The sequence below is a fragment of the Sceloporus undulatus genome, chromosome 5 (genome assembly GCF_019175285.1).
Source record: "Sceloporus undulatus isolate JIND9_A2432 ecotype Alabama chromosome 5, SceUnd_v1.1, whole genome shotgun sequence".
In the NCBI taxonomy this organism is placed as follows: domain Eukaryota; kingdom Metazoa; phylum Chordata; class Lepidosauria; order Squamata; family Phrynosomatidae; genus Sceloporus; species Sceloporus undulatus.
This window is the reverse complement of record NC_056526.1, coordinates 57,699,152-57,771,240: the sequence shown is the minus strand read 5'-3', so window position 1 is coordinate 57,771,240 and position 72,089 is coordinate 57,699,152. Positions and strand designations below refer to the sequence as shown.

The following is a 72,089-nucleotide window of genomic DNA, read 5'->3' as shown; positions in this document are numbered from 1 at the left end:
AGAGAAAACAGGACTGGGCATCAGACATTGTACCAAAAAAAATGTTGCTTGCCTTATTTCCAGAGCCTGGAAAAAAATTACTTTTTTGAACCACAACTCCAGCTTTATTTAGCAAAACTGGACTCCTGGCAGCATTGTTCACTAAGTATTCAGAATGTTTGTGAATAAAATTCCATGCTGTCACACTAAACCAGGGTTAGAACAAAATTGTTAACAGGCTGTATGTGGAGTTCCTTTGCACATCTTCAGACACCCCTTCATTACTGTAAAATATAATCACACCTTCAGAGGCTTGCAGGTGGTATGATTATCCATTTCAGTCCCAGCACTGAGGCAAAAAAGCTGGACTCAAAATAGTAGTGATAATAGTAATAGCAATTGGTGTTCTGGGGGGAAAAGCAAATGGACTGACAAAACATCTGAATGAAATTGTCATATATAGGATCAAATATAGCAGAATTCCAAAAAGTGAGATTATCTGGATTATATGAAAGCCTAGTAGGTACTACTCACTCACATGCAGGCTTATCCCCAGTGCAGAAATCCACATTAAAATGCAGACATCTCAGGGGCAGGGCCAATGGCACATCCAACCACTTCTTGATGGAGTTTGCTAGTGAATCAGTGTCAGAACTTTGTTGTTCAAGGGGCGCAAACAGACAGGCCAAAATTAAGCTGCATCAGGTCATTTTGGATGGATGCTGTTTAAATGATTCATGCATCCTAAGAGGCCAGAAGCTGAACCAAAGCTGCACTCCAGTCCTTAGGACTGGAGTGCAGCTTTGGCACAGCTTCCAGCCTCTTAGGACACGTGAATCATTTAAACAGCATACCTCAAAAGTGACCTGAAGCACCTTTATTTTGGCCTGTCTGTTCTGGCCCAAGGATAACCTTAAAGCACTGCTGGGAATGTTTCACCTGCCAGATGCTGTTGGACTGCAAATCCCATAATTTCTAGAAATTGTAATCCTTGGTGAAGGATCATGGGAACTGGATGCTAACAACACCCACACATTGCCCACTCCTGCCTTAAAGTCTCTCACAGTTGGTCTGGAGAGCTCAAGGCCTGTGTCATAGCATAAGGACCAAGTAACCTGATGAAGTTTAGTTAACAGGTTTTAGTGAGATGGTGAGAATCATATGACCCTCCAGATGTTGCTGGACTGCAACTCCCATCAGACCTAGCCAACATAGCCAAGACTGAGGACTGTTGGGAGTTGCACTCCAACAACACCAGGAGGGGTACATAATTTCACCTCTGCTTTATTCTCTGAAAAACATTTGCAGCAGCTGGACACAGCAATAGCTTCAAACAGAGCTTGTAAAATCTCTACCGCGTGCCACTATATCACCCCAAACACAATCAGTCTTGTTTGATTTCAGAACCTAACCAGGATTGGGCCTGGCTTATACTTGGATAGGAAATCACTTGGTAATACCAATGACTTCCAGATAGGCTGAGGAAAGAATCCTACCTAAAATCCTGAAGAGTGGCTTCTACTCAGAGCTGATAATGTTTGGCTAGCTGATTATCCTTGGTGTTACACTGTATAAGACAGCTCCCAGTTTGCTTGCTTCTCCTAAGCTATTGAACGTTCTTTCAGTCAAACCAAGGCCAGGCAACTCCTTGTCTCTTTTCAGAAAGACTAGTTTGCTTTTAAATTGAGCCTTGACTGAAGTCCTGTTTCAGTGGCCTCTCCAAAAAACAGAAACAAAAACAACAAAAGCTGATTGGTTTGTTTTAGTTGGTTTGTTGGTATTGCTGAATATGTGACTTTGAACAGCAACTCTATCAAGGCATTTTTAAAGAAATGAAAAGGTACAATACAGATATCTGAGGTAATGGCTGCATGGATCAACTGTTTTCTCAAAATGACATTGGGCTTTTGAAAACAGCTGACTTGCTTTCTGCATTACATGATCCTGCTACAATCCACATCCCAAAGATAAGCATAGTAGCATTAATTTGAAGGATGGTGCTAGGAGTGTCTCAGTAATGTTTGGTAGCTGGACAGCTCTGAGGCTCTCTGGTCCAGTTCCTGATTTCATTCCCATTCATTCCTCTGTTACACGAACTTTACACAAAACCAGTTCAGAAATAGTACTTGTTGTATCTAGTGTAGCAGTGTGGTCGATAAATTGTTACTTATTGTTTATTTGTAAATTTTGGTTATTATTTTCACCTTCACATCCACTCTATGGCACATAGAGTGCCATAACTGTATTATCTGCAGTCTTTAGGAAAAGAAACATGAGAGTCAGCGTGATGTATGGTTTGATCATTAGACTATGACTCTGGAGAACAGAGTTCAAATCCCCACTTGGCCATGGGAACCACTGGCCTAACCACCTTAGGCAAGTCACACACTCTCTCAGCCAAAGGAAGACAAAGGCAAATCTCTTCTGAAAAATCTTGCCAAGAAAGCCCCATGATAAGTTTGCCTTAGGGTCACCATAAGTTAGAAATGACCTGGAGGCACATAACAGCAGCAGCAGAAGAAGAAGAAGAAGAAGAAACTGGAAAGAGAGTGACTTGCTTTTGAGTCCATGGTAGAACTCAGCCATGACTTCTGAATCTTATATGAGGATATAGAAGCAGAATTAAAAGGGGGAGTTCTTGCCTTTTCCCTCTCTAACCTAAACTTTTGCTTGTAAGGTAGGAAACATTCTCAATCTCTATGCTTTTATCTGTATGTCCTGTGCAATACTGAGCAGGAATAAAGATTTGCTGGAGGACAGAAACTGTACTTCAATGCCTACTGTTGATTTTAAAACTGTCTATGGGCTCCACAGTTCCAGTTCTGAAGTGTTTTCAGTTGGATAGAAGGCAACTGTCATCATTTCCCATCATCTCTGGATAGTTAGTGGTTAAAAATTATGAATTCTTCACGATTAAATTAGCTTGTTCTAATTGCTCTTTTGCATGCAATTATCAAAGTGGATTTAATAAGCATAGGAAACAGCACTACATGCCAAAGTGTAAAAATAAAACTGAAGGAGCTCCAGGATTTAAATAATAGATGTTTCTATCAAACTCTGCAATTAGGGCTTAAAAAAAAAAACAGCAAAAGATGGCCCACCAAACAGGAATACACAGCTGCTGTGTACATTCAAGAGGCCTTGAGCTACATTGGAAACCCTCACGGAGAGAATACAGTCTTTTCGCACATTGCTGAGACTTGGGGCAACACAGTCTGGAGACAGGGAACAAAGGTATCCCACCCTTTCCCACTTCCAGCCTTTCCATCTCACTACATTCACTGAGGAAAAAGGCTTACAACTGGGAAAGCTAGGAGGAAGCACAGTGTCTCTCCACCACAGAAAGTACCACAGGAAGTCGGTAGGGAGATGAAAATTAATATTATTAAAGAACCAATAAAACCGGAGGTGTCCTAACAGCAAACTATCTTGTAGAAGGATATCTGAATCAACCTCAGGCCCACATTTTCATTGGGAAAGTCTGGATTAATGAGTACACTTTCAGAAGCAGAAAAGTAAGTTTGCTTCCGGCATTACATTTTTGTATTCAGATTTTGAAACCTGTCAAAGTACACATTCACATATTGATAATTTAAATGAAAATGTGGCATAAGATTAAGGCTGTCAGGGATGTTGTAGCTCTTCACCTCTGGCTCAAACTCACCACCTTGTTACGCACTGGCGCTGACCAGTTTTGGTCAGTGGTTAAAGCTTTGCTCAAAAGCAGCAGAGTTACAGAGAATAGGCTGAAGACCCTGACAAACTCTCCAAGCCTTCTCACTCTTGCTTCCACAGAAGTCTTCACACTTCTTCAGGATCCAGCTGGCTCTTGTATCTTCACCCAAGACACCAGACAACTCAGTAGTCTTATATAAAAGATCTACTTTATTCTACTATATACAGCTCCAAAACTATCCAACAATACTCCTCACAACTACTACCCACAAAATACATTGGGATTCATAGTCATTATTATAGTCATTGGAAAATACCACCCACTCTTGTCAGTTTCCACCCAGTGGGCGTGTACAACCATTTTCATTGGTTCTCTTGGTTCATCCCACAATTAATGATTTCATCATTTCACCTTGTCCACTTTAACAATTCTCAGGTGTATTCAATTATTCACTTTACATTTCTGTCCTTGGCATTTAGGACTTGTTAATTGCATTACCTCTTACACCTGTGTGGCTTCTAATTGCTTCTGTTAAGTCATCCTGACTCTCACATACAAGTTTTATTTCATTCACTGTATATCCCATGTTGCATTTTTCTTAACAAAGGCTGCACAGAAAAACATATGGAACTGTCTGAATGTAATACAACTAATGAAAAACATTAAAATATATTTATATTATCTCAATGGAGGTTACTCCAAGAAAATATCATATTTTTGGAACTGGACTAACCATCACTCTATGTACACTATAGATTGGCTTGCCATAACCCGGCTGCAATCGGGAATTTCCCGATTTTGGGGGCCCCGGGCCCCTCCCGGCACGGGTGCAGCCCCAAAACCTGGAGCCCCCCGGTTGCAGCCTGGGTTGCTGTGCCCCAGGCAGGCCTCGCTGCCCTCCTCCTCTTCCTCGGGGAGGAAGAGGAGGGCAGCGAGGCCTGCCTGGGGCGCAGGAGGCAAAGCTGGAGGCGGTGCCTCCCCGCGTGCCCGCGCCACCCTCCTCCTCCGCCCCCTCTCCCCCAGGCTGCGCAGAGGAGGCGAAGGTGGATGGAGGCAGCACCTCCTCCGCGCGGGGAGGGGGAGAGGAGGTGGGGGAAGGTGGCGCGGTCACGCGGGGAGGCGGGGGATTCCCCCGGGATTCCCCCCCAGCGAGGCCCTGGATGGGGCTCCGCAATCGCGGAGTCCTCCGAGGCCTGGCATGGGCTTGGGGGATGCTGCCTCCCAAGCCCTAGCCAGGCCCTGGATGGGGCTCCGCGATCGCGGTGTCCTCCCAGGCCTGGCATGGGCTTGGAGGAGACGCTGTCACCCAGGCCCCAGCGAGGCCTTGGACAAGGTTTAAAAATGTAGGACCTTTTTTTTTTAATTTCCTGGCCAGGAAATAAAAAAAAAGGTCCTACATTTTTAAACCTTGTCCTACATTTTTCCCGGTTTGGAGGTCCCCAGGGATGGCAACCCTAACTATAGAGCAGATACACAACATAAGATAGTCTACCATTTGAGTAAATATATGTCTCTTCACCTGACTGTACTGGTCTTGTTTAGAGTAATACATAAGCCAAAGCACAGTGGGAGCTTCTGTATCCTTTTCTCTGTAAGCAATAGATGTACAGTGGGCCCTTGGTATCAGCTGGGGTTTGGTTCCAAACCCCCCATACCAAAATCCATGGATGTTCAGGTCCATTAAATATTATGGATAGTAAAATGGCAAAATCAAGCTTTGCTTTTTGTTATTTATACATTTTTAAAATATTTTCAAGCTGTGGATCGTTGAATTCATGGATAAAGAATTTGTGGATACAAAGATTCAACTGTATTTCAAAAATACTTAAAACACTGAGATTCTGAACATCATGAACAGCAGGATTCTTTATGCTGATCAGAATCCAAATATTTAAAATATTTATTTGTACAAATGGAAACATGATCATTGCTCTCAGCTAAAGTGATGTAAGAATTGCCCCTTCGCCTTGAATTCTTTCTAACTTGAAACACTCTCAGTGCAGACAGGTGGAAAGGCATTATCTGTGTAACCTCATTATGGCTGTGTGCCTTCTGAGGCATGCCTAGCTCAATTATCTGTGCTTTTACTATGGCATGAGAGAAGAAAGGGCTCCTGTCTTGTTGGTGTGCTAGCACTAACATCTTTGTGTGTGTACACAGATCCCTGTAGCTTCTAGGATGCAAGAGAGGGAGTTAGGAAGCTGCCAAATGTGGTTCAAAGATCCTGTATATTTTCTCTGCAAGTAATAGGTAGGAAAGAGTAGAGAGTGAGCTGAAAAATGAATGAAGGAAAAATAAAACATGGAGTCTTTCTTCTGACTCACTGTAATGCAAGGTTGTTTTTTCTTAAAGTGGGAAGGAGATAGAACTCTGTATGCTGTGCACTTTATATCTAAACATATATACAATGGAAGATATATGTGTTGGCAGGGAGCTTTGTAGGAAAATGAGGATATTGTTACAAAGGCTGAATTACTTCAAGCAGTGAGAGTTTTCACTTAACTGGGGTGTTTTTTTTCCCTTTGGAAGTAAGACAGGTGTGACAGCTTAGGGCATTCTGATAATATCAGAGTTTGTGTTTATAAATATATAAATTGAACATAGATAAATATACAGTTCAGCTCCTACAAACAGTATATTCTATTGTCCCATGCCAGATATCCAGAGGGGCAGCACCCACAAGTTCTCTTCATGCCTCTAAATCAGGAGTGGGAATTGTATGAGCCTCTAGTTGTTGTTAGCCACAGCTCCTAAAAGCCATAGGCAACAAAGTCAGTGGTGAAGATCTCTGGCAGTTGCAGTTCAACAACATCTGGAAGTTTTCTGTGGGTTTTTCAGGTTCTGTGGCCATGTTCTAGAAGAGTTTATTCCTGATGTTTCACCAGCATCTGTGGCTGAAATCTTCAAAGAAGGCTACATGATCCCAATCCCTGCTCCAACTAGTAATTATTTTTTATTGAGCAGAATTCAAATGTGTGAAGTATTTTTAAAAGATGCATTTTTTCCAGAAATATACAGATGGATATAGGTGATATCAGATTCAGCAGAAAGGGAGAAAGGAGTGCTCCTTACCTCTTCCTTTGTTGGATTTCTTCTAGTTGTCTCCCCCAGCCCCATCACAAACAATATTTTAACAACTGGGCCCCACTGAGGGACATCACCTAATTCCTAGACTAATTTTCCTTTCTCATGTCCAAGACTAAGTCACATACAGTGGTAATAAGCCTACAATGATGTTTCCTGACAGCAAAATCTGTAACAGCATCTGTCTCCAACCTAGTGCTACCTAGAGTTTTAGGGCAGCAATGTTTGTCAGCTCCAATCAGTCCAACTGATGGTCAGAGATGATGGGAGTTGTAGTCCAAAATTTCTTGAGATCACCAACTTGAGGAAGACTGCATAACAATATAAAAGCAATCAATGTATTAATACTCAGTAGAAAATACTGCTACAGGTAATTGACTGTGAACTGAATGAAATTATATATAACTATCATTTTCACATTCATCTCATGGGAGTAATGAAAAATCTGAATGTAGCCCAAGTGTTGTCACCAGTAACATTTCATTGTCATCAGGAAGATCATACTCCCCCCCCCCCCCCCCGCCTTTCCCCCCTTTCCCCCCCCCCCCCCCCCCCCCCTCGAACGGCCTTCAGGGTCCAGCATGGCTGCTTGGAGAACAGCTACACCAGACTATGAAGGCATGTCTTCCCAGCAAGCACCTCTACTGAGGGGGATGGTGCTGCAACCTCTGGAGGGCCTATTTAGGGTCCTGTGTGACTGCTGGGTTAGCAGGAAACTGTCCTCTCTTGCTCGCCTAGCAGCCATGCCAGTCCCTCCGGATGTATTGTTCCAACAGATGACACCCACCTCTGGGGTATCACCCAGTACAGTCCACACACCCCTAGTGACATCACTGACTCTAATATTGGTTTTTTACTTCCCAAAACAAAAGCAAACAGAATGAATGACTGGACATATTGCTTTTGTCATCTTTTCTCTGTGAAAGATCTATGTGACATGCATTTGGCAGAAATCTGAAATAATTATGATGATACCAATACTGTATCAATATGGCAATTTAGACATCCTTTATGTTAGTTAGTCACCCTGACTGACATCAATAGTGTTCCATTACTTTAAATAATCTGTGCTGCCCCCACAAAACTTCCAAAAACTACATTACTGTGAATTTTTGTAATACATGCATATCCCAGTGATGTATTCTGCCAGGCTGCTTGATGAACTACTAAGAGTCATTGCTGGTTGCTTTCTACAACCGGATGTTTGTTGCACAATTTAAATCCAGTGGTATTTGAACCAATTTATTTGGACATTCCTTCAATAGTCTTTTGGAGGTCTGACCTTGTTGAAACTGACCCAGACTCTCATTCCTTAAAACCATGGAGTAAGCAAGGTGAACAGAAATTACTGGAGCTGCAGGGAGACAGGATTAATCAGAAGAATGAACAGCTGACGGGGGAAACTTGTTTTCCCTGCAGAACAAGTTGAGTATGTTGTGCAAGCACAAAGTAATTACTTGTTTTTAATGGAGAGAAAATTGAGAAGCAACAGTAGTTTGCTTCTCTTTTGGTTCGTCTGCTAGGTGTTCAGTAAGAATTGTTCTTACACAGTTTTCAGAAAATGGAATGGTAAGGAATAACAGCAAGTGGAGCAGATTGACCAGTAGGCTTGGCATCAGTATCTGGCAACTTTGGGTAGCTGCCAAGACCCTGGCCACTGATATCTACCTTCCCTTTGTTGACTTCTGTATATCCCTTGCCCTGGCCGCTTAAAAGAGTCAAATTCAGTTAGCTCCAGGCTGGGTTTGAGAGAGATACAATCATAAAATCAGCCAGCTGGATGGAACCCCAAGGGTCATCTAGCCAGTGCAGAAATCCACAACTAAAGCTTCTCTAAGAGGTGACCATCCACCCTGTTTAAAAACCTTTAGTGAAGAAAATGCCACCATCTTCTGGAATGGTGTGTTAAAGTGACAAACTGCTCTTACATTCAGAATGTTCTTCCTAATGTTTACTCAAAATATCCCTTATAGTAATTTGAATCAATTGGTTTCGATTCTTGACTTTGGAGCAGCAGAAAACAAGCTCATTCCATCTGCTACTTGATAATTCTTAAAGTGTGTAAAGATGGCAATCAAATCATTTCTTAATCTTCTCTTTTCCAAGTTAAATATATCCAGTTCCCACAATTCCTCACAGAGCTTGGTTACCAAATTCTTTACTATTTTAGCTGCTTCCCACTGGCCATATTTCTTTTGTCAGTATCTTTTCTGAACAGAGACCTGAGTATTTTTACTTTCATGGATACTACAGTCCTCTTGATAGTCCTTTTTTCACACTGTTGACTCATATTTAGTCTGTGGTCTACTAAGATTTTGTACAGTTACCATTTTAATTTCCTCTTTGTCCTAGAATAAGGGGTTAGAATTAGACCCAGCTGGGCATTCCTCACATCAGATTACTCCTACCTCTTTTGCATACTGCTACCACCTGTGGCCACCAAGTAAGAGGGCTTACAAAAAAGTTGCATTTATTAGGAGCTCTTTAAATATGGCCTTGCTGACAAGCTGTCAGAAGTGTACAGTAGAAGATGAGGCTTAGAGTTCTTCCTCAGAGGAAGGAGGGTTAGTATTCAGGGCCTAAACGATATAGCCCTGATGCCAGAAAGTCCCTGCAGAGCACCTTTTATCTAGCCTTGTGGAAGTTTAAGATTGCAAAAGCAGATGAGTGCCTTTTAAACATCCAGTCGATTACTTAGTTAAGGGTACATGTGTAGCTTACTACACTACTCATGCTGTCAACCTGAATCAGACTTAAGTTGGGTTTATTTCTCTGCTGAGACAATATCCTTCTATAGTTGTCCCAATAAGAGTACAGTGGGCTCGTGGTACCTTCTGGAGTTTGCTTCCAGGACCCCATGTGGATACCAAAATCCATTGATGCCCAAGTCCCATTATATACAGTGGCACAGTAAAATGCTATCCCCTATACTATGGTAAAATGAAAGTTTGCTATTTTTTTAAAAAAAGAAAATCAATATTTTAAAACTGGATGGTTGAATCCGTGGATATAGAATCTGTGGGCTTGGAGGTCCAACTGTCTTTCAGCCACCAGTGTTCACTTTGGAGCTTTCCAAAGTGTTTCTATATTCTCTGCATGAGAGGGCTTCTGCTTTGACTTTCTCTGCTTTAAGAGAAAGTTTTAACCTGATGTTACCCACATTAGGGCGCGTTACAGACGGGCCCATGAGGCGCCATCATTACACACGAGGGGCAGCGATTCCTGACGGGCCTTTCCCCTCGTGCATAATGACTATGTCAAAATGGCGGCGGCTGTTCTACATGGCCGCCGCCATTTTGACGTAGCGGATGCTCTGCGTCTGCACGTCGCATGGCGAAAGTGATGCCACGAGTGCGCGACTAGTGCCTCGCGGCGTCTCTTCCAGGGCTGAGGAAGGAGCACGATTTTCGCGCTCCTTCTTTGCTGCATCCGGGAACTGCGCGGTTTGGATGCTGTGGTTCCCGGACACAGCAACCAGCAGCGGCGCAAGACTGCCCCTTCTGGGCTGTCTGTAACGCGCCTAGTTTTACTTTTACATTACATTTCATTTTACATTACATTACATTTTTACTTTTACATTACATTAGTTTTACCTTGATCAGAATTTCTCTAACCACAATTTTGGTGATTTGACTTTACCTTTTTTGAGTGATCTGCCTTAATCTGTTTCCAGCAGATGCACCATTTTCCTCACAGAATGGGACGCACTGCAGCACAACTCTTCAAAAGCTGTTAGATCTCAAAGAGTAGTAGAGTGTGTCACTCCTCTGAAGCATTTGCTGCTAGTGCATTCACTTCCCCATATTTCAGTCAAAATACATTAAGTGCCTATATGGTGTAGATTAAATCACTGTTCTTCTATTAATAGTGTTGTTTGACACTGCGTGGATTTTCCAGACTCTAACCCACCTAATGGATATGCTGTTACTGTGCTTAAAAAACCAAAAACTCAATCAGAAATAGATTTGGAATATTTTAATAACAAATAATACCACATTATCCATTTCTAAATTATCATTTGACTAAAGTAACTCTCTGGAAGGCCTAGCTTTCCCTCCCACGGTACATCTCTAGCTTTCTGTACTGGGAAGGAATATAAATAAAGCATGGCTGATGGGATTGTCTTAACATGGTATTTCTTCAGGACGTCTGCATCATTGCAAGTTAGATCATTTTGAACTGATGTGATATATAATTGCCCATATCTGCTTTGTAATCAGTTCCTGGGGTTTGGTTAGAGGGACATGAATAAAGCTAAAGGATTTGACTGAAGTTGTTTTTGTTATTGGAATTATAAGTTTTGGGAGAGGCATAGAAAACACTACTGCAATTGGCACAGAATGTGATTCAACTTTACATATTGGGAGCTTTAACTCTGGGAGCATGAATTAGATTTGAAACACATCTGTGGCTCTGGGTCTTTATTTTCATGTAGGCCTAGAGATTAAAAAAAAGAATCTAGCATCCATTTTGTTACTTTCTTTAAGCTTTTCATGTTTAAATGACAGCACTTTCCATATTTTTTGACAGTGTTTTCATTTTCCAAATGTGCCATGACTCACTGGGTGAACACAGGGGAGGCAAAAACAGATCTGCTGCTTTAGAAATATTTTCTGAATGGGAAACTGTGAGGAAAACATTGACAGCTGAAGTGATTATTGTCTTTAACTATCCAAATCCAGCTTTGATTGGCCCTGTAATATGAGCTGCAGTGACAAATGACTCTGGCTGTTTTCTCCCATCAGATAATGAAATATGACTGCTGAGCAATTTTACTTTCTCTACAAAAGGTGACATTGTGGGGGGGAAGGGGAGATGTTCATTCACTTTGTTCCTGACACTATTTAGTACTTGCAATGTCATGAGGCTTTGGACTTGTATTGTGTGTGTATGGCTTTGCTTAACCATAGAAAATGCTTTCAGAGCATGCACACACATACTGTTTGATGTATTGTCCCCAGCTTACCTTTAATAAACTTGTGCATTGTTCCTATTTAGATAAGAACAGCCCCTATGGTTCCTTGGAGTGTGCAATAAAAATTACCTGCCTTGGAGTATGCAGTAAAAATTACTAAGTGATTTAGCACTGACTGCAATTCCGGTTGCTAATCTAGGAGTTTTGGTGATTGAAGCGGGCAAGTATTATAATGGACAGCTGTTGAATTTTAATATGAATGAAAAGCATACCTTTTTCATTGCAATTTCACAGATTTATCATTGCTCTAGATATTTCAAGACAGTCAGCATTTAAATAAACTAATGTTTAAGTGCTGCATTAGTACAATTTATGTTAACTAAACTATCTCTTCCTATACTACATTCAGGTTCCAACCCAGGCAGCAATATTTCTTAAACCAGGGGGTGGGTAAAGTGCAACCTGTAGGCCTCAAGAACCCTCCCAGGTCTGTCTTTGTGGCCCAAGTTGTGAAAAAGTGCTCCTAAATGCCCTCTAGCGGGCATGGGGGTATTTCTACCATATTTGAAAGTTGGGTCCATGGCCACTTTATGTTTAGGTAAGGACTTTTTAAAAACTAAAAGTAAATCAGATTTCCAGTAATTTCCTGTTTTGAACAAAAAGCCTCTCCTGAAAACATGGAGAAAATGTCCTACATAGCCCTATAGTTTTTTTGCAGTGGGAATTTGGGGGTGCACTCTCAAGACTCCGTATGAAACTAATGTGTTTCTCTACCCTTCTATAGTTGCTCATCCCTATCTTAAACCAACCATCTAATGAAAAATTAATAGCAGTGGTAGTGGTAGGATATTAGAAGAATTTATGTAAAATACAGCATGTAAAACGTTTATGTAAAAAATGGAGCCCTGGTGACGCAGTGATTAAATGCCTTTAGTGCAGCCACAAGCTTGTGAGTTCGATCCCAGGCAAGGCTTCAAGGTCCACTCAGCCTTGCATCCTTCTGTAGGTTGCTAAAATGAGTACTCAGATTGCTGGGGGCAATTAGCTTACACATTGTAAACTGCTTTGAGAATGCTAGTTCAGTGATAAGCAGTATAGAAACATACTTGCTATTGCTATTATGGTAGGTGGCCTCCAGGAATACTTGCATGGGTTTGGCTATCTTGTTACAAATTATGCAGGGACTGAGCTTTTTTCAAAGCCCCAAATGGTTCAAGACCAAAATATCTCAAGGACCATCTCCCCCAATATTAATCTTTTCAGGATAGATTTTGGCTAAGGTCTTCCTCTGTGTGTTTCCTCCTCTGCTGCTGGAGAGGCAGTACATACTTTTTAGGCTGCATCCACACTGCAGGAATAATCCAGTTTGACACCACTTTAACTGCCATGGCTGAATGCTATGGTACTCTGGAGACTGTAGTTTGTTGTGGCGCCAGTGCTCTCTGACAGAGAAAGCTAAATGTCTCACAAAAGTACTGAGCCATGGTAGTTAAAGTGGTATCAAACTGGATTATTTGTGAAGCACGGATGCAGCCTCAGTTATTAGACCTTGGCACTGTCTTCCTATTCTCTCGTGCTCTTTGCCCTTTTCCATCTTGTTTAGACTTTAAATTATTTCACAGGATTTGGGGAACAGAATAAGCTTGCTGGAAGGAGAATAAGACATTTCAGGGTGGCTAAAATGACTCCACCTTACCTGATTCACTGAAATTATGTCTGAAGGGACAAATAGGCCAGCCCTAGGGTTGGGGTAAACTTGCATAGGATAATATTGTAGATGTTGTCTATTGGTATGCAGAATCACTGGTAACGGTATCTTTATGCTTGCATTTAGTGAAGTGTATTGGTTTGAAAATCCAAACTCAGTACTGAAATTAAGTAACCCTGGTAACAGAGAATATCACAGAAATTCTGAAAGGCTGGGATCTAAGTATCAATTGGCTTTCCATTTTGTTCTAAGCAGAAGACTCAGACAGATGAGGAAAGGAACTTGGAGGAGATATATACTTAATTCCTGCTTTTGTCCTCCAAACTCAATTTGCCCCTTCTAGGCCTTTAAGCTGTGAGGATCTTTGAGCTGATTACTATCCTTTTTCAGTGAAATTTATCCTCTGCTCAGTTTACAGAATTTTAATCACACGAATGCAAACATATATGAAAGTATTAAATTACCTGGTTTTATTGTTTGAAATATTTACAAATATTTTGTAGGGTTTGTCATAAAAATATTATGATAAAGAATAGTCAAATAGTGGGTTACATCATCATTCAAAAATATCAGGAGGACTGTTTGTGGATGCAGGGATGAGGCAGTACAAAAGGAATAAAAGTTGTATTGAATTTTTAATTAATTTTAGACTGGCTATACATTTAATAGACAGTGTGGTGTAGTGGTTTGAGCCCTGGACTAAGATTTTGGAGATCAGGTTCAAATCCCTGTTCAGCCATGGAAACCCACTGGGTGACCTTGGATAAGTTACACTGTCAGCCTCAGAGGATGGCGATGGCAATGGCAAATCCCTCCCCCTAACAAGAAAGATTTCTAAGGAAACATCATGATAGATTCACCATCCACTCCATAAGTTAGAAATAAGTTGAAGGCACACAACAAAACAATGCATTTAATACATTTTTCTTGTTTTAATATTTTTGTAAGCCAACTTGAGTCTCACACCAGGAGAAAGGTGGGATATAAATTAAATAAGCAAATAAAATATATCCTTTCTTTCCCAGATCTTTTGGAATACAGCAGGATACAAATCCAAAGAGAGTGCCCACATAAATGGGCAACAAGTTTCTCTATGACCATGGCTTTCAATGGCTACCACCTGTAATTTCTAGATATAATCCCAATATAAAGGAAAGACATATTAGCCAAGCAGGTAAAGAACTACCATTTCCAAGAATGAAGAAAAAGAGGGTGGGCTTTCAGGTTCTTCTCAAGGGACCTTTCACTAATTTGAACTGAATGACAAAATAAAATTGCTTATTTATCTATTTTACCTTTAAGAGGTTTAGAGCAGACCAATAATGTATACTGATCTTATTTGAAAACTATGGTTCAAGTTATTAGACCTAGAAAATTGTAAATCAACTGCACCATCTGCAAAACAGTTTTATTCCCCTGTTGCTTTCATTCTAATTTGAGAGGCTAATTAATTCAAAAGCTATTTCTATCATTCCCTCCCCAATACTATTAACTATGCTTATTTTATTTGCTTTCTCATTTCATAAATTTTAATTTCTACATTGCAAAACAAAAAACAAAAAACAAAAAACAAAAAACACAGACACAAAAAAATCCATAATGGAGTAGTATGGTCCTTGTTGCTATCTATCCATATTGCCATTAGGACTTATTATCTGTTGCTATGGATCTATCTAAAGAGGTAGCAAGGAGATAAATCCAGAGTTAGTCCTGTGAGAGCAATCAGTGGAATTTAAGTTAGCTGTTATTAACAACTTCTATTCATTTCAATATCTCTAATCTAGGCAGGCAAAACATGGGATTTATGAATGGGACTTACTCATTCAAAGCATTATTGAGTTCAATAGGCTTGGTCTACGTAGGATTATCACAGAATTTCTCAATTGTGAGTATTTTAACATCACATAAGTAAACATGAGAAATGAGGTGTCTGTACAAACCAGTAACTGAATAAGTCAGAAAGCAACTGAGCAGTTAAATTTGTAAGATGTCTTGCATGATGAGTATTTGTAGAGCTACTGAAGCAGAGCTAATTTTAGATGTTCAATCAATAATAGTTTGATTTTTATTATGTACAAAATTACATAGCTATCAAGCTTTCACTGTAGGCTTCCTTTAAGAAGCATTCCTCAGTATAATAATGAAGGAGGGATACAACATTTCTAGCCATACTTCATATCATGCTTGGTACTTGCTTTCTTCTCTGCATACATTTACAAATAGTTTGACTCTTCTATTATGTTTTAATCAAATGTATTTTGAATGGCTCAAAACTACATTCTCCTCATCCCTTTACAAAATTATAATGAAATTGTTGTTAATTGCTGCCATGTCTTCAAGGAGAGATGCCCTGTTATTAATAGCCCTGCTAAGGTCTTGCACAGACAGGATTGTGCCATCCTTGATTGAGTCAATCCATCAGTAATGCTGTCTTCCTCTTTTCCTACTGCTTTCCACTCTGCTAAGCATTATCATCTTTTCCAGTGAGTCATATCATCTTAAATTATGTCCAAAGCATGACAGCCTCAATTTTGTCTGTTTGGCTTCTAGGAAGAGCTCAGGCTTGTTTTGCCCAAGGACTCATTTATCTGTCTTTTTGGCAGTCCCTGTATCTGCAGAATACCAGCACTACATCTCAAATGAGTTGACTTTCTTCCTGTCCAGCTTATTTCTCTGTCCAGCTTTTATAACTATACACAGAAATTAGAAATATTATGGCATGGATGCGCCTGTCTTTGATATTCAATTATATATCTTTACATTTGAGAAATATGTACCCTAAAAGCACTTGGTTATATTATTTCAGCATTCTTACATTTTTGTCACCTATATGTGATCTTGAAAGATACAAGATTGAGAAAAGGAAAAGAAGGGACATATTTGGAAACATTCGTCTACTCAGTTCTCAGGTTGACTAGTCTGTCAAGGATTTCACTTTTCCAGCAGAATTAAACAAAATTAAAATCATTAAAATGAAGTATTAGAAAGAGGAAGGAAGGAATTAGGACAGAAACATTCTGAAAACAGGGAGGTGGTGAGGAACTGGACACTTCAGCTGTTACAATTTATGTGACGAAAATGTAATTTTAATAATAATAATAACAACAGTCATCATTACCATCTTGCCTTTGAGATAAAAAATGTTTTGGAATATTACAGAAGGAAAAATATTCAAAAGCATCATTTAATTTTTTGAAAAAAGTACTTTTTAGTTGCCCCCTTTGGAACAGGCTGTTGTCAGACTTAAAGATTTATTCAAAATACAGGGGATACAATAGCTGGTAACACATTCTTTTTTTATGCTCCTTTCCTCAGCTGAAACTTATGAGGTGCACTGTTTGGATCTGACAGACTGGGAGATGTTACTGCTATTCGACACTTTTGTGGTAATATGCCAGTATCCTCTTTTTATTTTGTTACTAGATCAATATCAAGTCATCCATGTTCTGGAAGACTGTCCATTTGTTCAGTAAAAGAGAGATGTTTGTTGTCTCAGATATATTGGTAATTGATGGTCAGAAAAGACCCTTTTAAGTGATCCTGGGAAATGGCAGTCATACAAGAAAGAAAGTACCATATATAATTGACTATAAATCGATCTCATGTATAAGTCGAGGGCAGGTTTGGGGGACAAAATTACAGATTTTGATATGACTCATGGATAAATTGAGAGTAAAATTTAGTTGCATGCAACAAAGTATCTAAAGGATGAAACAAAGAAAAACAAAGCCAAAGAATTTACAGAACCCCAGCAGGCATAACTGTTTGTGCTCACACTAAAGGTTGGATGGATGAGAGAGCAGAAGGTGTCAATGCCTTTAGGACGGATTACACTCTTGCCTTTCACCATATAAGAGCTGAAGTACAGTACTTACATTGACCCATGGATAAGTCAAGTCAGCTTTTTTGGATCAATTTTTGACCAAAATTTCTAGACTTATGCATACAATGTAAGTTTCTATACAATGTATAGTCCACATGCTGTTAAAAATCTCAGCATTTTTAATAATAATAATAACAACATTTATTTATATCCTACTTCTCCAATGATCAAAGCGGCTTACACTTAAAATATCCATACAATACAATAATACAATAATGCTTGATTATATCCCAAACCCTCCCATCCACAATAAAATACAATTAAATTATTGGACAGTTATTAAAATAATTATTAAAAACAGGACAAAGGCAGTTAGGGCAATTATCAAATGAATAGATACAAGGTTACTGGGAGTTCATATTCATCTGGGGAGGCCTCACTATTATTTTATAATCTGAAATAACAAATTAAACAACATTAAGTATCCGTGTATGAATCTATGAATGTTGGGCAGAATATTTCCTTCAGTAAAAAGGTGGCTGGAAGGAGAGAAGGAGTTTTAAATCTTACTTGGGAAATTACCGTTGCTTAACCTAATTCAGCTCATAGGGTTTGTAAGGATAAAACAGGACAATATCATCCATGGCAACTTCAGTTCCTTGGGTAGATGGATACAAATGTGTTAAATGTGACTGGTTGCTATGGCTTACAATTTATGTCAAGTGTCAACAACTGAAATCCATGAACAAATTTTAATTATCTTTGACAGTTATAAATCAGACAAGATCAGACTAATTCATCAAATATGAGGGAAAAGAGGGAGACACTGGCAAACATGACAGGTACAACGCTCTTAATTGTAGAAGAATGCACTTTGTTAAGATGTTTGTTGCAATGGCTAAATTTGTCTGTTACATCAGAAAATACAAGATTTTCAGTGGACTATGTTACTTCAGCCTCTCATCACAGATCTGTTTATTTGGAGGCAAGCCCCATTAAGGACTTGCCTCAATGTAAATTACTGTACTAGAATGAGGATGCTAGGTTTAATAAGGGCTTTTCAGCCAAACGTAGCTCATTAATGTTATGTTGCCAACTATAAAGTAACTCTATATGAAGTTCTGTGTAATTCTATGTGATATATTATATACATTATGTGACAGCCAGTGTGGATTAAGTGCTGGATTAGGATGCTGTCAGACCAGGGTTCAAATCTCTACTCAGTCATGGAAACCCAGTGGGTGATCTTGGGCAAGTCATACTCTTTAAGAGGAGACTAATGGCAAACCCCCTCCAAATAAACCTGGCCAAGAAAGCCCTATAAGAGGATTGCCATAATAGCAACATATATCAGTAGGTGGGCAGATAGGCAGACAAGACAGATTAAAAATAATAAAAAATTACAAGAAGATTACATATGAGAAAAGGGTGAAAGGAGAGGTTGAAGGCTTGTTCAACTTGGTGAAGAGAAGAGAGACGGTGACATGACTGAACTCTTTAAATACCTCAAGGGCTGTCACAGAGAGGAGGAGGCAGGCCTGTTTTCTGCTGCCTCAGAAGATAGGACCAGGTCTAATGGTCTGAAGTTACAGGAGAGTAGTTGTCAACTGAACATTAGAAGAAACATCTTCACAGTAAAAGCAGTTTGGCAATGGAAACAATTGTCGAGAGAAGTGGTGGGGTCTCCTTCTCTGGACCTCTTCAAAAAGTGGCTGGACAGCTACTTGCTGGTGATGCTTTAGCTGGAAATCCTGCAGGGAGTTGGACCTGAATGTCCATAGGACCCCTTCCAACTCTATGATTCTTTGGTTCTAAGATCAAGCCCACATGTAATGGGCTTTGGAAAAATTTGGAAAAAGAGGAGCTATCCTAGTTTAGCTCACTGACCTAAATCATCAGTAGGAACTGTATAGCCCTCACACTGCAATTCCCAGTATTCCCCACTGCTGGCTGTACAGTGTTGGCCACAGCACCTGGAATGTGCAGTCTAACATTTAGAGGACTGCACTTTGCCCACCCAGGGTTACATTCAATGCTGTCCTATTTAGACTAGACCAATTTAAATAAATTTGATACTAAGAAGGCTTCTTTACATTGGGTTAATTCTATGTAAGCCTAACAATTAATTTACCTTTTTTTTTTGGAAGTACAGTATAAGAAGAAGAAGTAATAGCCCTGCAGTGACTTTTTTACCCCAGTTGAATAATTCTGTACTGCGTGTTGCTGGGAATTGGGACAGAAATCTCTCCACAGTTATTCCATATACTCCTGGTTTCACAGGGCAAGAAGCAGATGTTAGAGGAGTCCTGTTACCCTGCTGACCAGAAAACCAAAACTGCATTGAGGGGCAGAGGAGGTGGGAAGAGTGGAAGACATTTAAAACAGTAGCTAGCTGAACATCACTTCTACATTATTGCTATGTTTTTTTGGGACAGTGGGCAGGAATGTTACTTGAGAAACAGAATTACAAGCACAGAATTGTTCAGAAAGTCCCTTCCTTGGAGCTGGAGCTTGTCATATTACTTCAATGAAACATCCACAGGGGACAGAAGTCAAAGCAGACTGCTTGACTAAAAGAGGCAACAGAGATCTATGTTGACATTTGGCGGACTACTTAAATAGCTCTGCATATTTGTGGAACTCCCTCCTAAGGGAAGTAGAATTGGCTCTTTCCCTATTTCCTTTCAACCAGGATTTAAAGACCTTTTTTATTTTCATCTGGCTTTTGGTCAAAGTGATGTGCTGGCGGTTAAACTGCTACTACTCTCTGTCTTCAACTACAAACAGTTTTAATTTGTTTCATTATATTATAAATCTGAAATAGAATGTTGCTTTATGCTAGCAAATTAATTTAGCAATTGAAGTATCTGTTATATTTTTAAAATGCTGTTTTACAATTGTAAGCTACTATGGGAAGATTTTTTTAATTGAAAAGCAGATTTTTAAAAAAATAAATTATCTAGTTCCTTCATAGCTGATTTTGTCTGGTTCCTTCATAGCTGTTCTATTCTTCTTCTGATTTCTTCACTGCAGTCTCCATTCTGATTAATGACTGAGCCAATGTATGGAAAATATTTCACTGTTTCAATGTCTTCATTATCTATTTTAAAGTTATGTAAGTCATTAGTGGTCATGGTTTTTGTTTTCTTAATGTTCAAATGTAAACCAGCTTTTGCACTTTTTTTCTTGACTTTCTTCATAAAAATGAGGAAGGGAAAAAGAATACAGTAGCACCTTTAAGAATAACTGTTTTTTATTTTTGCACAAGCTTTCGTGGATTTAAACCTACTTCTTCAGATGCAATAATTGTTCCAAGACTTTGCTATTTTCTGCTTGTAGTATAGTATCATCTGTATATCTTAAATTGTTGATGTTCCTTCCTCCAAATTCCATGCCTCTTTCCTCTGAGTCTAATCCTGCCTTACATATCATATGTTCCGCAAACAAGTTAAAACAGGTAATAAAATGTAGTCTTGTCTGGGCCCCTTGCCAACGGGAAACCATTCAGCTTCTGTGTATTCTGTCCTGACACTAGCCCCTTGTTTTAAATAGAGTTTACATATCAGCACACTCGAATCTTTGTGGCACATCCATTTCTTTAAAAGTGATCCATGGTTTTTCATGATTTACACAATCAAAGACGTTACTATAATTTAAGCTAATTTTCTTCTGAAATTCTTTGGCATTCTCCATTATCCAATATATGTTTGCAACATGGTTCATAATGTTTTTCCCAGCTTGGATATCTAGCATTTCTTGCTCCATACATGGTAAAAGTCTTGTACAATTTTGAGCATCAGTTTGCTTGCATGGGAGATTAATGCAATGGTTTAATGGTTACTTGTATCCCTGGTGTCCCCTTTCTTGAGAAGTGGAAAGTATATTGAGCATTTCCAGTTAATGGGCCATTCTTTTGTTTTTCATATTTGTTGACGTATTTTAGATTATCACACCAGGGAAAGTGATGAGAGCATACCAGGATTTTCCCGTCACTATCACACTAGTGCGCCTAGATTACCAGACTACGTCATGTGATGTCACTATAATCCCACAATTATCGGGTGAATAAAGAGGAATTCTACAGCTGCTTTTTATTCAGGGGACTTTCCTGTAATTAATAAGTGGCTGTAGAATTCCTCTTTATTTGTGTAATAACAACAGCATTATGATTACGTTGTCTGATAATCTAGGAACACTAGCGCAATAGTATCAGGAGCATCCCAGTATGCTCCCATAACTTTTACTGGTATGATAATCACCTTAGTTAGTACTAGAGCAGAGTCTGTCCCTGAAGCTTGAAGCAGCTCTATTTATGTCCTGGTGAATTATGTCTCCCAAGTGCTCTTAGTGCACTTATTTCCACCTCACTTTCTAAAATGGTGGTTTCATCTTCAGATGGTTCTTCCTCGAGTGAATCTGTCATCTTTTAATCTCCTTTATATAGTTCCTCAGTATATTGTTTCCATTGGCTTTTTATTTGTACTTGATCATGTAATGCATTCCTCCGCTGGTTGTACAGCATCCCCACTCATAGTTTAATTTTCTCTTTGATTTGGATCCCAATAGCCTCTTTGGGTCCCAGTCCTGGGAGAAAAGCAGGATAAAAATAAATATAATAATATAATAATATATTTTTGATCTTGTAGAAGAAGTCTCTTGCTTTTCCTTTTTTGTTATCATTTATATTTCTTACCATTGATTATTATACTAATTCTCCTTGTCCCTGTGCATAAGTCACTGAATAGTTACAGAGTTCTGATCCTATTTTTGTCACCTTTTACTGTCCTTAACTACTTGAAGAGTTTAATTTGTCATCCATTGAAGTTTGTGGCTTTCTTTTTGGCTGCAGATAGTGTCTTTTTGCATTCTACCCTGACAATGTTCTGGGTTTCAATCCAGATTTTTTTCTGGCTCCTGGTCAATTAGACTTAATACTGTAAATCTATTTTTACATAATCTTTAAATTCTTTGGGGATGTTCTCCAGGCCGTATTCTGGTAAAATGGTTGGTTTAACATTTTTCTTCAGTTTTATCCTTATTTTTGATATTAGCAGTTCATAGTGCTATAATCTTTTCCTGGTCTTTTGTTCCAGAGTGAATGGAGCTTCTCCATCTTCTGCTTTCGATTATGTAGCCTATTTGATTTCTATATTGGCCATCAGGTGATGTTCATGTATACAGTTGTTTGTTAAATTGCTTGAAGAATATGTTTCTGATAAACAAATTGCTGGCCTCCCAAAATTCACCCAGTTATTGCTGTTTCATTTCTTGATCCTAGGCCAAATTTTTCTACTGTCTTTGATTCTGCTCTGTTTCTTACATTTGCATTCCAATCACCTTTGATTAACAAGAGATAACCATGTGGTCTAGTGGTCTGAACACTGGATATGATTCTGGAGACCAGAATTTGGATTCCTGCTTGGCCATGGAAATCCACTGGGTGACCTTGGACAAGTTACACTCTTTGAATCTCAGAGGCTGGCAAAAGCAAACCTTCTCTGAACAAATCTTGCAGTTATTTTGACTAGGGGACAGCACCCTATTTTTTCCTCTCCTATTAATGTGTAATCATCTCCTCTTTCTATATGCCCGGTATATGCTAGCTGCTCCCTGACACCCAACATCTCCCATCTTCTTTTGAAAACACATCCTTAGGAGGCAGCTTACAAATAAATATAGAAGGTACACACAATCCTCCCTCTTCTTTCAAGTTGCAGGAAAGGGTCCTTGCTTTCAGACCCTGTATGGGGAAAGGCAATATATAAACCAAATCAAATAAGTCAATCAATCATTATCCCCTTAAGTGGCAGCCCTCCAAAGACAATCCCACGGTAAGGTAAAGGTAAAGGTTTCCCATTTGACAAGGTTGTCAAGTCAAGTCTGACTGTAGGGGGTGGTGCTCATCTCCATTACTAAGCTGAAGAGCCAGTGTTGTCAAAGACAACTCCATGATCACGTGGCCTGCATGACTGCACAGAACGCTGTTACCTTCCCACCAAAGTGGGACCTATTTATCTGCTTGCACTTTTACATGCTTTCAGAGTGCTAATTTGGCAGAAGCTGGGACTAGTGACGGGAGCTCATTCCATCACATGGTATTTGGGCCTTGAACTGCCAATCTTGCAGTGTCAGAGTCAGCATCTTAAGTGCTGAGCCACCATGTCCCTACCCCCCCCAGTACTTCTGCTTTTATCTGTCAGTTCCCTGAACTGCTATAACAGTGGTAAGTTGCACGTGCTGCCAGAAACTGCTGAGCTACATATAATTCATGGGTTCTGCCAGCAAGTGCCACCTTGCTGTGAAGAGATAAATCTTCCACAGGAAATCCCAAATGTAGACACAACCTGGCAGTAACGGTTGCAGCTGGATGAAATGGCACTTGCCGCTAGATTTTGCTTTGAACTGGCCAGAGAGCTAGATATAAATTTTCATCTTAACACAGACAAGACGATGTAACACCTTGACAAATAACCCTAGCTTAATTAAAATGGTTCAGGCAAAATTCTATAGCTCAAAGGACTTCTGCTTCCCATCTTACCAGGGATGAGAAAGAAACCATAGGGGTATTCACTTTTATTCAGCTTGTGCTGCATAAGCATAACCTGGATACACAAGAGAACCGAGCCTGCATGATGGATAGACTCTGCTAGTTCATTTTAGCCATTTATAGCAGTGTGAATTTAACTATGAAAACTGCTCACATCAGAAGTGCTGGACTTGGCCTCAAATAGGCCAAATCTATCTACTAAAATTAATGGAGTAATATTAAATGATGAAGTTGGCTTTGGTTTTCCTTCTGGTTTAGAATCCCAGTGTTAAGAAAGAGCAGGAAAACTGAGTGATGATGAACATACTATGCAAAATTAAACTGATTAATTAATTAAATGTATACTGGTGATTTTAAAAACTGGCTTAGGTATTTCTGCACTCAAACTACATCCAATGTCAAGATCCAAACACTTTCAGATCCAGGTCAGAATTTAAAAAGATGCCAAAGTATAAGGTCATAGCTAGAAAACAATGCCAGGAATGTACCAAAGAAAAATCTGGTTTTAGACATCAGGAAGAGGAAAACAAAAAAGTGAGTATCTTGGAACAGAACAGAGGCATGACTCCAGAAAAGACTGATGTCTGGCAAGTTGTTGGGAGCATTATTGTACTGGAGAAAAAGGCAAGCAAGGAAAGTCAACTCCATGCAACCTAATCCTCAGCATAGCTGCAATGGTGGCAACAGGTTGGAGGAGAAATGAGGAGCAGCAAAGAAAATGGGTAGGCCTCTGTGGGTCACACATGTGCACTAAACTATAGTGTATTGGTAAGTCCAAATGTGCCAATTGTTTCAATAACTATAAAAGAGAGAGGGTTAATTTCAGCTTTTTACCCACTAGTGGGAAGACACCACACTCTGCTTGTATAGTGCTGCTATTCCATTTTTACAGCTCTGGCTGCCTCCTGTGGCATATCCGAGATTTTTTGTTCAGTGAAGCCTAAAAGTCATCTGACTGAGAATTCCTAAATGCCCATCCCTAAACTGCAAATCCAAGAATACAACAAGAGGCAGCCAGAGCAGTAAAAGTGGAATAGCATCACTATAAGAGTGTTGTGCAGTAACAAAGCTCTCTCTAAGTGATGGGCAAAGATGATTTTCACCAATTTCCTCCACCTTCTGCAAACCCCATTACTATCTAGAAAGTTGGTATGGAGAATGCTCTAATTCTTTGGCTCATGGTTTGTGAGAAGGGATCCAGCAGGAAGATGAATTGGTGAAAGTCACCTCTTCTGTTCCGGCAGATCATAAGCCTGGTTGCATGAAATGTAACCAACTGAAATGTCTAAACTTTTTTTAAGGACAGCCTCACAGCCCCAAATGGAATGTACCCAAGGAGTGCATCACCGTGTAGAAGGCAGACACAACTAGGAACAAATAATGTTGGCAAACTATTTTAATTGTGCAAATGCATTCATAGCCTCTGCTGAAACCTGGACATTCAGGTGTGAGGCTGAATACAGGAGTACACTCAAATTAACCTGTCTTTTCAGGGGGAACATGACTCCATGTAAGACAGGTTGAATCTCTATTACCAACCTGCTTTGAAAGTGACCAGGAGCACTTCTGCCTTGTCTGCATAAAGCTTCTATTTGTCTGTCCCCATCCAGTCCATTAACAGTGACAGGCAATCAGTTTAAAACCAAATTTCTTGGATTGTGGTGGAAAGGAGAGATAGAGGTGGGTGTCATCAGCAAACTAATGATACTGAACCCCCAAATTACAGAAACCTCTCCCAGTAAATTCATTTACACGTTAAATAGCATGTGGGACAAAAAAGAACCCCACAGGCCAATGCCCAAATAGTAAACAGAAGCCCTCAATCTTTTGGGGAGGGATACTATTGGTTGGCAGCCCCCCCTTACAAATAGGCAAGGAAAAGCTTAAATTACCTGGTCAGGAAGAAAGAGGGACTGTAGATACAGCAACAGGCACTTACGTTGAGTACATGGGAGTGCTGAAAGGTTCTTAGTCCAGCCCCCTTCCCAAAATCTCAGCACAATTTTGTCATTGTCACTTGAAAGTGTGGTTTATTTTTTAAATTCTAAACTGCCAATTTGCAGGCTTGTAGCTCTAATTTCAGATTTTTTTTAGATAATTGATAGAACCATGTCGATTTATTTATTTTTATTTGTTGGATTTACATCCTGTCTTTTCCTCAAAATGAAATTCAAGGCAGCTCAGTGAAAAGAGTGGAATTTTCAAGTGCTGAACTTCAGGTTGACATGAAGTTTCTATTCCTGCAGAAGAAAACTCCAAAGGAAATCATGAGTCTATGGCCTGAAACACATGGACCAAATAAAGTGACTTCTGGCTACTTTGGAGGCATGGTGTTCAAATGACGCACACCTCCAAAGTGGCTGGAAGCCATACCAGTGCCCCGCTACCATCCAAAGAACCATAGCAAAAAGGAGTGGATTTAATCTGGTTCCTGGTGGCATGAATTTGGGGCTACAGCGGCAGCCCACTTTGGAAATGAGCCATGAAATCGCCATGGTCCCAGCCCGATTGTGGCCAGAGCAGCCTCTTTCTGCTCTTTACCAGCCATGTGCTTCATCTCTTCAATGCAGACACTGAGTGACAAGTGCCCATCATGCTCAATTGTGAAGAAGTGGTGTGCCAACTTTCAGTGTGTTTTTGAGACCAAAGATGCATCAAGGTCTAGGGATCCTTCAACAATGTCAGATTCTGAAATTGCTGAGCATGTTCATGACCTGATTTTGGCAAATCAACAAATCTACTGCTGACACACTAGAGATAACCTGGGAATACATTCAGTTTATAATTCATGAACAGTTGTCAGCCAAGAAGGTGCCAAAATATCAGAATCTTGACCAGAAATAAAATCAAATGGATACCGCCAAGTTCATTTTGAAACATTTTGAGTGATCTAATTTTTTTTTAAATGATTTGGAACTGTTGATGAAACATTGTTATATCATTAGGATCCAGTGATCAAACAACTGTCTTTTGCAGTGGTGGCAGTTGGTAAAAGAAACTGAAAACTCAAAGGTCAGCAGAAGAGGTAATGGCTCCAGTTCTTTGGGATAAAGAAGGTATTTTGATTACTACCTTCAGAAGGGCCAAATAGTTAATGCAGAATACTACTTTAACTTGCTGTGTTGATTCAAGGAGGCACTGAAGATAAAATGGCAAGGGAAGCTGCAGAAGGACATTCCCCTTTTGCAAGACAATGCACCTGCTCACAAGACTGACAAAACAATGGATGTTTTGAAGAATTTGGGGTTCAAGTGCATAGATCATCCACCCTACTCCATCTGAATATTTGCTCCATCTGAATATTTCCTATTTCCAAGCCAAGTTTGAATGGAAGGAAATACTGTAGATGAGCTGTATTTCAGTGACCAGATATCAGTTTATTTGTTTATTTTATGATTATAGAAAATTAGGAAATAATGTGCCAAGTGCATGAAATGTCAGGGTGAATACATGTAATAGTATGTAAGTTTCATGGCTCTGTGTCACTCCTTTTTTGGTCAGGCCGAAACCTTTTCAGCACCTCCTCATACAATGTATTTTAATCTTCCCTCACATCATGCTGTTTGCCATTTTGCAGACTACATTTCTTCCAGTACTTGAGAGCCTCAAACTTTCTTTTAGGCTTAATAAATTTCTTGTCCCTAAAATGGCAAGACAAACCCCCAGAATTCTCTGGCTATATGTGATCTGTCCCCTAAATGCAATGCCTCCTCCTTGGGGCTGTTTGTGGCCAGAAAGTGATTATTTTTTAGAAACCAGAATTTAGAAACTGGAAAGCAGAACAGGCATGCAAATAAAAATTAAAATAAGGCTTCCCTACATGATATAGCCCCTATTTTAAACCTAACTCTCCCATTGAAATTAATGGGTTGATCCAATTAACCACCCCATCAATAGAATTATTCCATCTATAAACAGGGGCTTCGGGTGAGATGAATGTAGTGGTCCATTCCTGAGATGTAGCACAAAGGGATGTTAAAATGCTTAATTCTGAAGTGTCCGTTATGTACCTGAAGAATTCTGAATAGTGGAGACTGAAATAAGCCATCTTCCTTTTTTTCTAAAAAAGCAATGTTACACCATGTTTAGTTCACACTTTATTGCACAGTTTTAAGATTATTTTATTTAAACAGTCTAATGTAAGTCAAATAAATGATTTCAGATTTTCTTTACATCCACTTTTAATTCCAGTATTCAATCACTTGTAGTTTCCTGTGAAAGGTTTATCTGGGTAGGGAAATTTTAATTAATTTAAATTCTGTATACAGTACCTATAAATCACTTCTCTCACCTCATTATACAGGTCCACCATAATACTTTGTTATATTACACACCACTTGCACCATTTATAAATTCTTCATGAAGCAGCACATGTTCTTACCTTATGACTCCCTATCCAAAGTCAAGCTTTTGTGTTTTGAAGTTATGGCTGCTTCCAGTGTGTGTGTGTGTGTGTGTGTGTGTGTATCAAGCAATAGCATGTACATTTCCATACCTCCTTAAGCGATTTATAATGTGTAAGCTAATTGCCCTCAACAAACTGGGTACTCGTTTTAGCAACCTACGAAAGGCTGAGTAGACCTTGGAGCCCTGCTGGGATCTAACTCACAACCTTGTGGCTCCAGTACAGGCATTTACCCATTGCACTACCAGGACTACAGGCAAAATCACTGGACTGACTTCCTCTAAACTTCCATGAAGGACATAGTGTGATTACACCACAAAAAAACTACTTTGGAAGCATCCTATTAGCCCAGCTGCTTGAAATCTCATTTGGACAGCAAGGGACTGATAACGTTCCCTGAGAAGCAAATGGAGGTTCAAGAGCCTGGAGGAAATGCACTTCTTTTTTGGACTTTTCAGTTGGAGCTTCAAAAGTTTTGGCTGAAGGACATTTAAAGTTCTGACTCAAATGAACGTACTACTTGGAGCCTGGTGGCTACAGATGGGTAAATGGAGGAGAGGCTGCCATTCTGCTAAACTGACAATAACCAAGGCTGACCAGTGGTGCAGCGTTAGAAGTACTACCTTTTGCTTTCCAAAGTTGTATGGCTCCTCCTCATTATTAACCCATACAACTGTTTCCTTGTGTTATACTTTGCTCCTAGCTCCATTCTTATGAGTGTGGTGTTGTTGTCTGAGCATTGGACTATGACTCTGATCAGGGTTCAATTTCCCACTCTGCCATGGAAGCCCACTGGGTTAACTTGGGCAAGTCATATACTCTCAGCTCCAGAAAACCCTGTAATAGGTTCACTGTCAAGGTCAACATAAGTTGGAAATGATTTCTGGCAACTGTAGTTTCATGAGACATTTAGCCATCTCTGTCAGAGAGCAACAAACTACATTGCACTATTTGAGGGCACTTTGTAGGATTGCAGATGGTTGAAATCACAGGCAGCCCAACCTTTTACTCTCCAGCCATTCCTGCCTCACCTGCTGCCTTTGGCCCGTTACAGACGGGCTAAAAAGTACGTGCAGAGCGCGTACTAGGGTTAAGACGGGGCGGTGCTTCTGCACCGCCCTAACCCTAGTGCGCGCTCTGCGCGCACAAAATGGTGGCGGCCGTTCCACACAGCCGCCTCCAAATGAGGCGGCGCGGTTGTGACATATTGGGGTCGTGGCAGGGCGCCTAGGGTGCTCTTTTCGTGACCCCAGAAGGAGCTCCGTTTCGGAGCTCCTTCCTGGTTTGGTCCGCTGGGCGCAGCCTTCAGACAGCTGCACCCAGCGGATCAAAGGAGCCCATCGGCCCTTCTCCTTCTCCCCGCCGCCGCGGGATGTCCTTGGGGTTTGAAGCCGCTTCCCCGCAGCCCAGAAAGCGGCGGATTGGGGCTTCAGCGGCTGCCGCTCTGGCCACTGAGGCCCCGATCCGGCAGGGAAAGGTGTGCCTACAGGCCACCCCTAAGGGGCGGTCTGTAATGCGCCACAGAATCCTCTTTCCTTCACATAACTCACATCCATCTTGTTAAATGTAAGTGTGTAATCCAGAGACTACTTTACAGAGTCTAGTGAATGTGCCATTTTCACTTGTTTTTGTGAGTTTTTCGGGCTCTGAGTCAGTGTTCTAGAAGAGGTTTTTTTCCTGATGTTTTGCCAACAGCAATGGCTGGCATCTTCAGAGAATAAGGTATACATACTGTTGGTTGAGAGGAAGCAATTTGCATGTTGATCTGTGTATTGTTCTGTTGTTGAATGGCAAGGCCTCTGGGCGTCTATTTAGTTAATGATCCACTGTCTGCTGGGAACACCCACTTCATTGTTCTTTAATATGTGTATTTGTGCCTTTAAGTCATGGTGACTTATGGTGACCCCATGAATTCCATAGAGTTTTCTTAGAACTTAGAATCTGGTGCCTTTAGGGCAGGGGTTCCCAACATGGGGTGCCCATACCCCAAGGGATGCTGGATGCAATTTCCGGGGTACATCAAGAGCAGTTTATGTCCTTGAGTGCCTTAAGTGGTAATAGGTGGTTGAATTACATAGACAGTAGTCTCATTGGCCCCATACAGACAGGCCAAAATAAAGCTGCTTCGGGTCACTTTGGAGGTATGCTGTTTAAATGTTGCATGTGTCCTAAAAGTAAGGTAGCTGCCCCAAAGCCACGATCTAGTCCTAAGGATTGGTGCACAGCTTTGGCGCAGCTTCCAGTCTCTTAGGACGCATGTATCATTTAAACAGCATACCTCCAAAGTGACCCAAAGCAGCTTTATTTTGGCAGTCTGTATGGGGCCATTGTTTATTTAATTGAAAAAAGAGAATTTTACAGTTTACAATATTTTATATTAATAAACATTAACCAAATATTTCCCAGGGGCTTTGGGGCACAGAAAAGGTTGGAAACCACTGCTGAAAAATACAACCTTAATGAAACTGGGAAAACATAAACACAAGAGTCTGTTAAAGATACAGTACATAACAGTGAATGTATGACTGACTGAAGAAGAAACACTGTAAAGCAGATCTATTTATATATGGTAAAAAAGCTTAAGGAGCACTGTGGTCAGTGATAAAAGTTTACAGCTCCCTACCGCAAGAAATATAAAACCAAGGGCAAAAAGTTTTTGAATGACAGATAACATTTATAGGTGTACTGAGAAATTATTTCAATGGTGCTTATTCCAGAATACTATTATATTATCATAGTCATATACTTCTCTTTACGCTGAAACAAACTGCACCGTCACTAAAAGCAGTCCAGGAGCAAGTTGGATAAAGACATAAGATTTTTAAAAAGTTATTATGAGAAATAGTAAATACTATATTTCTCGTAAACAATAATTCAGTGAAGGGGTGGGTAAAGGATAGCTCTCAAAGAATTGTTGGAATGCAACCCCCAGCATGCCTCATCATTAACTACGCTGACTAGAACTGTTGAGACTTGCAGCTGTTCCATTTACTTACCCTTTGCATATCCTTTGTACACCGCCTATATATGTGTAACTCAGACATAACTCAATTTTCAATTGGATTTATGTCAAGTGGATATACGATTGCTGGTTTAGTTTCTAATAAACAGTCTAATAAACAATCTATGATAGCCTGAATCAATAGCTTAAATCAGATATACTGAGATGACGGCTACTTCTTTATGTATACGAATTGCTCATTTCTTAAATATGAATATTTAAACTCAACCTACTAAACAAAAGCATCTCACTTTCATATCCTGAAAATAAACAGTTGTAGTCTGCTCAGTAACTATATTTGTCTTTTGTTTTTGTGACCAGGCAGGCCCAGCTCCCTCAGGGCTAGCCTGAAGGAAGAGGATCCTCCCTCCATAACTGTCGTCTTCCAGCCTGTGAGGGCTATCCTGAAGAAGAGCCTTCTCTCCAGTCCATCTGCCTTGGTCCAGTCCTCAGAGGGAGAGAATAACCAATGGACCTCATCCCCTTTCCCACCACCATTCCCTTCTCCTTTTGTGTTGTGTCTTTTAGATTGTAAGCCTGGGAACCGTCTAATTAAAAATAATAATTGTAAGCCGCTCTGATAGTCATTAGGCTGAAGGGCGGGGTATAAATAAATGAATGGCTGGGATAAGGTAAAATAAATCCAAAAGGAAAAACACAAAAGGGTATGCATTACTTAATTTCAGTTACCCTGCAGTTGTGACAGCTGCTCCTCATGAGTCCTTTCTCATATTAACATTTTTAAAAATATAATTTCTCTATACAGAAGAATCAGTGAGTGTATGTGTGTGTGCGTGTGAGTGAGAGAGAGAGAGTATATGGCTATGCTCATACTGTATAGGGAAACAAATGGCTGCAAAACCCTGATGCATGAAGGACAGTAACCCTACTGAGTTCCAGGTTAACATGATCCAATTAATTTACACTGCAGACTGGGTCAGCCAGAAAAATCAGCAGTAGCAGAACATGTTACAAACCATCCTGGGCATAAAATGTTATTTGAAAACACTGAAATTCTGGACTATGCCACCAATTATCAGGTCAGAATGCACAGGGAAGTCATTGAAATCCATAGACAGCAAGACAACCTCAACAGGAAAGAAGAAGCGCGTAAAGTTAGCACAGTTTGGCTACCAGTCCTGAAAAACACTAAAATGCAAACCCAGCAAAATGCAAATGAAAAACAGCCAGGGCCAGGGGTTTTCCCAACAGACAATGATCACCAATTAAGAAGACATTAATCTTCTTTGCATATCCTCCCACCCTGAGGCCTTGCCATTCAACAACAGAACAATACACAGGTTAACATGGAGATTACTCCTCCCTACACACATATATATACCCCACTCTCTTCCATGCCAGCATTCTCTGAAGATGCCAGCCACAGATGCAGGCAAAACATCAGGAATAAACTCTTCTAGAACATGGCCACTTGTCTGCCTTCAATTCGTTTCCATCTTATGTTGACTCTCTTCTTGTTGTTGTTAGATGGCTTCAACTTGTTTCCAACTAGTGGTAATGCTATCAAGAAGCCTTCTTGGAGAGGGTTTTTGCCTTTGCCTTCCTCTGAGGCTGAGAGAGTGTGACCACCCAAGGTCACCCGGTGGATTTTCATGACTGAATCTAACACTCAGACTACACCAGACTAGTTCTCCCTCCCATTAACCATGTGTGTTATGCTACTTGTTACATGCCTTACTCCAACTTAAACTGATCCTATCATAGGGATTTCTTAGCAAGATTTGTTCAGAAGGGGTCTGCCTTCGCCTTCCTCTGAGGCTGAGAGAGTGCGACTCGTCCAAGGTCACCCAGTGGGTTTCCATGACTAACACTCAAACTACACAGTGGTTCTCCCTCCCATTAACCCTATGTGCTATACACTCATCCCTCCACATTCGCTAGGGTTAGAGGGCACCCCCCCACACACACACACACAAATAACAAAAACACAATGTTTTTAACGTGAGAGGACACCTCTCTAGGAATCTCTAGGTCCTCCAGCGCAACTCTGTGGTTAATGCCCTACAGTCACTGACCATAGAGCGGAACTGGAGGAGCTACAAATGCCTAGTGGAGCATTCTCTCTAGGAAGAATCTCTAGGTCTTTCAGTGCAACATTTGGTTAAAGTTGACCATAGAGTTGCGCTGGAGGACAACCCAGATATTCCTAGAGAGGACGTATTACTCAAAGCCGCAAACATGGAGGAATGAGGGTAGACAGGGCTGGCTCTCAAAGCCCTTTATTCCCATCCCTCACACACATAGCCCTGCGTCACGCCTTCCCTCTTTCCCATGATGCCTCGCGAGGGCCGCTCTTCCCTCCTCCCACCCCAATCGCCTGAAAGAAGTGCATGCCGGGAAGGAGAGCCGTTTCCTTTTTCCTCCCTCCCTTTTCGAGCGAGGATTCTTTTCCTCCTCCCCTTCCCCCTCCCCTTCCTGGCTTCACCAACCGTCTCTCTTCGCGCACGCTCGTGCGTCATGACGTCACGCCGGCCCAAGCGGCGGGGAGCCAATGGGAAGCTACGTAAGCCAGCGACGTCAGTACGAGATTCGCGCGAGAAAGAGGAGGGCCTCCTTGAACTTTGACCCCGCCCTTCCTTCCTTCCTTCCGTCCTCCCGCCCACCTTCCCAGCCCCCAAAGGCCGAGCGCGAGGCAGCAGACGGGGCAGTGTGGCGGCGAAGGCAGAGGCAGGCCGTTGTTTCCTCCTCCTCCTCCCCCCCGTTGACGGCGATGCTCTTGGCCTCCCTTCGGCCGTGACCCTCGCCTCGCTTGCGTCCCAGCCCCGCCTCAGGCTACGGACAAGGCGGAGTCGCCGCCAGCCCTGACGAGGGTCCGCCCGGTTTCCCCGCTTCCCTTCTTCTCCTCCTCCTCCTCCTTCTTCCTCCTCAGCCCTGGGCGACGTGGAGCCGTCGGGACGCGGCCCTCAGCGGGACCCCCTTCGACATCATGGCCAGCGCCTCGTACCACATCTCCAACCTGCTGGAGAAAATGACGTCCAGCGACAAGGACTTCAGGTGAGAGGCAGCGCCCGAGTCGGAGGCCTCTCCGGGCCCATCGTTCCCCTCCTTCAGTGCTTTCGGCCCCGCCCTGGATGGCCTCGGCCTGGCTCAAGGCGGCTGGCTTCAGCCCCTCTTCTCTCGTCTCCTTGTTCCTTCTAATGCCAGAACTACAAACCTTATACATAGACGGCTCAGTATCAGGCCTGGTTGCTTCTCCCATTTATGCTCAAGGTGGAGGAGAGGCACATATATGTATGTATATATATATATATATATATATGCTGATGAAAGAGCCGATGTGATGCTTAAGCGGTCATAAGCAGCACCCTCCTTGTCGTTCAGGGTGGCTTCAACTATATCAATGCTCTCAATGGTTGACTGTACGTCGGTAAGGTCCCTCATAAAACAGTTGAATGTAAAAATCATGTCAGGACAGTCCGCAAGCTCCTCAAAGCGGCTGCTTTCTCAGCTGATGCCCGTCTAGATACAATACAGTTTGGCACAAGGCCAGGGGCAGCCTCAGCCTCTGTATTAGTCAGGAGGAAGGTTTTCAATACAAACAGACCAGCCCACTGGCACATGGAGGCCTCTTCTAAACAGAACTTGATCATTTGATTGGTGATAAACTCTTGGAAGAATCACTGGATCCAGTGTTGATGGGGATTAACGATAAGGGCAAACGTTTGCCATTTTCACATAAAGGAGGAAAAGAGGCAGTCCTCCTTTCTCCCCCATAGATCCAATTATGGTGCTTGTGCTACATGAGACAATATAGCTTTGGTCTGAGCTTAGTTACCAACCTCAGCTGCTTCACCTGAGACAACAACAACAACAATGTCAGTGGCAGTACCTGTCTTGTCAAACCATGACAGAAACAGCCTCAGTCCTGCCTGATCAGTACTACAATAGCGTGCCTAAAAGAAAAAGCCTAGGAGAGTAGGCTTCCTCTAAAGATGCCAGCGGCAGATGCTGGCGAAACCTCAGAAATAAACTCTTCTAGGACACAGCCACGTAGCCCGAAAAAACGGGATGTAGTAAAACAAATGACAGTGCTTGCCTTAATAGAGAATCATTGGAGAATACTTGCTCTTTGGGAAATATTGTATTGGGGGATACTTGCCCATAGGAGGACATTGGGGAGCACTTGCCCACAGGGAAATATCGCCTTGAGTCCCTATATTGGGAGGTAGGCGGGATATAAGAAAACAATAATAATAATGATAATAAATATTGGGGAATGCTTGCCCATAGGGATACATTAGGTTTTGCCCATAGGGAAACATAGAAAACATGCCCAATAATCCTCTATGGGCAAGTATTCACCTGTTCTCCTCTATGGGCAAGTATTCTTCAGTGATTCTCTTTTGGCAAGTATGGTTTCTCTATGGGCAAATACAGTTATTTGTTTTAGTACATCCCCGAAAAACCCACCAAAAAATGGATGCTGGCGTGAAAGCCTTCGACTTCACCTAGGAGAGTAGTCAGTCAATTTGTTGTTATTGTTGCTGTGTACCTTCAAGCCCTTTCTGACTTACGGCAACCCTGAGGCAAATCTGTCATGGGGTTTTCTTGGCAAGGTTTCTTCAGACAAGATTTACCACGACCTTAATTTTGAGCTGAGAGAGTGTGACTCACCCAAGGTCACCCAGTGGGTTTTTATAAAACATATTATTTATGGCCAAGTGGGAATTCAAACCCAGCTCTCCAGAGTCACAGCCTAACACTTAAACCACTACACCACTCTTGCTCTCCTTAGTCCACTGTATTCCTCTGAAAGGTGCCCTTGGGTTTGTTGCCTCTTCCCGCCAAAATCTGGCACCTTCTGTGTTTCTTGGGCAAGTCATTCTCTCAGCCTTGGGAGAAAGCAATGGCAAACCCCCTCTGAACAAATCTTGCCCAGAAAACCCTGGAGTCACCTGTTAGGGTTTCAATAAGTGGGAAGCCACTTGGAAGATACACAATGTCAACAACAAAATAAGCTTAACTGGGGCCTACTTTCAAGTAAACATTCTTGAAAACAATGTGATGTTGAAGGCTTTCGTGGCTGGCATCCATAGTTTTTTATGTGTTTTTCAGGCTATGCGGCCATGTTCTAGAAGGATTTATACCTGACATTTCGCTGGCATCTGGCTGGCATCTTCAGAGAAATTCGTCTTCATCTTCATATTCTCTGAAGATGCCAGCCACAGATGCCAGCGAAATGTCAGGAATAAATCCTTCTATAACACGGACACATAGCCCCCAAAACCCATAGTTTCTTGAGAACATATACACGAATACTAAAAACACAACTGCACCATTGATATTTCTATCTAGGAACTGAGTCTTATTAAAATACAGAGTTTGAAAAATATAAATCCTCTACAGGCGGCGGACTCCCCCGTTCTAATTGTATTTTTTAAAAGTCGCCCTCCATGTAAACGCAGTGGAAGATGCAACAACTATAACAACAAATGCACTGACTGTTCTACTAGACTTTTTCTTAGTCTGTGCCTGTTTGCATGAATGAAGGAACGAGTGTGTTCAGCCAGACTTGATCCATAGTAAATCTGGGATTGCAACCAGCTGACCTGTAATTTTAATTTTAAATTCTGTTTGAAAGGGCTTGCAAAGCAAATTCTGGCCTGTTACAGACTGCCAAAATAAAGCTGCTTCAGGTCTCTTTGGAGGTATGCTGTTTAAATGATGCATGGGTCCTAAGAGTCCGGAGGTCGCGCCAAAGCCACACTCCAGTCCTAAGCACGGGAGTGCAGCTTTGGTGCAGCTTCCGGATTCTTAGGGTGTATGCATCATTTAAACAACATACCTCCAAAGAGACCCGAAGCAGCTTTATTTTGGCAGTCTGTAACATGCCTCTATTAACCTGTGAACTAAGCCCAGAGAAGTTCTATTGTCTGATATATTGCAGTAATTCCTCTTTAGGGATGTTTTTTTAGCCATGTACTATAATATCTTTCCTCTCAGCAAGTATCAGTAAATGTAAATTTCAGTATTTGATTTGAATTTCATCCAATCCTTGCTACTTAGAAATAAAATGTAGGCCTTGAGGCATTTTAGTGCTTTTGTTGCTTCTAGTTGTGATGCAGAAAATGGGGTAGCTTGATCATAAAAATAAGTTTTGGTACCTGCTTAAAGATGCAGACTTCAGTAAAGTTTAGAGATCAAACAAAAGTAATGCTTCCAATACAAAGCATATTTTGGTGGGGGGAGAACATTAGTTGGACACGCTGCGACTTATTTTTAAAGTAAATATAGGATGAAATTTCAGATATCATAGAGTTAACATAACACAAATGGGCATTTTACTCCATATGTGCTTTTTAATGGTTGTAATAAAAAAACTTTTCTTTTACTGATGATTAGAACCCAAAGCAATACTTATTATATTTAATCATGTTAACAAAAATGTTTTAATACTGACATTATTTCCTTGAGGTTTGCCATTCACTCTCAAGATTTTATTTTAAAAGACCAGCTCATACTCACTAAAAACTGTAACAAAAAATATAGCTGGAAACATTGTGTCTCCATCATGACAGTCTTGCGTGTGTGTTTACCGTAAAAAAGTATGCACATTAATGCATGTTTCATAGTTCATACATGAAGGTTTATTCTGCATAAGTAAGGCATAGCTGTGTTAGTCTGTATCTGCATAAAAAAGATAGAAAGGAATTCTAGACTGAGAGAAAGAATTTGATAGAAGGTTACATCAGATGCCACTTTCCTCTATATCTCTATGAAAGCTTATGCTGCAGGCTTCTTTCAATCTCAGAGGTGCTGTATGAGTCCTTTCTTTGTTCTGTGTAAGAATATATGAGTTTCCTGCAATTCTTAATGCACCAGTATAGAATCTCCCAGTAAGATTAGTGAGGGAAAGATAGAATTTATGATCATGAAGAGCTGGAGTGAGGGAATATGGATTCTTGTCTTGTTCTGTTGGCTGGGGTGCTGAAAGCATGGTCCATTTGATTGTGGATCAGTCCAGAAATGCAAAAATAAGTACTGGTTTGTTGGAAGCACTGTCTGAAAGTTTCATTTCATGTCATTTCTCTTGACGTTGTTGGCTCTTCCATTAATATGGAGCTAGATTTATCATATATTTTATTAGTTTTTTTATTAAAAAACTTATCCTGCTTTCTTTTATCTTATAAGAACTAGACTGTCTATCTTTGTGTACAATATTTTGCATTTTTGGCCCATTATAGATGAAGCACTTCACATTTCCTAACCTTGAATTAGGAATTGGGAGTGTAGTCATTCAAAAGCATCTTCCTCCCCTATTGAATGTCATATTTTCCTTTCTTTCCCTTTCCATTGCTTTCAATTAATCATACTTCTGGCTTCAAACTCAAATTAAGCTTTGCTTAAAGCAAACTAAAGTTAGCATTAACATTATGACTGAAATACAGTGGACCCTTCCCATCTGTGGGTTCAATTCCAGGGCGGGGGGGGGGGTGTGGATGCGAAAAAACATGGACAGTTGTGTGCCATATTCAATGGGTAGTGATATAGGTGCATCCATGTTAGCGCATCCATGCGCTCATGGTACCATTGAATAACATGAGACATGGTGATCAGATCCACTGATTGCAGGTCAATAATAATAATAATAATAATAATAATAATAATAATAATAATTTATTTGTATCCCGCTTCTCCAAACAACCGAAGCGTCTTATATTAAAAATCCATAAAATACAATAACTGCTAGTTTCCTTATATCCCAAACCCTCCCTAACCCTTCCATCCACAATAAAATACAATTAAAGTACTAGACAGTTGTTAAAACAATTATTAAAACAGGGGAGAGGCAGTTAGAGCAATATTCAATTGAATGAATGTAAGGATCTTAATCTGGAAAGGCCTGCCGGAAGAGATATGTCTTGAATGCCTTTTTAAAGCAATCAAGGCTAATAGTATTTTGAATCTCATCCGGCAGGCTATTCCATAATTTGAGAGCGGCTGAAGAGAAGGTCCTCTGGGTAACTGCTGGCTGCAGTAAGTTTTTATTTGAGGACTTCAGTGTGCGGGGTGGATTATATGGATTATAAATGGAAACAGTTCAAAGTACTGGGTATGACCTGTAAGACCCTATGCATCTTGGATCCAGACTATCCGAAAGACCATATCTCCCAATATGAGCATGGCTGAGTTTAAAGGAGGGCTTTCTGTCAGTCTCGGCACTATCAAAGGCACATTTGGTGAGAACGTGACAGAGAGCTGTTCCAAGACTGTGGTGTTCCCTTCAATGGGAAATCTCTTTCTACAGGCAATTGAAGACCTTTCTGTTTACTCACACCATTGCAGAAGGTCTTTTGATTGGTTTCTATTGTATTTTTATTAATAGTAGCATATTTTAACTGCCTTTTAAAAATTCTTAAACTAATGTTTTTAATATCATTGTTTAATTGTCTTTTATATGTGCGCTATCTATTTTTTAAACTATATTATGCTTAACTTAAATTGTGAGCCACTTTGAGTTCTACATTGGGATAAAGGTGGAATACAGATTAAATAAATAATAACGCTGGGCAATAATTAACTCTAAAAAGGGAGGCTGTGTGTGTTCCTGGAAAATGGAAGGAGCATGGAGATAATGGAGTTGTGGTCTTGCGCTACCATTTTATTATATTTCTGTTCTGTTTTTCCACCTTGTGGTGCTCAACTTAACTAATGATAGTAACACTAACACAATAAAATGCAGTAAAGCAGCAGTAAACTACTGCACAGACAATGATACAACATAGACAATGTGACAAGTGTCTCACACCTAGGCTTGCCATATCTCGCCTGTGGGCGGGACTTTCTCGGTTTTGGGCGGGTCCACACGGTCCCGCCCCGGATTGGCCCCACCCCCGGGCTTTGTTGCAAAGTGTGCAACAGCGGTGGCGGGGAAAAGAGAGAGAGGCCTTTGTAGGCCTCTCTCCTTTGGCAGGGATGCTTCCCTCCCCACTTTGGCTCCGCTGGAGCCGAGGGAGGGAAAGAAGCCTCGCCTGCCGAGGTCAGACTTCTTTCCCCACCTGAGCTCCGCCAGCAAAAACGGAGCCCAGGCGGGGAAAAAAAGCCTCCCTGAGGGGAGGATTCCTTCTCCGCCTGGGCTCCGTCCTTGGTGAGAATGGAGCCCAAGTGGAGAAGGAATCTTCCCCTCAGAGAGGATTCTTTCCCCCCTGGGCTCCGTTGTCAAAAACGGAGCCCAGGGGGGAAAGAAAGCCTCCCTGGGGGTGGATTCCTTCTCTGCCTGGGCTGCTTGCAACGGAGCCCAGGCGGAGAAGGAATCCTCCCCTCAGAGAGGCTCTTTTTCAAATGTAGGAAACCCCCCCAAAAGGTCCTACATTTGAAAATTTTGTCCTACATTTGTCCCGATTTGGAGGTCCGGACTAATGGCAACCCTACTCACACCTATACTAGGCTTCTTGTGGGCCTTCCTCTTCCTCTCATTTATCATTATTAAATTTAAAAATATAATTAAGCTATTAATAGAATTAAAAGCAATTGAAACCATGCCCATTAAAACAGAAAAAAGATATAAACAATACAGAATGATATTGAAAGCCCTTTTCCCCATGAGCAATCATTCCCCAGAAAGCTACTGAAACACTGTATTTCAAAATTCTGTGGAATTTGCCTGTGGAAGGATAACCAGGAGGGCAGCCGTCTAGCTTCTCTAAAAAGAGTCTCAGACCCTAGGACTAGCCACCACAAATGCCCTCTTCAGTGTTTCCACCAGATGTGCTTTTTAAGGTCCCAAAATCTAGAATTTTGAGATACAGTCTATATTGTACTTCATAGTGGAGTATACAGTCTATCATACTTTGTAGGTAATAACCAGCACTTTGAATTGTGCCAAAAAACACACCAGCGGCCATTACTACTGTTGCAACAGGTGAATTGTATTAGCCAGCCCCACCTAATAATCTGGTGTAACTCTTTGGGCCGGCTGAAGTTTATGAGCACTCTTCAAAGACAGTCCCATGTAAGTGTGTTACAATATTGTAGGCTTTTTTCTGTGGATCCCAAAATCAGGTCTCATACAAAGTTTTCCTTTGGGGATTTTTAAAAAATATATATATTCAAACCATGGATGGTTGAAACCATGGATGCAAAACCTGTGGATCTGGAAGACCAGGTGTAATCCAAATAGCATGTTACTGATCTGTAGCGAGATCCAGCATTTCTAGGTTGATTCTGGTATATAGGCCTTAATCTGCCTTTAGACTGACCAGAAGCACCTCTCTCTTGTCTGCATCATGTTTTAACTTGTACACCCTTATCCACTCTATAACTAATGATCCTCACCAGTCTAAAACAATTTGGATTGTTGTAAAAAGGAGTAATAGTGGTGCTATTAGTGTACTGCATTTTTGTAGAATAGAAGACATCAGAAAGTATTTAAATGAAGGAAGCATTTGCTAATGTACTGCTCTACATATGCTGAAGGTAATATATAGCTACTTCACAAGATGCTTTTAATGCACCATTGAACAATCACAGATTTTGAAAATGCAGCTTTTAGTTTAATAATTACTTTACAAGACAAAAGCTGCTTTCATTGTCTTTTTAATACTATATAAAAACACATTTGAAGTGTGGCATAAAAGAGAACCCCACGTTATTATAGTCACCCACTATTGTTTAACTGTCTTAATAATACTCAAGATTTCTTGAGTTCAGGCCTTGTCAGTGTATAGGAGGAAGAGGTAGAGTGTAATAGTTTGAAAGGATGCCTCTTTAATGAATATTACTTTCAACATCAATCACTTAATTCTCCCAATTTAGAATACAGGTTTTAGTAGTTCATTCACAGTCAGAGTACAGAAACAGTGGGATCTTGCCATCTGTGGATTTGAGCATCCGCGGACAGCAAGCCCAGTTTCCCCAGATGGTTGTGTGTGCATGTGGCAGCAGCTGTGCATACATTATGCCACCATTAGGGACAGTGGGACTTGAGATCCTGTATTTTTCTTATCCTCAGCAGGGTCGGGAACAGATCCCCCTCCCCCCATGGATACAAAGTCTGTGTGTATTCAATTTGCTTAATCTGGTTTGTTTTTTTACAGTGCAAATTACCTTTTTGTACTTGCAGTTAGTGTGTTTTGATTAAAGGTGGTGCTTTGAGCTCAATCATAGGTATTTATGGCGTAAATGTGGATTTAATTCTTGCTTTGTATTCTGTGTTTAGAACCAATAGCTGATAATTTCTCTATAGATTCATTCAGCCTTGCAATATGCCATGTCATGCTAGCTGAGTGTCAAGCTTTCTGCCTTTCCTTGTTGTGTTATACTGTATTTAAAAATTATTTATTTTCCACTTTTCACCTAAGATCTGCAGATCAATGTTTTAAAAATGTAATTAATATAGTAGAGCCACTATCTTGTAGTGGTTTGAGCATTGGACTACAGCTGTGGAGATCAGAATTCAGCTCCCTCCTCAGCCGTGAAAACCACCCCAGATAGGCCCCATACAGACAGGCCAAAATAAAGCTGCTTCGGGACACTTTGGAGGTATGCTGTTTAAGTGATGCATGTGTCCTAAGAGTCCGGAAACTGCACCAAAGCTATGTTCCAGTCATCAGGACTGGACCCAAATATGCATTTAGCTTTGCCAACTGTTCTAGCAAGTAGGCTAGTAAGAAAAGAGGTATATGAGACACCTATATAGCATTTATCGACAATTCTGGGTTAATAAAACCAAACTAAATAGTCATATTCTTTTGTTTGTGACACAGTTTTGTATTATAAATGCTAATATTTTATTGTGCTGTTTTTATTTTATTAATTTGTAGCTTGACTTTCTACCTTAAAAAGCAGCATATATAATTCCCTTAATCCACTTTGTGTCCTGAACATGGAGAAAGGAAGGATATAAATAAATCAATAGCAAGTACATTTCTATACCGCTTATCATTGCATTTAAGCACTCTCTAAGTGGTTTACAAAGTGTAAGCTCATTGCCCCCATCAAGCTGGGTACTCATTAAAGTGACCTCAGAAGGATGCAAGCCTGAGTCAAACTTGAGCCCCTGGGCTGGTATTGAACTCGCAACCTTATGGTTTGTGAGTGAGTGGTTTCAGTACAGGCATTTAGCCACTGCGGCACCAGGGCTCCTTCTCCAAATGCTAATCCCAGTTAAAGTAGACCCATTGAATCAATGAGTTAATTAAGGTAACACTTATATGAACCAGTGATTCAATTGGAATACTTTAATAGGGACTAATAATGGTATTTGATCAGTGTTCTCCGATACAATAGTTCTGTTCAGACATACCCCAAATCATATCTGCTTGGTATTGTAACATGTGCTTTTGAACGATGCACAGAGGTCTACACACACATATATATGTATTATGTGTTGAGCATAACGCTGTACAATCAAGTCATTGTGTATTTTTAGCTCTTAAATTTAGTAAAGTCAGCCTTCCCCATAGGTGGGCTTGCCTTCCATGGCTTTGAGCTTACGCTGAAGGTAAGCCCTGGCAGAAGTAATGGGGCACGTATCTGTACCGCCACGAGCATGTGCCCCATTATTTTCTATGGGGCTTGAGCATACGCTGTTTTCCCCATACGCGGGTGGTGGTGGTTCCGGAATGGATCCCCTGTGTATGGAGAGGGCAGACTGTAATTGAATAAAACAGCAACCCATATGACTATTGGGATAGTAGTATTTGTCATAAAGTTTCTTTGCATCCTGATAAAAATCATGGTGTGGTTTATGATAGTATGGGAAAGAAAAGATCCCATGACATTGTGTAAATAGATTTGAAGATGAGTAGTAGAAATTCATTGTTTAGATTGTTGTGTACGTCAATATTACATGAACTGAACTAATTTTTTTGTATAGGTTTATGGCAACAAATGACTTGATGACTGAACTACAGAAAGATTCTATCAAGCTAGATGATGACAGTGAAAGGAAGGTTGTGAAAATGATTTTGAAATTGCTGGAAGATAAAAATGGTGAAGTGCAAAATTTAGCTGTCAAATGGTATGTATATGTCTCATTAAATTTTATTTCTTATACACTGAAGTGATTGGTATATGTGATAAAATAGATATTACCTTGTATGGACTTCTTTTGTATACCACCTGATTTCAGCCCTCTTTCCACCTCCTCGGATCGTACCATGTTGGTGTCCATTGGTGGGAAGAGGATGGCTTCTGGACTACTGCTGGTCCATGGACCACTACTTTGAGTAGCACTGAGTAGCACTATTATAAATACAGTATGCTCCATTTCCTTGAATAATATTTAGGAGATTCTGTATTTCCTCTTTCTGCATTATAAACAGTTTTATCATTATCTGTCACATTTTCCCTATAACTTCTAGACTTTAGTCTACAAAAAACTCGTGCTGCCAACTTCTTGCTTTCAATTACAGGGGGCCCTCGCCTTACGTGGGGATCCGTTCCGGATCCCTCCGCATAAGGCGAATTCCGCCTATGCTCAAGCCCTATTGGAAACAACGAGGCTCATGCACAGCGGTGCGCAGGGCGCAACGGGTGCGCGCACCCATTCAATTGAATGGGACGCACCGCCCCGCGCGCGCCCTGCGGCTTGAGCGCGTATGCTCAAGCCGTGTAAAGCGCACCCGCGTATGACGCGGGCGCGCTGTAATGTCAAATGTCTCTATATACTACTTTTTCCCTATGCATATTCCAGAAAATAACAAAAGACATCATGAATCAGTGTTTCATCTTTTCCCATATTTTTGAAAATTACCAGCGGCACATATATTCACCTGACCATAGTTCTTCTTGTCTGAATGCTAGATGTAATTGTATTTTATTGGATTTGCATATAACCAGATAACACAGTGAAGTTTAGAAAAGAACTAGCTCATTTTCCCTAAGGACAAGAATTTAATAAATTAATAATTGATTTTAAACATCTAATATTAAGATGAAATATTTTGAAATCAGAAAATATCTTAATGGTTTAGACCTTACATTAATCAACAGCAATGTTTTCTATATTAATACACGTGAGAGAGGATATTCATTTGAGATTTTCATACTTGATTCTGAAGCATGGTTTTACTAATTTTGAAATGTCGCAGGACCTTTTTACAAACATATTAACCTCATCTGGATTAAAAATAAAGTATTAGCAATTTTGGATGCAAAAGCCTACATTTATTTTAATATAAATTATTATATATAGTTCTATATGAATTGTATATTGTAGCCACACCTATGGTGAAAAGTAAAGTATTTACTACCATTTTTCCTGCCTTAGCTAGGGATAATGGCAATAACATAATCTTTAACTGTAATAAGTGTAATCTTTGAAAAACGATTAAATTATATAGAAGTTTGGCATTGTCATATCTTAAATCTTTCAAAATTACCATTACAGTGGGCCCTCAGCATCCAGTGGGGTTTGGTCACATGGCCCCTCATGGATACCAAAATCCATGGATGCTCAAGTCCCATTATATACAGTGGTGTAGTAAAATGGTGTCCCTTGCATAAAATGGAAAAATTAAGGTTTTCCTTTTTGGATTTTTGTGTGTGAGAATATTTTCAAACCATGGTTGGTTGAATCTGTGGGTGCAGAATCCATGGATATGGAGGGATAACTGTACTTTACTTATATACTCACTTAGGTACATAAAGAGCAAGATGCTTTTTTGTTTTTTCTGATGAGGTCATACTTTTAGAAAATTATATTAGATTCAGAAATGGTTGAGAAATAGCCTTAGGGGTTTGTTTTCATGGAAACTCAGATATTACGTAAAGCATGGGCTTTTGGTTGTGTGTTTGTGAGCTTTCTAGGCTCAGAATACAACAATTGGCATTTGTTGTTGGGACATTGGAACTAAGAAGGGATCAATCCCCACTCAGCCCTGGCTCCCATGTTCTCTAATTTTGGAAGGCAAGGACACCACCCCCTTCAATTTCGAGGCACTGCAGAGAAAAGGGTAGATGAAATAATTCCCATTGTGAATAATTCCCAGTGCTAGTTGGATTTAGCCCTAGGTTCATAAACCTACTTGGTTTTTATACTTATATACTTATAGCCCTCCTTTGTTTCATGACAGAATTGAAAGTAGTATTCATGGGGTCAATAGCTTGTTTCTTTTCTTGTCTTCTTTAGCAATGTAGCTGTATCATATGCCCTCAGATCATGCCCTCGGAGCCGCTGCTTTTAAAAAAGTACCCCTCATTTAAGTTTAATTACTTAAAAGGTACAGTGGTACCTCGGGATACGAATTACCCAGCTTACGAATTTTTCGGGATACGAAAAAATCCCATAGGGATTTATTGTTTCGGCTTATGAAGGTTTTTTCGGGTTACGAAAAAACCCCGGCGCTGTTTTAAATGGAAAGGCCGCCACCGGAGGGCAGCAGAGAGCTATTTTTTTCCATTAGCGCCTATGGCAATTCGGGTTACGAAGGTTTTTCGGGTTACGAAATTAGCCGCGGAACGAATTAATTTCGTAACCCGAGGGAGCACTGTATACCAATATGCACCATTATATCCCAGTCTGGCCTTCCAGGAATGATTAGGCTACAGCTTCAGGCATCACTAACTAAAGTCGGCCCTCTGTTGCAGATCCCCCCACGGATGCTCAAATCCCAATTTCCTCAATGGTGGTGTGGCTGTGCTACCATTGGGAACAATGGAACTTTGCCCCCCCCCAGCCTGCCTCGCCACTCTCACCATGGCGGGCAGGAGGGGGCTGCAGCCTCTTACTTTTAAACTTAGGTCCCATATCTAAGATATCTCATTTATGCAACTATTCCAAAATCCAAAAGAATCTGAAATCCAAAACACATCTGGTCCCAAAAGGGAATCTCGGTATGTAATGCGAGACATAATGAAACTTTTTCTCCAGAAGGAAAGATGCTAATTTGATAGGGTAGCATAGGATAGATGACGTAAGCGATGCACAGCATATACATGTGGCTGAGTGTTGCTTACATTATGAGTGCGCCATTGGCTCACTCGTGACGTCTGCTCGGCACTGTAAAAAGATCCCAGATTTTTCAGGTTCTTTTTATTCCGGAGGAAAGTTTTGCGGTTTGGCGGCTACGACTTCCTTTTGGAGGGAAGTAGGCCATTGGCAGGCCACTCTTTGGGGGCGGTCTGTCCTGGGCCTTATATGCAGATCTCAAACACAGAGTAATGGGAAGCAAATCAAATAATACAATGGAGAAGGATAACTGAGGATTGTCATTCCTCAGAGCAGGACATAAAAGAAGTGTCCTGCAATAGATTATACCAAAGTGAAACATTTAATAGTCTTTTGAAGAGAGTATTACAAACATAGAGTTTAAAACCTGCCAATGATATCTCATAGTCAGAAAGTGTTGTTAGCAAAAAGGATAGGATAGCTTTAGTATTAAGGGGGATGAATTAAAAGCATATAAATGCTGTTCAAGAACTTATTATGTTCAAAGATTTAATAGAAACAGAATGAGGAGTTCATTTGAATATGAAAAGGTTTGTGGGATATAGCCAAAGGTTGTATTAATTTGTTTTTGTTTTGTTTTTTAAAAGGAGATAGAATTCCTGAAGGTTCCTCTGGAAGATGTACTGAGAGCCGCCATAGTTTTGCGGGCAGTTGTCCTAAGGGACAGTGATATGGCCCTTAGAGAGGTAGATGAATGAATGTCTGATGCAGCCCTAAAGGAAGCTTATGAAGCTTGTTGATAGCAATTAGGGCATACATTACTACTACCATGTCCATAGCAATTAGGGCATACATTACTACTTGCAAGGGCAGCAGTCTTGTGGGTTCAGGTATTAATTGAGAGTCAGAATGTGAGCTTACATTATTTGCATAGGGCATTATGTATGATCCAAAGAGTTTTAGAACATGTGGCTGATGCAGAACATGATAACCATTGCATTTTCAGTGAGAATCTTAATGTGGTGTCAGTAGCAAGAAAATCTCTGTGGTTACTTTACTGGGAAGTGGAACAAAAACCAAATTGGCTTTCACCATTAAAGGTAAATTGCCATGGGGGTGGGGGGATGTTAGAGAAACTACTTGTAAAGAGTAAAGAAAAGAAACTGATCATTCCTACTTTGCAGAGAAGAATGAATAAAATACCATTCAGAAGAAGTTACTCTTCCTTTTGTGAAGGAAAAAGTATTGGTAGATAAACTGATTTCAATGTGAAGTCGAAGGCTTTCATGGCTGGCATCCATAGTTTTTTGTGGGTTTTTAGGGCTATGTGGCCATGTTCTAGCAGAGTTTCTTCCTGATGTTTCGCCAGCATCTGTGGCTGCCACAGATGCTGGCGAAACGTGAGGAAGAAACTGTTAGAATATGGCCACATAGCCCGAAAAACCCACAAAAAACTATAGAACTGATTTCAGTTTTTAGCAACCTTAGTGAGTTAGACCACATTTTCAGTATAGTCATCAAGGGCATCAGAATCAAGGAAGAGGAAGTGGATCAAACTCTTAAAGAGTGCTACATCTCATTGTTGACAGGAAAGATGTGCTGGTAGGTGGTAGATTACTGTTTTCAAAGACTTGTGATTAGAATTAACAGGCCAATGAGTCAGGTACTGACTAAAGTCTACAGAATTCTATTCAACAAGAAACTGTTAAGTAGATATCTTCCTTCTCCAGTACTAAGAGGCAAAGCAAACAGAAAATAGTAACAACAGAAATAACGTTTCTTGAGCTGTAGAGGAAGTTCCTAGGGGTCAGTGGTACATTTTTTTATTCCATCGTTTTTTACAGTGCCCAAAAGAAATGGGACTTTCCAGCCAGTAGTGAATCTCATGTTTGTCTCTGGAATTGTGAGATGCCACAGATTCAAGATGGAAGCCCTTCAGACAATAAGAGAAAACTTGAAAATTGGAGATATGATAGTTTCTGTAGACCTCAAGGAAGCATACCTCCATGTTTCCATGGTTCCAATGGATAAGAGAGACTTGAGATTCCAATACCAGAACAATCACTATTAGTTCAGGGGATAGCCTAGCATTTGCTCCCAGGGTTACTTGTCCCCCACCTGAATTGGTAGATATTTGGGTAAGTCATACAAGTGAGTGCATTGCTCCTGCATGCCACCCCAAGAATGAGAGGTTGGAACTTTCCATGAATTATCATTCTGGGATAGCAGGAGGAGTGAACCACATCTTTATGTGGAAAAATTGAAAATAATAAAAAGGGGATACTGTTGTCAGCTTTTGCTAATATATGTTGTATGTAGTGAGGTCAGGGCTATATAATTACACAAGCAAGGAAACTTTGGCATCCCAAAAGTACTAACAGAAAAGAATTTAGACTCCTACCTCATTGGTTGACATGTGAGGATTAATCCATGAGTGAGTGGGTTGCTTCTCCTGTCATCCCAGAACAATCACCCGCAGTAAATTCCAACATCTCATTCTTTCTGGAGAGTTCTACCTGAGAGTTTTAAAAAATCTTCTATTTAGAGATTAAGTTTTAATATCCTGTATTCTCTCTCAGTCTTCCACAAGGTCATTTGAGCAAATATTAATTATCAGAGAAATCAATAAAGTTGAAGTTGAGAATTAATATTTGAATAATAAATTCAAAGATGCTATGAATTACTAAAGGCTTGACTCATACTACTTGATTTGCTGCGGTGGCAAAAGTGTGCTCACCAAAAGCCTCCCAGTTTCTTTCTAGAGCAGACCTGTGCAATTTAGCAGTAGGCAGGGGCCAAAATTGAAATAGTTTGACTTCTTCAGATAGGTGTGGGGGAGTGTGTAGTGTGGAGCTACCTTTGGAGCCCTTCCTGACAGCTGCCTCGCAAGAGTCGGAGTACATGGGGTGTGTGAGGTGGTGCCCTTTGATAGTTGCCCTAAGTTAGAAACAAAGCCCCATTAGGAAAGCCAGGGTGGTGTAAAGGTTTAAAGTTGGAGACAAGTGTTTGAATCTCCTCTCGGACCACTGGGTGATCTTAGCTAGTCATACTTTCTAAGCCTCAGAGGAAGACAAGGAAAACCCATTCTGAACATAATATTGCCAAGAAATCCCATGATAGGGTCGGCATAATAATAATAATAATAACAACAACAACAACAACAGTTTATTTATATCCCGCCCCTTGAGGTCAGTCGGGGCGGCTAACAACGATAAAATACAATACATTGTAGATCAAAATTCCCTCCCCCCTTAAAAAATTATTAAATCAATTATAATTAAAACCAACTAATTAAACAACATTAACACATACACATTATTACAAAACAGAACAAAACAAATAAAACAGTAAACTACGGTAGCATTTCCAAGGAGGACCTTGGGGACTCTCATAAGAACAGAAATGATTTGGAAGGTGCATGAAAATAATGCATAGGATTGTCTACAGGGGTAGCCATGTTGGCCATTTAGCAAATAGAGTCAAAAATCCACCAAACAGTGATACCTTTATTGGCCAACCAAAATGCACAATATACATGTTGCAAGCTTTCACAACTTCACTGGCTTCTTCATCAGGCAAGGTGCTGCAAACCAAACAGGAGAAAAAATTGAAGATGTTCGTCATAGCTCAAAGTTGACTTGGAGACAATGAACAACAACAAAATGCTACTTTTAAGATCCACCCTGGATCTGATGTCTTTTGGGACAGAAGGCCTGGGGTCTCAAAGAAAGTGGTGGGTGGGAAAACCCCTCCCTCAACTCTCTTCCTCTCCCCTTTTCTTGCCACATTCTCTCAGCCTCTCCTCTCGCCTCCCTATGGAGCCACCAGCTGCCCCCCCCAATATTGCCAAAGTGAGGTTGTTAACTTCTGTTATTATTTAACAGACCTCTCCTTCTGCTGCTGTTTCTCCTGCCCAGTCTGCCCAAGGTTGGTGGTGGTGGTAGCGTGGTCATAGCATCTGAATACCAGGCTAAAGTGGAGCCTCCTCTTTGTCCTCTCCCTGGGCGGTTGCTCAGGCAGCCAGAGAGCTGTGACTGCCTCATGCTGGTGCTGCCATCACTGCAGCCACTACACAGGCCTCTGGGGCGGTGCCTTTGGAGGAGGAGGGATCTTGTAGCACCTTTGAAACTAACTTAAAGAAAGTAGATGGCAGCATGCACTTTCATAGACTTAAGTCTAAGAGGTAGAGGAGGAGGGGCAGGTGGGCGGAGGGAAAGAGGAAAGAAAACTTGCATCTTCCACATCCTCACGGGCCATATGTTGTGCAGGCCTGATCTGCTTTTCCCCAAAAAACCTGCACCAAAATACATACATTTTTGTCTGTAATGGAAAAAATAGCAATCAGAAGTGATATTTCTTCAATTCTGTTTGCAGCTTGACTGGTATATAAGTGAAAATGGGTATTTTCCCATGCTACCAGGTAAAGTTGAGGTTGTAGGGAAATTGGAGCCTGGCCCCTGCCCACTCCTGAGTTACAGAAAAATATTGTGTGTGTTCTAAGTTAATACCTTTGTAGAGAAACTTTGTGTATGTATCTGAAATATTTGAACTTGTTGGTATGTAAGATTCTAAGTCAAGTTAGTTTATGTAGCTGTGGAACGGAGAAGGTTTGGACCTCCATATGTTCTTAGATTTCACCTCTCCTCATCTTTCACCATTGATTGTGCTGGTCAGTGTTGCTAAGAGTTACAGTCACAGCAATATCTGCAGAGGCCACACATTCTTGGCCCTTGCCCGTTGTTGTCTCCTCTGGCTATCAGTGATGTTCTCAGAACTTTACAGAGATCTTTCCCAATTTTGTTATACAAAATCTTTTAACTAGAAAAGCCAGCTATTGATGAATGTACTCTATTCTCTGAACTATAGCCTCCATCTTTGGTGGAATGTGCCCTATGGCATGGTAGCAGATTGTGCAAAAATAATCTTAGCTGTATACTATACTGTCCTCTATATTATACTTACTGTATTTTAATAAACCTCTTTACTTGAGTACAAAGCGTTTCTCTGCCATATACAGTATGATGATCCGTTGTAAGTTGTAACACTGGGTAGAAGTCTATCTTCTGCAGTTAACTTAATTGTCTTTCAAATTACATGAGAAGAAATATACAGCTTGAGCATCTCTTATCTAAAAATCTGAAATACTCCAAAATCCGGAATGTCTTGATTTCCAGATCTCATATGACAGCTCACAGTCATAATGCTGGCTCACAACAGAAAGATATATATAAAATGGCATAGGGTGGCCATGGAGATGGTAATAAGCCCCAACTACCAGGAGTTTGTTTTTTGGGCTACAGGAAGCCTACCAGCCACCTGCTTTTGCCCTTGAGATGATGGCTGCAGTACTCCTGCTCATTGATTTTCAAAGTGAAATTGGGGGGCTGGCAGGGGAGTCCAAACAAAGCCTGGCATCTTCCCCTGCTGCCCTCAGACCACTTCTTGGCCTGGTTGCATTATAACTCCACTAGATAATCCAAAATCTGAAATCAGAAACACTTCTTGCCCCAAGCAGTATGGATAAGGGATGTGTGTGTATGTGCCTTCAAGTTATCTATCCATTTATTGTGACATTATTAATTTCATAGGGTTTTCTTAAGCAAGAAATACTCAGAGGTGGTTTTGCCAGTTGCTTCCTCTGTAATATATTGTATAGCATCTGGTATTTGTTGATGACCTCCCATTTAAGTACTAACCAGGGCTGATCCTTCCAACATCAGATAAGATCTTCAGAAAAGGCACCAGATACTCAACCTTTTGATAAGAGATATTCAGTCTGTATTTCCTGCTGAATTGCTCATCCTTAAAGTCTGATGAAAAGCATTTATGATAGAGGAACCAGGGAACTAAAGAATTTTACTTTGCTTTTTGGGTAGAGTCTTGTTTTACTGCTTTATAGATCAAACATTTGTTTTATGATTGGTGCAAGAATATCTGTTTGAGGCTTTTATTATGTTAGCTGTGGAATATTCTTAATTAATTGACTTTTAAATCAGTCCACAGAATATTCTTAGTACAACAGCTGTACTGAAATGTAAGCTGCCAAGGAGAATCTGTATGATGTGGACAATAAAACATATGCTCTCAGTAAGAATTCTGTATCATTTTAGAACTACGGTAGTCTGAGAAGTTACATGTATATTAGTTACATTTGATTTCCTATTTCTTCCAACTGTGATAAATGGAGACATATCAAGGGAATATTTCCCAATGCACCATTACTCTGACAACTACACAAGTCTCTGAAAGTTCTAGTTATGTTTATTTGGTTCTTGATTGTGAATAGGTTTTTGAGTGCTGATTTTTTTTTTTATGACTGTCTATGGTCTTTGAAATGATTAGTTCTCCAAAATTCATAGTATGTTTAACTAAAAATGTATACTGCAATCAAACCCAATTAGGTATGAAAGCTTTTTATTTAAGTTGATGCAAGGAAGCTTATCTCTGTGCTGATTTGTAGCCCACATTTTACTTGTCAATACAAATAAGTGATTGCTGAGATGTAATTTTATCTGTTCTTAAGCCCCAGTGAATATTATTTGGGTTTCATTACAGCCTCGGGCCATTGGTGAGTAAAGTGAAAGAATACCAAGTGGAGACAATTGTAGATACCCTTTGTACTAATATGCTTTCTGATAAAGAGCAGCTACGTGATATTTCAAGCATTGGCCTTAAAACAGTCATTGGAGAACTTCCTCCTGCTTCCAGTGGTAACTCTTTTTCTTTTTTTCTTCTTTGTGTTCAGTTATTGCTTTTCAATTTGATTTGGTTAATGATCATGGGTTCAGATACAGTTCTAATTAACAGATTTATTTTACTTGAAGATTTAAAAAATGATACCTGATAATTCAGATATAATGGGGTGGGGGAAATGATAATCCCTGCTGTTAAGTGCTTTTATTCTCTTATCTGATTTCTAGCTGGGGTATTGGTTTGAGGAGAGAGGAAGCAAGAAGAATTCAAGAGCTAAAGCTGATGCACATGTTGCTCCTTGCTTAAGATTCAGTGTATGGTATTGTGTGATAGTAGTCTGTTGTACAGCATGGTCCAGAATTTATGCTGGAAGCGTGTAGGTTGTGTTCACATAACTCTTCATTTTGCTCCCTCCCCCAAGTCATTTTTCTGCCTGCATTTGGGGTGTAACTGTCCTTGCACTGTAACATGCTATTTATCAAAGAACTCAGCCTATAGTAATTCAGTGGGCCTTTAGTAGCCTAGGGCAGCAACTTTGTATTTCATCTCATCCTGAACTGAAAAAATTAATATAAATGTATGATAAGTGAAGGCTTTGTTCTTCGAGTTCTTATCTCCTTGGCTTCATTGTGCTCATGTCTTCTTGCTTACCTGTTCTCTTAATGCTAGCTGCTGATCTGATTAATACTTTTTCTTTAAAATTATTTTAATCTTTAAGGCATGTACAGTTTGGTTCCCATTTGCCTCTTGCTTTGCAAGTGGTTTGATAGTGCTCTGCATGTAATTGAATGCACTATTTTATTGAAATAGTACGGTAATTGTCAGTTCAAGGAGAATAGGAATTGCCAGTTACAGTTGTGCTTTATGTCCATAACTTTCCTATTTGGAAGAGTACTTAAAAGAGCCCTGAAATTAATGGAAATAAGTTAATTGAACAGTTTGACTCCAAAACAAGAAATTTGTAATTCAGCAGCATTTCTGCCCTGATTTTATTTTTATTCTTAATGGCTTTTCATTTTGGGACACAGCATGATATAGTTAGTTGAATACATTAATGTATTTTTTCTGCTGATTTCATACCAAAGTGTTTGCTTACGTAGCACTACACAATACTCTTATCCATGTGCTGGGGGGGGGGAGGAGCCATTTGCTTGTTGAGACAAGTTGTGCAGACTTTGAATTAAAAAACAAAACAGCAAGTAGCAAATAGCCATTGACTGTGCTCAGCTGATATAGAATGGTGACCTCTTGAAGAGGAAAACATGGAAAAACAGGAAAGAAGGGAAATGGAGTAGAATAACCTGTCAGGAACATTCTGCATTGCAACCTTTTGTTGTAGATCTAAGTTGTACAATAATAATAGAAAACCTTTTATGTAAGATGGTCTTGCTTTAACAGCTTGCATTTATAATACACTTCTTAATCATTTTTGAAGCTGTCATTTCTGGTTGGAAATTGGAACAATAATTGTTCTTATTGGGTTATCGTGCATGTGACACGTTGGTGGGTGTGCTATCAGTTTAAAGGTTTGTGTATGTCTTTAGAGCTTACAGATTGTTAGAAAATAACAAGAATGATCTTTTCCAGAATGATCTTTCAGCCTTTTCTATAATTGAATTAATAAGTTATTACAGAAAGCCATATTTACTTTGAAAAATAGTCAAGTAAATACTTTTGTATTTGTACTTTTGTATTTTTTTACAGGCTTTGGTGAGAGTGTTTACATTTGCTGACAAAAAGTTATGTTCTCTCATATTTCTAGGTTCTGCGTTAGCAGCTAATGTTTGCAAAAAAATTACTGGTCGTCTCACTAGTGCAATTGCCAAGCAAGAAGATGTGTCTGTTCAGTTAGAAGCCTTGGACATCATGGCTGATATGCTGAGCAGGTACATGTGCATATGCTTGGTACATTTTATTTTATAAGCATTTTTAGGCAAGCTTTCTAGACAGTCCTTTCAAGGTAGTACAGAACAATTTAAATAAGAAAATGTAAACAACATAGCATTATTACAGTTGTGTAATTACAAAAAGTAAAAGTAACATTAAAAATGACAACTGTCTTAAAATAATGATAGTAATAGCACAGTAAATCAGAAGCTATTTGTTTTAAGCATTTAGTATTTGTAACTGTTACAAGTAACATTTATATGAAATTCATATGTCTGGGAATGTTTTGTTGAAGAGCTAATGTAGTTCCATTAGTACAGAGTTGTCAGTATGTATTAGTTGCTCCCAATTTCAGTAATTGAAAGGAACAGAAAGGTTTTGGATAGAGCATTGGCAGTTTAAGTGTTACTTGGAAAAGTATTTGAAAGTGTCAGTTCAGAGAAAAATCTCAGATGAAAATACCTGGACAACATAAACTGCTATATTGACTGTTTTTTCTGAATTAATTTTTTTCTGTTTAAGGCAAGGAGGACTGCTTGTTAACTTCCATCCTTCTATTCTGACCTGTCTGCTTCCTCAGCTGACGAGTCCAAGGCTTGCTGTGAGAAAAAGAACAATAATTGCTCTAGGTCATCTTGTTATGAGTTGTGGCAACATAGTGTTTGTTGATCTTATTGAGCATCTGTTGACAGAACTTTCCAAAAATGATTCCATGTCAACAACTAGGACCTATATACAGTGTATTGCTGCCATCAGTAGGCAAGCAGGTCATAGAATAGGTAAATAAAATTACATGTTCTTGAAGTCTTTTTCATATGAAGGGTTGCATAATGTTTCATATAAATGACTCTTTCTTTTTCTACCATCAGGTGAATACCTTGAGAAAATTATCCCTTTGGTAGTAAAATTTTGTAATGTTGATGATGATGAACTTCGAGAATATTGCATTCAAGCATTTGAATCATTTGTTAGAAGGTAAGAGTTGTCATAGGTGTGCTTGGTTTTTTGTGGTTAACTTTAAAATATGAAAGACAAGATCTAAGAGTTGCTGTCGTTAGACTAAAACAGAAAAAAAATCCATAACTCTTTCCTGTCAAAATTGCTTCAGCCTTTGAGAGCTTGATTGTCATCAAACTAAATTACAGTTCATTGCTTGCCTTGATCATTGTGATTTTAATGTAGCTAAATTTGAATCATTTATAACAGAACATCTGCTTTCTAAAAATAATAGTAATTTGAAAATTTTGTCTTCCTAAAGTCCCTCTGTAGGAAGGCAAAATTTTCAAATTTACAACTTGACTGGATTCATGGATATAGCTGAGCTGAGCTATAGTGCTAGCTGAAGTGGACAGACCTATATGAGAACTCTGTGCCTGCTAAATATAATCTCCTACATAATTTAGAATGTTATGTGAGGGTTATCAGAACCACATTTTCAGATCCATGTTCTGCCACTTCTGCTCTTTTGTGGCCTTTATTGCTTTCACAGTAGAGTGGGCATGGCTATCTGAACATCTTTCCTTATTTCCTCCCCTTTTGGGTTACAAGTGCAAACCACTCCGTGAGTGCAAGTATGGATACTGCTTAATTAGGAATAAGAAATTCCCTTAAAAGAGAGGTGAGGAACTTTTGGCATACAGGTTGGATCCTGCTCTCAGCATCTCCATTTACCCCACCTATTTTACCATCCTGTAAGATACCCAAATGTTTGTTTGTTTATGGTTTTGGGGACTCACATGTGACTCTTAGTAGCACACAGGTGGACACCAAGAAAGCCAAGAAGCAACATTAGCCTCTTGCATTAAAATGCAGAAAATATTTTGACCTTTGGTGGCCATGTAATGTCCCTGTGGGACAATGTGCAGGCCCCACATACGTTGCCTCCCTCTGTAGTAGGATGTGGTCAGAAGGCTGCGTTGGAAAGCCTCTCATAACTGTTAGTTTTCATCTATCCTGTTCCCGATCTTTACAATCTTTACAAAAGGGCTTTGCCATTATTGTAAGGAAAAGTATGTCAGTTATAATTATGGACAGCTTCAGTTGGCTTAACTGCATGTTCATACAGTTTTTCTCATGGATGCAATTGAATCAAGTAGCCATACTCTTTAATGAGTATTTTTGGTAGTCACCTAATTAGTGTTAGTCTTCTTCTGCAGATGTCCTAAAGAAGTTTATCCTCATGTCACTACCATTATAAACATTTGTCTTAAGTACCTTACTTATGATCCCAATTATAATTATGATGATGAGGATGAAGATGAAAATGCTATGGACGCTGATGGTGCAGACGATGATGATCAAGGTATGTTCAGCTGTGAATGGCATATTCAAGCTACTAAACATTGTAGGTTTGGTTGAAGTTATATTCTGAATTCATACATTTCTGGAATATAATGGCTGACCTTTTTTTTTTAGGAAAAGGTACTCTCTAGTCCAGCCTCATAATTTGGGTCTCATCAACTTAAGACCAACATGGAGAACCCAAAATTTGTAAAGTACAAGTAGCATTTGTAATTATTGGTGTGTGCATGTATACATGTACAATCTACATTGCAGTAGTGCTGTCTTATTAAATCTATTTATTTCATTCATCTTTGTTTGAAAGCTATACTTAATCTTTGAATGTGTATTTAATGTAGAATTGCTGATTGTATTCTATAGGTTATTTTTATTACCAGAAGGAAATGTGTTTTTATTTATTACCAGACGTTGTTTTTACTACAATTCTGTTATCCCTCACCATTGGCTAGCCTGATGAGGGCTGCTAGTAGTTGCAGTCATAACAATGTCTGGATTGCTGCACAATAATGATCATCTATTTTTTATTGAAATACTGAAATATTGGACATCCTGTATTTAAGGAATTTAGGGCAGCATATAACAACATCTATTTAAATGGTTCAAATACAGTCCTTCCTCTGTTCCTGTGGCTTTGGAATCCACATCCCTTGCTTTTGCGTGAGGGATGAATGGAGGGTGAAATAATGGGGTGTGTGCCTGAGGCACTCCCACAGCCACGCACTTATATTCAAGCCAATGGGGCTTGAATATATGCAAAACTCTGCTTTCGCAGGGGGATCTGGAACAGATCCCCCATGAAAACAGAGGGTCGACTGTAATAACATGTAGGCAATCTGCAAGTTGTGAACTTTAGTTGTAATTATATATAACATAATGTCCTTCTATTCCTTTCAAGGGAGTGATGATGAATATAGTGATGATGATGACATGAGCTGGAAGGTTAGACGTGCAGCTGCAAAATGCTTGGATGCTGTAGTCAGTACACGGCATGAAATGCTACCAGAGTTCTACAAGACAGTGTCTCCTGCTTTAATTGCTAGATTCAAGGAGCGAGAAGAGAATGTAAAAGCAGATGTTTTCCATGCCTACCTCTCTCTCTTAAAACAAACTCGACCTGTGCAGAGTTGGCTTTGTGATCCTGATGCAATGGAACAAGGAGAGACACCTTTAACAATGCTTCAGAGTCAGGTTAGTGGATAAATTGTCAGTATTTTTCTAGCACAAAAGATCATATTTGTTTGACTGAATATAAAAAATGATTTTTAATCACAAAGAAATACACACGTTTTATTGTTCCATTCTTTACTTGGTGCCTGAAATCAGTCAACTGATGCATATGCTTTCTATTATGAAAGCTTGTGGAGTTTAATATCCTGTGAATCAAAAGCTTTTGGTCTTGTTCAGGCCTAAAAATAGTTTCCTAAATTTTTATTTTTTGGGCTCTTTTTATAGCCAAATGCAGAAAGATTACTTGTGCCCATGGGAATAGAATGCTAACAAAATAGGCCTTTGATGTGATCCAGTTGAGGTCTTGTGCCTGTGGTCATCATATATTTACTGTATGTACTGGACTATAAGTCGAGAAATATATGCTAAAAACTGACCCTAAAATCCTGGATCAACATATATATGGGTCAGTACTGTAATGCTGCTGAAAGAAGCACTGCCCCACTGTCCCGGCCTTAGCATTGATGTCTGAAAGAGCTGCCGAGGCAGGGTATCTTGTGTGTGTCTATAAAAGAGGCGAGTCCCTTCTCCATGAGATTTTTAAAGCTTCTCTCTTCCTCTTCCACCTCCTGGATCTCTATCCCCACTTTTCCCCACTTCCCTTCCCTTCTCAACATCTGGGGTGCTAAATGCGTATCCTCTAGCACCAGAGAGTGGTGTTTGGTGATCGGGAGAGGTCCAGAGAGGAAGTGGTGTTCACCTTTTGTTTTCTTCTTTATATCCTTCATTACTGCCCCGGAGTTCTACCCTTGACTTAACCATGGGTCATATCAAAATCCATGATTTTGGCCCTAAAATCTTCCCCTGTCTTATACATGAGGTCAATTTATACATGAGAATATATGTTAAATACCTATCCATAATTTGTAGGTTTCTGTATACAAAGCATTGTCAAACTATTTCACAAGTATATAATTTATTACAGGTTCCCAACATTGTTAAAGCCTTGCACAAACAAATGAAGGAAAAAAGTGTGAAGACTCGCCAGTGTTGTTTTAACATGCTAACGGAATTGGTCAATGTTTTGCCTGGTGCTCTCACACAACATGTTCCTGTACTTGTTCCAGGTATGAAAAGCATATTTTAGATTTACATTATAAATGTTTATGAAATGGGACAGCCATTGCCCTTTCTTACTTTTCTGCTAATTTTGTGTAAGTTTGGAAAAATAATTGATCTGTGTTGAATCTAAATCAAATATTGCTAATTGTAAGACCCAAACATATTTAAGTTCCAAAAATATGTATTAACTCTGCATTTGTTTTTCAGGCATAATTTTTTCACTGAATGACAAATCAAGTTCTTCTAATCTGAAGATAGATGCTTTATCGTGTTTGTATGTGATCCTCTGTAATCACGCTCCCCAAGTTTTTCATCCTCATGTTCATGCATTGGTGCCTCCTGTTGTCGCATGTGTTGGAGACCCATTTTATAAAATAACATCAGAGGCACTTTTGGTTACCCAGCAGCTTGTGAAAGTCATTCGCCCTTTGGATCAGCCTTCCTCTTTTGATGCCACTCCTTATATCAAAGATTTGTTTACTTGTACAATCAAGAGACTGAAAGCTGCTGATATTGATCAGGAAGTAAAAGAGAGGGCAATCTCCTGTATGGGTCAAATCATTTGCAGTCTTGGTGACAATCTTGGATCTGACTTACCTAGTACACTTCAGATCTTCCTAGAGAGACTGAAAAATGAGATCACTCGGTTAACCACTGTGAAGGCTTTGACTCTTATAGCTGGTTCACCTCTGAAGATAGATCTAAGGCCAATTCTAGGAGAGGGTGTTCCTATTCTTGCTTCATTTCTCAGAAAGAACCAGCGAGCTTTGAAACTTGGAACACTTGCTGCTTTAGACATTTTAATCAAAAACTACAGTGACAGTTTGACAGCTGCTATGATTGATGCTGTCCTAGATGAGCTTCCACCTCTTATTAGTGAGAGTGATATGCATGTCTCACAAATGGCTATTAGTTTTTTGACCACACTAGCTAAAGTTTATCCTTCGTCTCTCTCAAAAATCAGTGGGTCCATACTGAATGAACTTATTGGGCTAGTGAGGTCACCACTTTTGCAGGGTGGAGCACTTAGTGCCATGCTAGAATTTTTCCAAGCTCTGGTTGTAACTGGAACAAGTAATTTGGGATATATGGATTTATTGCGCATGCTAACAGGGCCTGTGTATTCTCAGAGTACAGCACTTACTCATAAGCAGTCTTATTATTCCATTGCCAAATGTGTAGCTGCCCTTACACGAGCATGCCCCAAAGAGGGACCAGCAGTAGTAGGTCAATTTATTCAGGATGTCAAGAACTCAAGATCTACAGATTCCATTCGTCTCTTAGCTTTGCTTTCTCTTGGGGAAGTTGGACATCATATTGACTTAAGTGGGCAAATAGAGCTAAAATCTGTGATACTAGAAGCATTCTCCTCTCCTAGTGAAGAAGTGAAGTCTGCAGCTTCTTATGCATTGGGCAGCATCAGTGTCGGCAATCTTCCTGAATATCTTCCATTTGTCTTACAAGAAATAACCAGCCAACCTAAAAGGCAATACCTTTTGCTCCATTCCTTGAAGGAGATAATTAGCTCTGCATCAGTTCAAGGTCTCAAACCATATGTGGAGAGCATCTGGTCTTTGCTCCTGAAACATTGTGAATGTGCAGAAGAGGGTACCAGGAATGTCGTTGCTGAATGCTTGGGGAAGCTGACATTAATAGACCCAGAAACTCTACTCCCACGTCTCAAAGGATATTTGGCATCAGGTTTGTACACGTTAATTTCATATGCTATCTTGACTCCCACCCAATAGTTCTTTTCTTTCAGAATGGTTCTATTCAGTTCTAGTAGCTACTGGCTGGAGTAAGTGGATTGTGGACATCAGTTCTGTGGTTATGAAAAAGATTAGAATATTTTCAGCACAGTATACTTATTAAACAGAATGTGTAACCACATTAAAATATAAGCATAATTATTATCATCATCATTATCCTTCCACCTCTTTCCCAGTCCCTTATTCAAGACAGTTTATAAAGTTAAAACAGATACATTTTTTAAAAAAAATACAGCATACAAAAATTAAAAATACAATAGACTCTTTTCATCCACAGAGGTTCACCTCTGTCCCTCACCCCCCCCCCCCCCCCCCCCCCATGGATGAGGAAAAAACATGGACACTGAAGCCCCATATTATGAAATGGATGACAACATGCACGCCCCTGTGTATGCACACCATCCTTGGATAATGAGGATGTAGTGATCTGTTGGCAGTCCAGTCCACTAGCCTGCCAGTGTGGTGGGCCCGTTGTATTATTGAACTGTTCATAAAATTAAAAGGAGTCAAAATATACTTATTAATATAAGTTATGTACCACAAGAAAGTCCCTTCTCCCTGAGCAGCCAGCCCTCAGAAAAAGGGCTGTCTACTCCAAAGCAAAAATGTCTTCGCCTGCCCATGAAAGGATAGAAATTCCAGATCCTGGGAACTTACTACATCTCTTCTTAAAAGGTTAGCTTTATTAAAAGAGTCCTGCCTTTTGCAGTTTACGTAGAGATTATATAACTCAATGAAAATGCTTTTAAAAGTAAGTTTAGATATGTTTTAGAAGGAATAAACAAATTGTCACATAATGTAAGAGGAAAGTTTTTAAAGAATTTCATGATTACAAGGTCTTAACACTACAAATTATATCACAAGATGATAGTCTTTTTAACAGTGTTGGCTTGACACACAGGACAGCAACAATGATCTTTTGAAATCAATTCAGACAGCAGCCTCAGCAGAACACCATGGCTGAGATAATTAAATCTGCTCACAGTTCTGCAGATTGCTGGCTGTATATGCCTTTTGTGAATGAGCCTATGTAGCTAGCTCTATCTGTATAGGTGTGGAGGGAAGATGCTACAGGAAGAAATAGGTTGAAGAAAATATTAATTCTTTCAAAATTGTTACTGTTAATAATTACATGTAACTTTCACAATCTTATACTGTATTATTAAAAAATGAAAATCATTGTTAATGTACTTGTTTTAATTCTTTCCTGTTAGGATCATCATATGCTCGAAGTTCAGTGGTTACTGCCGTGAAGTTCACCATATCTGATCATCCACAGCCCATTGATCCTCTATTAAAGAACTGTATAGGTGAGTGAAATGGTAACAGTTTCAAGCATTGTATTGTTACCTTAAAATTCTATACTGTACTTTTGTTATATTTAATATTCTTGGAGTGAGAGTAGGCAACACACTGCCGCTGCCTGATTTTGCTCCTATTAGATGTCACCATGTAATTCAGCAGAGGGAGAGAAGGTTCATTTTATTGTAAAACTGCATGCTTTGTTTTAAAGCAAAGTTGCAGCTTTTCCTCATGGCACCACTGAATTTTGGTGCAGGAGTTGGTATACTCCATAGTGGGTTCACAGAGGACCAATGAAGGCATCACTTTGCCAACAACTGCTCACCCATCTTGCCAAAATATTTGTAGGTTTCCTCTATACAGTATAAACTTTAGTGGAAAACGTTGTTGGTGACTAAGATACGTGGAATTTTAACTTTCCTGTAGTCTTAGTTGTGGATGTTCATGTAACTCTTTCCTGGTCACTCATTTCTGTGTTCATCCATGTTGGTCCACTTCATAATACAATAAAATATCCTCTCCTTACAAAGATCAAAGAGCAAAGCAAGTGTAAAGAGCATGGCCACATTTACATGCACACCCAGCTATGGTTTATTGACATGTCCATAAACAAGAAGAAAGGTCTCATATTCTCTTCCTTAATGGAAGACCGAAGACTTTGGACATGTTTGCTTTCAGTTGAATTGAAAATTGAGAATTTGTGGGGATTTGTTATGCCTGTGATAATAGCTAGACTTTTGGTTGGGCTGTAATGCTTTTGAAGGATTAAATGCACAGCCTAGGTGTATTATTTCATTGTTTCAGTTGTGAGTGGCTTTGAGTACCTTACTGGTTTCAAAATGCCAGTTGTAGCTATTCGTTAGGTGGATAACTTGGTTACACTGATCCAGGCATGTGGAATGTGTGGGGTTAGACTACTGCAGTGTCCTCTGGAAACTGGTATTGATAACGGTCTGGAAGCTGCAGCTGCTGTGGAATATTTTGTGTAGACTTCTGAGTAGGGAAACCTTCTGGCAGCACACAACACCTCTGCTGAAAGAATTGAACTGACTGGCTGTTTGCTAGCAGGGCAGGTTTATGGACTTGTTTTTAGTTTAATATATAACTTGAAACCACTTGGCCCATATATACCCATTTGTTCATTGATGGCATCTGAAGAGGTGCTTCTGGTGTGCTGTAAGCTCCTGAGGTCTGTTTTGGACATTGAACAACTGTTCTGAAGTTGGTCAGAGGAGGAGAGCATTTAATGTGGTGGCACTTACTGTGTGGAATATAGTAATATATGCATCGATGCTTCCAACAATTTTTCTGTTATTTTTGTTTTTAGATGCATATAGAAGATTTTATTTTTTCAAGTTTTCATGTGTAATCCTGTGTACCATCTATGTTATGGTTAATGTAAATTATTTGTTTTTAAAATACTTTAAATAAATGGATCTTTGCTTGTCATGCTGTCGACAGGTTTGTGTTTTATGCCTATAATTCATTTAAAAACTTGCCAACATATTGTATGGAGGTTTATTGCACCTAGTGCACTATATCTACATTTTATATTAATAGCTGTGTGATACTGCTTTTTATTATGTTACTAGTATTTTGAAACGGCCCTTGGGCTACTCAATAAATTGTATTGTAACAACATATTGGGAGCTAACATTCTGAAAATGAGTATAGTTAGGAATAAATTGTAATCTGTCATAGAAACATTAGAAGCCAAAACTGAGGGAACATGGATACTACTAAATTGCCCTATATCTTCAGTTATCTTGCATGACAATTAGTGGATGAAAGCATATGCTAATAACCATTTTATGATTGCAGGTGACTTTCTGAAAACATTGGAAGATCCAGATCTTAATGTGAGACGTGTAGCTCTGGTAACATTTAATTCAGCAGCACACAATAAGCCTTCACTTATAAGGGACCTTCTAGATACTGTGCTTCCACATCTTTATAATGAAACAAAAGTCAGGAAAGAATTAATAAGAGAGGTATGTAAACCATTTCAGGTTGCAAGGTAAATGTACAGTTGTACCCAAAGAATGATTAAGACAGCCATTTTTCAAGGAGACATTTATAAATTTAGTCATCCAGTTAGCCAGTCTCTGACAAATCTTATAAGCCTGGATGGCTGTGGGTCTCAGGAGCATGTGATTTGCCTCTTTCAAGCAGCTTATCTGCAGACTGGGGGTGGGGGGGTGGGACTGAAGCTTGGACATCAACACTGAACAAACAGTTGGGTTCAGGCATTTCAGTCAATTCTGTTTTTAATAGGGAATTGAACTTGAAGTAGCAGATAATTTTTCTTATTCAGTTGTTTTGCAAATTTGCCACAGTGGACTCTCCACTTTCTCATTACTGGGGGTGGGGTGGGATTGGGATAAGTTATTTAATTGCACCAGTGGATAATACAGTGAAATAATGGAGACAGAGGGAAACACTTCTCCATGTTTAATCAGATTTAGCCCAAATTATTCAGATTGTCTGCTCAGGTGCTTTTATGCTTTAAGTGCTTTGCAGAACTAAGGAACTTATGCTTTTGCTTCACAGAAGAAGACAGTTTAAAATAATTGTGTCAGTTTCTCTGGTCATTTCCTCATTTCATACATCAGCCAGCGCTTTCAAATCCTATCGGGTAATGCTTTATCCACAGCGTCAGAGGTTCTTTGCATACATACAGGCCAGTTTTAGCTTGAGGCAAAAAACAAGTTATATGTGTGTTCCCCTATATCTTTGTATGGTCAGCTGTTAATTTAGACAGACCTGTGTTTGCTTTGGAAACCATAAGAACCTGTGTCACTTCCACTAATTTATTGAAAGGATTAATTAGCATTTAATCTGCATTTAAATTTACTGAATGTTCCTGATTTGATTTGCAGGTGGAAATGGGGCCTTTTAAGCATACAGTTGATGATGGTCTTGATATTAGAAAGGCAGCTTTTGAGTGCATGTACACTCTTCTGGATAGTTGTCTGGATAGACTAGACATCTTTGAATTCTTAAACCATGTCGAAGATGGCTTGAAGGATCACTATGATATTAAGGTTAGTTCTTTATCTTGTGTGTGGTCTGATATGTGCATGTATGTATTTTCATTGCAGATGTTTCCAGAATAATGGCTAAGTGTTTTCTATAAAACAGTAAAGACAGTTTGTACTATCAACTTATTTTCTGATAAAAGATGTGTCACCCCAAGCTTTTTTAAAAATACAAGGCTTTTGGCTGAGTTAAGGAAGAGCACATAACTTGGTACAAACATTTTGATAAAAGTTTTTTTCCAAATTTGAGACTGCTCTCGGATAAGGCTTTTATTTTTTCAATAAACAGTTGATAGTGATTGCAGGTTTTGCTATTCTCTCTTCTTGTTTTCCTTGTAGACAGCTAAAGGATCAAAATAGATTGTAAAGGATGATTATAATTCATTGGATTCCAACAGATTTTTGTCGGGTTTCACTAATAGCAATAGCAGCTTCATTTATATACCACTTCATACCACACTAAACAGTCTCTAAGCAGTTTACAACTGTAAGCTAATTGCCCCCAACAAGCAGGGTACTCATTTTAGCAACCTCAGGCACCAGACTGAGTTGACCCTGAGTCCCTGGCTGGGATTGAACTCACAACCTTATGGTTTGTGAGTGAGTGGCTGCAGTACTGGCATTTAACTGCTGCACCACCAGGGCTCACTAATAAACAGTTCTAGCAATGATTTCCATTAGTAACAGATTTGTTAGGAAGGAAGCACCAAAAAGTGCCATCAATAAGAAGGCAGAATCTCCTTGAATTGATTTTTCCTTTATTTTAATAATAACTTTAATAACTTCTTTATTTTAGAGCCAAAGTTAAATTTGCTTAGATTTAAATAATTAAATGTGTTTAATTGTAATTTCTTGCGGTGCCAGTTCAAGTCTTTGCAATCAAAATCACATCAGTAATGCATGAAAGTGGCAATATTAGCAGCTTGGAGACATGCATATACAGTCAGCCCTTCTTATACACGGATTTCTTGTACATGGATTCAAGCATCCACGGTTTGAAAATATTTTTTAAAAGTATAAATTTCAAATATCAAACCTTGATTTTCCATTCTATATAAGGGACAACATTTTGCTATGTCATTATATTTAATGGGACTTGAGCATCCATGGATTTTGTTAGCCACGGGGGATCTAGGAACCAAACTCCAGCGTATAACAAGGGTCCACTGTACTAAAACAAAAAGTAGGGTGTGTAGAATGAACCATCTAATTATCTGAGTTGGTTATGTCCTGGTTCACACTAACGAGCATTAAAAGTAAAATCTGCAGCACATTTCAAAAAGGTGAGATATGCCAAAGAGTATCAGTAAAAAAAATGGGAGGACTTAATGTAGCTGGGATTAGGCCACAGCTATGTCCATCACCCCAATACTGTAAAATGTCACCCCAATAAGCCAGTGAAATATGCTCATTGAATACAGAATGCTGAAAAAGATTTGAGAAAGAAAACCAATGGTTAGATTGCATGGAGTTGCTGTGGGGAAAGTTATGCTGCAGCATTATCTGGCATGGCTTATTTGTTCACATTTTCTTTTTCCCTAACTAGATGCTAACATTTTTAATGCTGGTAAGGTTATCTACACTATGTCCAAGTGCAGTATTGCAGAGGCTGGATAGACTGGTTGAACCTTTGCGTGCTACATGTACAACTAAGGTAATATGTGAATTTCTTTCAATTCATTTAATGCTTCTCATGTTTTATATAAAAATGTGTTACCCAGTTGTTCTTCCATAACTTTCATTCACTGATTGGGGCAATATCCAGAGGTGTCTACTTTCTGTTGCTGGTAGCAAATAGGTTTTTTAAAAACCTTGCTTCTACTGACCTTTTGTGCCTTTAAAATGATATTCTGGTTAGAATATAATATGGGAGAAAGATTTGCAGAGGAAAATGCATTTTCTTTCCTAGGCAGTGTTTCTCTTTCAGTTACTGGATACTACCACGTAAAATTTTATTTTTAAAAAAAGTAATTTTGAATGATACTTTGAGAATTAGTGTTGTGCCTTCACTTTTAATATCTATGTATGTGTGCATACTGTTTAGGGCATATGCATCAGTTTGAAAAGCTCACTAATTTGATTTCCTGGTTGAATTTATATCTAAAAGTTGCTGAACTTCACCTTTTTTTTTTAATGAAACAGGTAAAAGCAAATTCTGTGAAACAGGAATTTGAAAAGCAAGATGAACTGAAGCGTTCTGCCATGAGAGCAGTGGCAGCACTATTAACCATTCCAGAAGCAGAAAAGAGTCCTCTGATGAGTGAATTTCAGTCACAAATAAGCTCTAATCCTGAGCTTGCTGCCATCTTCGAAAGTATCCAAAAAGATTCATCATCTACTAATTTGGAATCAATGGACACTAGTTAATTTGTTCAAAACAGGGACCATTAATTTGACCCATATGATGCACTGAATTGACAAGTTAAACAAAAAAGAAAATAATCTAATCTTTACAATGTTCCAATTTACTTTTATGGAGACAGTTTGGCTTTTTCCCATTGTTGCTTTTGTAGCATTTATTCCAGAATATCAATTTCCATAACTCAAAAGTTGTAAGCCACTCATGTTTTAGTGGATTTGGACACACATTAAATAGAAAATAAAAGGCATTAAAATGCATGGTGTATGGAAATAGATTCCAACATCCATTTGCCCTGTAATGTTTAGGATTAAAAGTTTAAAAATTTGTGATCCTGATTTTTCTTTTCATTTTTTGTGATATAAAACATACTGTTTTGTATAACTTTCATCTTTTTATTTCAGCTACATAAATTGATTTTGGCTGGCAGATCAAAATAAAACTTTGTAATACTTATTGTGCAGAGGACCTGGGCACAGTTTAAAAATGCAGACACAAGTAAATGTCATTTTTAAAGGTGTGGAAGTAAAACATATTTCCTGTTGTTCACACTACTTTTGCATGAACAAGTTTACAAATATATGTTGTCTGTAAAACATCATGTGCAGTTTATTCATAATTAAGGACAAATTTGTACTGTTGTATCAATGGATATCTAGGGGGCTTTCTGCACGGTCATTTGGGACGTCCTCCGGACGTCCCATTTTAAAAAAGGGGCGTCTCTTTTAGACGCCCCATGTCCTATTACGGACTCCGTCCGTACAAGATGGCGGCGCCCTTTCTACATGGGCGCCGCCATCTTTACGCATCGGACGCATAGCGTCCAGACGCGTCGCGCTGCTGCTGACGTAGCGAGCGCGCCCCTGGCGCCTCGCTACGTCGCAAACGCGACGCAAAAAGAAGCTCCATTTTGGAGCTTCTTTTTTCGGTCCGCGCGGGAGTCGGGCCGTCTATAGGCTCCGGCTCCCCCGCGGACCTTCTGGCGGCGGCGGCAGACCGCCGCAAAGCGGCGGTGTGTAGCCCGCCTAGGTATCATTTCTTTACAGAGCAGACACAATTAGTTGAGTGCTTGACTGTTTTGAAGCAAAACAGCCATCAAGAATATGAAAATACATAAATGTTTGTAAGTTAAAACAAACATGTTTACAGGACTTGAATTGCTTTGCAAGAACATGTGAGCTTTCAAGAGGCATATAGTATTCATGATTGCTGAGACTCTAGAAAGATAGGACAAAAAGAGTCTTAAGGCTGCATCCACACTGCAGAAACATTCTGGTTTGACACCACTTTAACTGCCATGGTTTTATGCTATGGAGTTCTGGCAATTGTAGTTTGTTGTGGCACCAGAGCAAAGCAAAGGTCAGTTAAGTTTATAGTTGAGAAGAACTGAAAAATTAAGGGATAGAATATTAGTTATAGAAAAGAGGATGAGAAAGAATCAATGTGTTGATTGATGCCCCCTTGCATTTTATAGAAAGCATCCTAGTGATTGGGATAGGGATTGGAGCTGAGAGGATGTGTGCTAAACCCACCACCACAGATGTGAATAAAGGTGCACATCTTCTATTGCAAGGCTGCAACCATTAACAGAAAGTCATTAGGGAGGTGGTGATTGTAAAATGCCCACAAGTTGACCTCAGCCCATGACAACCCTATGAATTAATAATCTCCAAGACATCCTATCTTCAACAGCCCTATTCAGTTCCTGCAGAAGTGAGGACAGTGCTATTGCTGTATGACAGGCCCCATATATTCTAGCTTGAAGAAGGAGATAAGAAACTGTTTCTGTAGACTACTGTTTTTACTGCTTAACACCATGTTTAAAATCTGAAGAATTAGTTGCCTGGAAAAACAGACATGAAAATAGGAGGTCAAAGTATCGTAATAGACGAAATATATCTCTAAGAGAACAAGAATCCAGAGAAGGATCTTGAATTCTGCATGTTAACCTGCCATTCATAAGGCTGTCTCAAATAGGAAGATAGACATACACCAATCCTATGGTTCCTGATGAAATAAGAGTTCTAATGTTCATGTAGAACTCTCTTCCCTCTTTCCAGCATAAGAGAGATAGTTTGCAGCTTCTCAGATGGATGGGGCTTATATCTATGCAATTCAAAGCAATATTGGGGCATAAAAGCCTGCCTTGTTTGAATCAACATAAAATGTCTGTATCTTATCTAAAAATGGCCTGTACAAAAAGATAATGCATCCTTAATTTTAAGGTCATGTTATATAGACCTTACCGGTGTTAATATCAGTATCTTGTTCTTTGTATGTGTATAATGGAAAGTTGGCTTCTGGGAACGTTGCTTCCAAGTGCTGTGAACAAATAACACAGCAAATGGTCTGTAGTTGTATTAATTTTAATTAGAAACTGCGTATGAAATATGTGCATTTTCATTATTGGTACAGCGTTCTCCTGGTAGTGCTTTATGTGATTCCAATTTGCATATAGTATAGCTAATGAGGAATGCATTGTTAGCATTATGCCAGAATCTTCCACATTCTGTCATTAATTTAAAGAGAACTTAGACAAGTGTCCTATGCATGCTTTGCAGTAAAGTCTTTGAATGTGGTCATACTTCATTCAGAGCAAACATACATAGGATCTGGAAGGCTCAAATATATTTATTTCTTTTATATTAGCTCCTGTATGGACTCACTATGGGTTTGTGGATAAATTAGATTTGTTTGTCTGTTAAAGGCAAAGAAGTGAATCTTTCTTTCGCCTGCTGCAGGAACCCAAAAGAACCTGCTATTAGCGGGTTCTTTTTGGTACGGAGGGAGGCCATGCGATTTGGCTGCTGCAGCAACCCTCAGCAGCAAAAATGGGCACCTCCAACCCACCTTTTTGGGGCAGTCTGTCGAGCCCCATAGTGTTCTACATAGAAAATAGTATGGGGACCTAACCAAAATTGTACTTGAATAGCAGAGTGGGTCAAAGCTGCCAATATGTTTTTTTTTTTTTTACATGAAAACAAAAACTTAAGGTTCAATTCTAAAAAATGATTTTCAAAAAGACAGCTATGTCACAGCATAAAAAAAAAAAGATTGGAGAGGAATCTTTATTTATTTTAGCATGAGCTTTCATGTATTTCAGTCCACTTCAAATTCACCACTTAAGAACTCAATTGAAATCCATGAAAGCTCTTGATAAAATAAATCAGTCTTAAAAGTCTTGTGAGACTCCTTTCCCTGTTGCCCTTTTATCTAAAAATGGGTACTAGTGTAGCCCATAGAGTAAATGCAGTTGGTTTAAACTTTGAAAGGTCAGTGAGAAACTCCCTTGACTGAGCTTGATAAGAATTGGATCCGTCATAAATAACTTTAACTTACATTATCCTCTCATTTTAAGATGATGAGTATTCTCTTTCTCCTCTAAGCTCTTAATTTAGGTATCTGATCACTAGGATAGATGCACTTCTATTACCTTGTGACCATTTCACATGCCGCTATG

At 39.7% G+C, this 72,089-nt stretch overlaps 1 protein-coding gene across 1 annotated transcript; it reads left to right on the top strand.

The window, feature by feature from the left end:
* The first annotated feature begins 33,710 nt into the window (after positions 1-33,710).
* Positions 33,711-69,225, top strand: CAND1 (cullin associated and neddylation dissociated 1). The gene is made up of 15 exons (XM_042467318.1): positions 33,711-34,153; positions 43,977-44,120; positions 53,547-53,701; positions 55,447-55,570; positions 56,094-56,350; positions 56,441-56,546; positions 57,728-57,873; positions 58,768-59,060; positions 60,025-60,166; positions 60,369-61,862; positions 63,145-63,240; positions 65,054-65,223; positions 66,112-66,276; positions 67,817-67,924; positions 68,413-69,225. The coding sequence occupies exons 1-15, from the start codon at positions 34,086-34,088 to the stop codon at positions 68,635-68,637; spliced, it is 3,693 nt and encodes a 1,230-aa protein (XP_042323252.1). The 5' UTR covers positions 33,711-34,085; the 3' UTR covers positions 68,638-69,225.
* Positions 69,226-72,089: the final 2,864 nt, after the last annotated feature.

Bases quoted from the DNA above. Each gene is read 5' to 3' on its own strand.
- CAND1 (XM_042467318.1), top strand. From the start codon at position 34,086: ATGGCCAGCGCCTCGTACCACATCTCCAACCTGCTGGAGAAAATGACG. The intron at 57,874-58,767 runs GTATGTTCAGCT...ATTCCTTTCAAG, and splicing joins TGCAGACGATGATGATCAAG to GGAGTGATGATGAATATAGT. The intron at 65,224-66,111 runs GTATGTAAACCA...TTTGATTTGCAG, and splicing joins GGAAAGAATTAATAAGAGAG to GTGGAAATGGGGCCTTTTAA.